Source organism: Ambystoma mexicanum, chromosome 10, assembly GCF_040938575.1.
Source record: "Ambystoma mexicanum isolate Mex_15411 chromosome 10, UKY_AmexF1_1, whole genome shotgun sequence".
NCBI classification, from domain to species: domain Eukaryota; kingdom Metazoa; phylum Chordata; class Amphibia; order Caudata; family Ambystomatidae; genus Ambystoma; species Ambystoma mexicanum.
The window spans coordinates 1,689,254,231-1,689,326,319 of NC_090932.1; positions in this window are offsets into that span (position 1 = coordinate 1,689,254,231).

Here is a 72,089-nt window from a genome sequence, read left to right on the forward strand (position 1 = left end):
TTGCACGTCCTAATGCCACCACTATGCCTACTCTCACTGCCATGCCTGCATATAATGATGTTGTTGATATTGCACGTCCTAATGCCACCACTATGCCTACTCTTACCACCATGCCTTCATGTAATGATGTTGTTGATATTGCACGTCCTAATGCCACCATTATGCCTACTCTTACCACCATGCCTGCATGTAATGATGTTGTTGATATTGCACGTCCTAATGCCACCACTATGCCCACTCTCTCCGCCATGCCTGCATGTAATGATGTTGTTGATATTGCACGTCTTAATGCCACCACTATGCCGACTCTGACCACCATGCCTGCATGTAATGATGCTGATGATATTGCACTTCCTAATGTCACCACTATGCCTACTCTTCCCACCATGCCTGCATGTAATGATGTTATTGGTATTGCACGTCCTAATGCCACCATTATGCCTACCCTTACCACCATGCCTGCATGTAATGATGTTGTTGATATTGCACGTCCTAATGCCACCACTATGCCTACCATCCGCACCATGCCTGCATGTAATGATGTTGTTGATATTGCACGTCCTAATGCCACCACTATGCCTACTCTCACCACCATGCCTGCATGTAATGCTGTTGATATTGCACGTCCTAATGCCACCACTATGCCTACTCTCACCGCCATGCCTGCATGTAATGATGTTGTTGATATTGCACATCCTAATGCCACCACTATGCCTACCATCAGCACCATGCCTGCATGTAATGATCTTGTTGATATTGCACGTCCTAATGCCACCACTATGCCTACTCTCACCAGCGTGCCTGCATCTAATGATGTTGATATTGCACGTCCTAATGCCACCACTATGCCTACTCTCACCACCATGCCTGCATGTAATGATGTTGTTGGTATTGCACGTCCTAATGCCACCACTATGGCTACTCTCACCGCCATGCCTGCATGTAATGATGTTGTTGATATTGCACGTCCTAATGCCACCACTATGCCTACTCTTACCACCATGCCTGCATGTCATGATGTTGATATTGCACGTCCTAATGCCACCACTATGCCTACTCTTACCGCCATGCCTGCATGTAATGATGTTGTTGGTATTCACCACTATGCCTACTCTCACCGCCATGCCTGCATGTACTGATGTTTTTGGTATTGCACATCCTAATGCCACCACTATGCCTACTCTCACCACCATGCCTGCATGTAATGATGCTGATATTGCACGTCCTAATGCCACCACTATGCCTACTCTCACCACCATGCCTGCATGTAATGATGTTGTTGATATTGCACATCCTAATGCCACCACTATGCCTACTCTCACCACCATGCCTGCATGTAATGATGTTGTTGGTATTGCACGTCCTAACGCCACCACTGTGCCTACTCTTACCGCCATGCCTGCATGTAATGATGTTGATATTGCACGTCCTAATGCCACCACTATTCCTACTCTCACCGCCAAGCCTGCATGTAATGATGGTGTTGGTATTCACCATGCCTACTCTCACTGCCATGCCTGCATGTAATGATGTTGTTGATATTGCACGTCCTAATGCCACCACTATGCCTACTCTCACCACCATGCCTGCATGTAATGATGTTGTTGGTATTGCACGTCCTAACGCCACCACTGTGCCTACTCTTACCGCCATGCCTGCATGTAATGATGTTGATATTGCACGTCCTAATGCCACCACTATTCCTACTCTCACCGCCAAGCCTGCATGTAATGATGGTGTTGGTATTCACCATGCCTACTCTCACTGCCATGCCTGCATGTAATGATGTTGTTGATATTGCACGTCCTAATGCCACCACTATGCCTACTCTCACCGCCATGCCTGCATGTAATGATCTTGTTGATATTGCACGTCCTAATGCCACCACTATGCCTACTCTCACCACCATGCCTGCATGTAATGATGTTGTTGATATTGCATGTCCTAATGCCACCACTATGCCTACTCTCACCACCATGCCTGCATGTCATGTTGTTCATATTGCATGTCCTAATGCCACCACTGTGCATACTCTCCCCACCATGCCTGCATGTCAGGATGTTGTTGATATTGCACGTCCTAATGCCACCACTATGCCTACTCTTACTGCCATGCCTGCATGTAATGATGTTGTTGATATTGCACATCCTAATGCCACCGCTATGCCTACTCTCACTGCCATGCCTGCATGTAATGTTGTTGTTGCTATTGCACGTCCTAATGCCACCGCTATGCCTACTCTCACCGCCATGCTTGCATGTAATCATGTTGTTGGTATTGCACGTCCTAATGCCACCACTATGCCTACTCTCACCGCCATGCCTGCATGTAATGATGTTGTTGATATTGCACGTCCTAATGCCACCACTATGCCTACTCTTCCCACCATGCCTGCATGTAATGATCTAGTTGATATTACATGTCCTAATACCACCACTATGCCTACTCTTACCACCATGCCTGCATGTAATGATGTTGTTGATATTGCAAGTCCTAATGCTACCACTATGCCTACTCTCACCACCATGCCTGCATGTAATGATGTTGATATTGCACGTCCTAATGCCACCACTATGTCTACTCTTACCGCCATGCCTGCATGTAATGATGTTGTTGAAATTGCCCATCCTAATGCCACCACTATGCCTACTCTCACCACCATGCCTTAATGTAATGATGTTGTTGATATTGAACGTCCTAATGCCACCACTATGCCTACTATTACCACCATGCCTTAATGTAATGATGTTGTTGATATTGAACGTCCTAATGCCACCACTATGCCTACTCTTACCATCATGCCTTAATGTAATGATGTTGTTGATATTGCACGTCCTAATGCCACCACTATGCCTACTCTCACCGCCATGCCTGCATGTAATGATGTTGATATTGCATGTCCTAATGCCACCACTGTGCCTACTCTTACCACCATGCCTGCATGTAATGATGTTGATATTGCACGTCCTAATGCCACCACTATGTCTACTCTTACCGCCATGCCTGCATGTAATGATGTTGTTGGTATTGCACGTCCTAATGCCACCACTATCCCTACCCTCACCGCCATGCCTGCATGTAATGATGTTGTTGGTATTCACCACTATGCCTACTCTCACCGCCATGCCTGCATGTAATGATGTTGTTGGTAATGCACGTCCTAATGCCACCACTATGCCTACTCTCACCGCCATGCCTGCATGTAATGATGTTGTTGATATTGCACGTCCTAATGCCACCACTATCCCTACCCTCACTGCCATGCCTGCATGTAATGATGTTGTTGGTATTCACCACTATGCCTACTCTGACCGCCATGCCTGCATGTAATGATGTTGTTGGTATTGCACGTCCTAATGCCACCACTATGCCTACTCTCACTGCCATGCCTGCATATAATGATGTTGTTGATATTGCACGTCCTAATGCCACCACTATGCCTACTCTTACCACCATGCCTTCATGTAATGATGTTGTTGATATTGCACGTCCTAATGCCACCATTATGCCTACTCTTACCACCATGCCTGCATGTAATGATGTTGTTGATATTGCACGTCCTAATGCCACCACTATGCCCACTCTCTCCGCCATGCCTGCATGTAATGATGTTGTTGATATTGCACGTCTTAATGCCACCACTATGCCGACTCTGACCACCATGCCTGCATGTAATGATGCTGATGATATTGCACTTCCTAATGTCACCACTATGCCTACTCTTCCCACCATGCCTGCATGTAATGATGTTGTTGGTATTGCACGTCCTAATGCCACCATTATGCCTACCCTTACCACCATGCCTGCATGTAATGATGTTGTTGATATTGCACGTCCTAATGCCACCACTATGCCTACCATCCGCACCATGCCTGCATGTAATGATGTTGTTGATATTGCACGTCCTAATGCCACCACTATGCCTACTCTCACCACCATGCCTGCATGTAATGCTGTTGATATTGCACGTCCTAATGCCACCACTATGCCTACTCTCACCGCCATGCCTGCATGTAATGATGTTGTTGATATTGCACATCCTAATGCCACCACTATGCCTACCATCAGCACCATGCCTGCATGTAATGATCTTGTTGATATTGCACGTCCTAATGCCACCACTATGCCTACTCTCACCAGCGTGCCTGCATCTAATGATGTTGATATTGCACGTCCTAATGCCACCACTATGCCTACTCTCACCACCATGCCTGCATGTAATGATGTTGTTGGTATTGCACGTCCTAATGCCACCACTATGGCTACTCTCACCGCCATGCCTGCATGTAATGATGTTGTTGATATTGCACGTCCTAATGCCACCACTATGCCTACTCTTACCACCATGCCTGCATGTCATGATGTTGATATTGCACGTCCTAATGCCACCACTATGCCTACTCTTACCGCCATGCCTGCATGTAATGATGTTGTTGGTATTCACCACTATGCCTACTCTCACCGCCATGCCTGCATGTACTGATGTTTTTGGTATTGCACATCCTAATGCCACCACTATGCCTACTCTCACCGCCATGCCTGCATGTAATGATGCTGATATTGCACGTCCTAATGCCACCACTATGCCTACTCTCACCACCATGCCTGCATGTAATGATGTTGTTGATATTGCACATCCTAATGCCACCACTATGCCTACTCTCACCACCATGCCTGCATGTAATGATGTTGTTGGTATTGCACGTCCTAACGCCACCACTGTGCCTACTCTTACCGCCATGCCTGCATGTAATGATGTTGATATTGCACGTCCTAATGCCACCACTATTCCTACTCTCACCGCCAAGCCTGCATGTAATGATGGTGTTGGTATTCACCATGCCTACTCTCACTGCCATGCCTGCATGTAATGATGTTGTTGATATTGCACGTCCTAATGCCACCACTATGCCTACTCTCACCACCATGCCTGCATGTAATGATGTTGTTGGTATTGCACGTCCTAACGCCACCACTGTGCCTACTCTTACCGCCATGCCTGCATGTAATGATGTTGATATTGCACGTCCTAATGCCACCACTATTCCTACTCTCACCGCCAAGCCTGCATGTAATGATGGTGTTGGTATTCACCATGCCTACTCTCACTGCCATGCCTGCATGTAATGATGTTGTTGATATTGCACGTCCTAATGCCACCACTGTGCCTACTCTCACCGCCATGCCTGCATGTAATGATCTTGTTGATATTGCACGTCCTAATGCCACCACTATGCCTACTCTCACCACCATGCCTGCATGTAATGATGTTGTTGATATTGCATGTCCTAATGCCACCACTATGCCTACTCCCACCACCATGCCTGCATGTCATGTTGTTCATATTGCATGTCCTAATGCCACCACTGTGCATACTCTCCCCACCATGCCTGCATGTCAGGATGTTGTTGATATTGCACGTCCTAATGCCACCACTATGCCTACTCTTACTGCCATGCCTGCATGTAATGATGTTGTTGATATTGCACATCCTAATGCCACCGCTATGCCTACTCTCACTGCCATGCCTGCATGTAATGTTGTTGTTGCTATTGCACGTCCTAATGCCACCGCTATGCCTACTCTCACCGCCATGCTTGCATGTAATCATGTTGTTGGTATTGCACGTCCTAATGCCACCACTATGCCTACTCTCACCGCCATGCCTGCATGTAATGATGTTGTTGATATTGCACGTCCTAATGCCACCACTATGCCTACTCTTCCCACCATGCCTGCATGTAATGATCTAGTTGATATTACATGTCCTAATACCACCACTATGCCTACTCTTACCACCATGCCTGCATGTAATGATGTTGTTGATATTGCAAGTCCTAATGCTACCACTATGCCTACTCTCACCACCATGCCTGCATGTAATGATGTTGATATTGCACGTCCTAATGCCACCACTATGTCTACTCTTACCGCCATGCCTGCATGTAATGATGTTGTTGAAATTGCCCATCCTAATGCCACCACTATGCCTACTCTCACCACCATGCCTTAATGTAATGATGTTGTTGATATTGAACGTCCTAATGCCACCACTATGCCTACTATTACCACCATGCCTTAATGTAATGATGTTGTTGATATTGAACGTCCTAATGCCACCACTATGCCTACTCTTACCATCATGCCTTAATGTAATGATGTTGTTGATAATGCACGTCCTAATGCCACCACTATGCCTACTCTCACCGCCATGCCTGCATGTAATGATGTTGATATTGCATGTCCTAATGCCACCACTGTGCCTACTCTTACCACCATGCCTGCATGTAATGATGTTGATATTGCACATCCTAATGCCACCACTATGGCTACTCTTCCCACCATGCCTGCATGTAATGATGTTGTTGGTATTGCACGTCCTAATGCCACCACTATGCCTACTCTTACCGCCATGCCTGCATGTAATGATGTTGTTGATATTGCACGTCCTAATGCCACCACTATCCCTACCCTCACCGCCATGCCTGCATGTAATGTTGTTGTTGGTATTCACCACTATGCCTACTCTCACAGCCATGCCTGCATGTAATGATGTTGTTGATGTTGCACGTCCTGATGCCACCACTATGCCTACTCTCACCACCATGCCTTAATGTAATGATGTTGTTGATACTGCATGTCATAATGCCACCACTATGCCTACTCTCACCGCCATGCCTGCATGTAATGATGTTGTTGGTATTGCACGTCCTAATGCCACCACTATGCCTACTCTCACCGCCATGCATGCATGTAATGATGTTGTTGGTATTGCACGTCCTAATGCCACCACTATGCCTACTCTCACCGCCATGCCTGCATGTAATGATGTTGTTGATATTGCACATCCTAATGCCACCACTATCCCTACCCTCAACGCCATGCCTGCATGTAATGATGTTGTTGGTATTCACCACTATGCCTACTCTCATCGCCAAGCCTTAATGTAATGATGTTGTTGATACTGCATGTCATAATGCCACCACTATGCCTACTCTCACCGCCATGCCTGCATGCAATGATGTTGTTGATATTGCACAGACTAATGCTACCACTATGCCTACTCTCACCAGCGTGCCTGCATGTAATGATGTTGATATTTCACGTCCTAATGCCACCACTATGCCTACTCTTACCGCCATGCCTGCATGTTATGATGTTGTTGATATTGCACGTCTTAATGCCACCACTATGCCTACTCTTACCGCCATGCCTGCATGTAATGATGTTGTTGGTATTGCACGTCCTAATGCCACCACTATGCCTACTCTCACCGCCATGCCTGCATGTTATGATGTTGTTGATATTGCACGTCCTAATGCCACCACTATGCCTACTCTTACCGCCATGCCTGCATGTAATGATGTTGTTGGTATTGCACGTCCTAATGCCACCACTATGCCTACTCTCACTGCCATGCCTGCATGTAATGATGTTGTTGATATTGCACGTCCTAATGCCACCACTATGCCTACTCTCACCACCATGCCTGCATGTAATGATGTTGTTGGTATTGCACGTCCTAACGCCACCACTGTGCCTACTCTTACCGCCATGCCTGCATGTAATGATGTTGATATTGCACGTCCTAATGCCACCACTATTCCTACTCTCACCGCCAAGCCTGCATGTAATGATGGTGTTGGTATTCACCATGCCTACTCTCACTGCCATGCCTGCATGTAATGATGTTGTTGATATTGCACGTCCTAATGCCACCACTATGCCTACTCTCACCGCCATGCCTGCATGTAATGATCTTGTTGATATTGCACGTCCTAATGCCACCACTATGCCTACTCTCACCACCATGCCTGCATGTAATGATGTTGTTGATATTGCATGTCCTAATGCCACCACTATGCCTACTCTCACCACCATGCCTGCATGTCATGTTGTTCATATTGCATGTCCTAATGCCACCACTGTGCATACTCTCCCCACCATGCCTGCATGTCAGGATGTTGTTGATATTGCACGTCCTAATGCCACCACTATGCCTACTCTTACTGCCATGCCTGCATGTAATGATGTTGTTGATATTGCACATCCTAATGCCACCGCTATGCCTAATCTCACTGCCATGCCTGCATGTAATGTTGTTGTTGCTATTGCACGTCCTAATGCCACCGCTATGCCTACTCTCACCGCCATGCTTGCATGTAATCATGTTGTTGGTATTGCACGTCCTAATGCCACCACTATGCCTACTCTCACCGCCATGCCTGCATGTAATGATGTTGTTGATATTGCACGTCCTAATGCCACCACTATGCCTACTCTTCCCACCATGCCTGCATGTAATGATCTAGTTGATATTACATGTCCTAATACCACCACTATGCCTACTCTTACCACCATGCCTGCATGTAATGATGTTGTTGATATTGCAAGTCCTAATGATACCACTATGCCTACTCTCACCACCATGCCTGCATGTAATGATGTTGATATTCACGTCCTAATGCCACCACTATGTCTACTCTTACCGCCATGCCTGCATGTAATGATGTTGTTGAAATTGCCCATCCTAATGCCACCACTATGCCTACTCTCACCACCATGCCTTAATGTAATGATGTTGTTGATATTGAACGTCCTAATGCCACCACTATGCCTACTCTTACCACCATGCCTTAATGTAATGATGTTGTTGATATTGAACGTCCTAATGCCACCACTATGCCTACTCTTACCATCATGCCTTAATGTAATGATGTTGTTGATATTGCACGTCCTAATGCCACCACTATGCCTACTCTCACCGCCATGCCTGCATGTAATGATGTTGATATTGCATGTCCTAATGCCACCACTGTGCCTACTCTTACCACCATGCCTGCATGTAATGATGTTGATATTGCACATCCTAATGCCACCACTATGGCTACTCTTCCCACCATGCCTGCATGTAATGATGTTGTTGGTATTGCACGTCCTAATGCCACCACTATGCCTACTCTTACCGCCATGCCTGCATGTAATGATGTTGTTGATATTGCACGTCCTAATGCCACCACTATCCCTACCCTCACCGCCATGCCTGCATGTAATGTTGTTGTTGGTATTCACCACTATGCCTACTCTCACAGCCATGCCTGCATGTAATGATGTTGTTGATGTTGCACGTCCTGATGCCACCACTATGCCTACTCTCACCACCATGCCTTAATGTAATGATGTTGTTGATACTGCATGTCATAATGCCACCACTATGCCTACTCTCACCGCCAAGCCTGCATGTAATGATGTTGTTGGTATTGCACGTCCTAATGCCACCACTATGCCTACTCTCACCGCCATGCCTGCATGTAATGATGTTGTTGGTATTGCACGTCCTAATGCCACCACTATGCCTACTCTCACCGCCATGCCTGCATGTAATGATGTTGTTGATATTGCACATCCTAATGCCACCACTATCCCTACCCTCAACGCCATGCCTGCATGTAATGATGTTGTTGGTATTCACCACTATGCCTACTCTCATCGCCAAGCCTTAATGTAATGATGTTGTTGATACTGCATGTCATAATGCCACCACTATGCCTACTCTCACCGCCATGCCTGCATGCAATGATGTTGTTGATATTGCACATACTAATGCTACCACTATGCCTACTCTCACCAGCGTGCCTGCATGTAATGATGTTGATATTTCACGTCCTAATGCCACCACTATGCCTACTCTTACCGCCATGCCTGCATGTTATGATGTTGTTGATATTGCACGTCTTAATGCCACCACTATGCCTACTCTTACCGCCATGCCTGCATGTAATGATGTTGTTGGTATTGCACGTCCTAATGCCACCACTATGCCTACTCTCACCGCCATGCCTGCATGTTATGATGTTGTTGATATTGCACGTCCTAATGCCACCACTATGCCTACTCTTACCGCCATGCCTGCATGTAATGATGTTGTTGGTATTGCACGTCCTAATGCCACCACTATGCCTACTCTCACTGCCATGCCTGCATGTAATGATGTTGTTGGTATTGCACGTCCTAATGCCACCACTATGCCTACTCTCACCGCCATGCCTGCATGTAATGATGTTTTTGGTATTGCACGTCCTAATGCCACCACTATGCCTACTCTCACCGCCATGCCTGCATGTAATGATGTTGTTGATATTGCACATCCTAATGCCACCACTATCCCTACCCTCACCGCCATGCCTGCATGTAATGATGTTGTTGGTTTTCACCACTATGCCTACTCTCATCGCTATGCCTGCATGTAATGATGTTGTTGATATTGGACGTCCTAATGCCACCACTATGCCTACTCTCACCACCATGCCTGCATGTAATGATGTTGTTGATATTGCACGTCCTAATGCCACCACTATGCCTACTCTCACCGCCATGCCTGTATGTAATGATGTTGTTGATATTGCATGTCCTAATGCCACCACTATGCCTACTCTGACCACCATGCCTGCATGTAATGATGTTGTTGATATTGCAAGTCCTAATGCCACCACTATGCCTACTCTCACCGCCATGCCTGCATGTAATGATCTTGTTGCTATTGCACGTCCTAATGCTACCACTATGCCTACTCTTACCACCATGCCTTAATGTAATGATGTTGTTGATACTGCATGTCATAATGCCACCACTATGCCTACTCTCACTACCATGCCTACATGTAATGTTGTTGTTGCTATTGCACGTATTGTATTGTATTGTATTGTATTGTTTATTTGATAATGCGCACAAAACCCAGGGGTAGCCGGGCGCAGCAGGTACAAGGTTACTTAAGCTTGGGTTACATACAGAGTATAGGCGAGAAACAACATAACAGTACAGTAAGAACATATCAATACACGCCGTGTGGAAGGAAAAAAAACTAGCATATTGTAGTTTTGAGGGAGTGTACAGGTGTAGGAATGAGAACAGAATCGATTTGGACAACGGTATCATGGTCATTGGGTGCCACGAGAGTTAGTTGTCATTTGTCCAGAGCCAGTTTTTTATCTTGCATCTAAAATTGGAGTAGGGTAAGTTGGCTCTCAGTGCAATGGGCAGTGCGTTCCAGGCCTGGGCAGCTTTGACAGGGAAGCTTGCTCCGCCCGCTTTGGAACGTCTGAATCTAGGGGTTTCGAGCAGGTAGTGGTTAGTAGCCCTAGTATGGTGCCTGGATGATTTTCTAGTCAGTCTGGCTGAGATGTAGGGGGGAGCAGTGTTGTTGAGCCCTTTATGGGTAAGCGATAGTGTCTTGAGCAGGACTCTGTCGCTGATTTTGAGCCAGTGGTGGTCTTTCCTAACGTTTGAGATATGTGCTTTACGGGGTATGTCAAGGGCTGCTCTAAGAGCGTTATTTTGAAGGATTTGCATTTTATTTATGATGGATTTGTTGGCACCTGCATAGAGGGCATTGCAATAGTCCAGTTTGGACATGACTAATGCATTGGCAAGCATGATGCAGTTGGTTTTAGAGAGGTAAGGTCTACAGGTCCTGATTAATTTGCAGGTGTACGCTGTAGAGGATGCCAGGGTGTTAACTTGTTTTTTGAGGGATAGAGTGGAATCGAGGTAAAAGCCCAGGGTTTTTACCTCGGTGGCCACCTTGATTGTGTTGCCATCTATGTTGAAATTACGATAGTTGGGGCTCAGTTTTTTTAGGTTAGAGTCGGAACCCAGTATTAATATCTCAGTTTTGTCGTCATTTAGGCAGAGGCCGTGGGAGGCCATCCATGCCTGAATGAGGAGGTAGATTTTGTTTACTAGAGCCGTATCTTCGACAAAGTTGCCTGATAGAGGTATGAGAATCTGCGTATCGTCCGCATAATTTGTGTAGGTTACCCCTAATTTGTCAAGTTTGTCGAAGAGAGGCTTAGTAAAGATATTGTACATAGTCGGGGAGACGCATGAGCCTTGTGGGACACCACAAGTGATCTGGATTGGGTCCGCTGCTGCTACAGGGGAGAACACTCTCATCGAACGGTTGGCTAGGAAGGATTGTACCCATGCTATAGCTTCACTTGAGAAGTGAGCGGCAGTCGCTAGATGGTTGCATAATACTGCGTGATCCACAAGGTCAAAGGCCGCTGACAGGTCAAGGAGGAGGAGCATAGCTGTGTTACCTTTATCCTTCAGCTCGTCGATTTGTGTCTTGAGGTCAATGAGGGCTGTTTCGGTACCGTGTAGTGGTCTGAAGCCAGATTGCCGTGTACCTAACAGTTGGTGCGTCTCCAAATGGTTTTTGATTTTTTAGGTAGGCTACTCTATCAATGATTTTAAGGAGAAATGGGACCGTAGTAATAGGCCTGTAGTTAGTGGGGATAGCTGGGTCAAGTGTCTGTTTTTTGAGAAGGGGGAGAACCCAGGATCCTTTAAGGTTGGTAGGTACAGTGCTCGTGTTGAAGGAGGCATTGATAAGTTTCGAGATGAAGGGTGCTAGATCTCTAGCTGCATCCTTAATGATTTGCGCAGGGCAGCTGTCGCCTTGGCAATTTGACGGTTTAAGGGACAGAATGACCTTTTCAGTTTCCAATATAGAGATATTGGTGAACCTGAAGGGTTTACCGTTGTTTTGGGGGGGTATGCTGGGTAACTCCTTCAGTGGGGTGGTGTGAGTACCATGAGGGCGCAAGGAGGCTTTTTTCTCAGCAATTTTAGATTGAAGGGTTGTGATTTTATTTGCTAGAGCATTTTGGATGCTAGTGCACCAGGATTTGTCCTTGGGGACATTGTCTGTGGGGGCAATAGGGTTTTCCAATTCACGAAGAATAGTGAAGAGCTCTTTGGAATTAGAATTGGCTTTACTGATTCTATGATTGAATGAGTCTTTTTTCGTTTGAATAATTTCCTTTTTGTATTTTTTGGCAAAGTTGGCAAGTGTGGTTTTATTGTCGGCAGAGGGAGTATGCCTCCAAATAGCTTGGAGTTTGCGTTTTTGGATACGCATTTCTTTGAGATGGGGGGTGAACCAAGAGTTGAGGTGAGTTTCACGTTTACTTTTATGAAGTTTGGTAGGGGCAATCAAGTCTAGAGCTTTGGTCATGGCGTTGTTAAATGATTCAACTAACTCACTAGGGTTGGAGTCATTAGGACTAGCTATGAGAGTTGGTAGGAGAAGTGGAAATAGTTTTTCGGCTGTGATTTCTTTTTTACTTCTTGTTGGCATGGGGGGTGCTATTTTATTCTTATTGGGTTTGGGAGGTTCGATGTTGGCTGTGAAGCATATAAGATGGTGGTCAGTCCATATTTGAGGTAGGATACTGGAGATGGTGATGTTGCAGTTGTGGTTGGCTATCCAGTCTAGCGTGCGGCCTTTTGTATGTGTAGGAGCTAGGACATTTTGGGTGATGTCGTGATTGGCTAGAATAGATTGGATTGCTTGTGCTTGTTTGTCTTCAGCGTCATTAAAGCCTAGGTTAAAGTCGCCTAGTAGGAGGAGCTGAGTGGAGTCTTTAATGCTGTCAGTGAGGAGGCTTGATAGGTCTTCCTCAAAGTTGCCTAGTGGGCCTGGTGGTCTGTACACAAGAAGTATTGTTAGTGTGCTGTTGTTTGAGATAGGTAATTTAGCTGAGAGAAGTTCGCACGATGTGAGAGCTGGGTGTGGGGTGAGTCTGGCAGCTAGATGTGTTTTGGTTATGATGGCCAGGCCACCTCCTCTAGTGTTGGGTCGGTCGACTCTAAGGATATTGAAGTTATCTGGTATGGCAGTCGAGAGGGCAGGGCCAGCTGCATCATGAAGCCAGGTTTCAGTGACAGCAAGGATATCTAGATTGTCCAAAGACAGTATATCTGCTATTTCGGTATTGTGTGCTATGAGGGACCTAGCATTAATAAGGGCTCCTGATAGTGTTGGATTTATCGTGTTATCTTTGGCAGTTCTGGGAATGGGGTGGTTGGGTCTCCTCTGTTTGTAGTATGGGTAATCAAGTGGTTGAGGACGATTTATCGTCGCAGAGTCTAGGAGGTTAGGATTAATGGTAGTGGAGGTGCGCGTGGGTACTGGTGGGTTGGTTCTCTTATTTTTGATGTCGTAAAGTCGTGGGAGCCTAGCTCTAAGTCGCAGGTTTCTCTCTTGCAGGTTGCAGGGTGTAGAGTTGGTGAGGGCCATTATTATGGTGGTGGTTAGGACAGTCCAGGCTATGGTCCCACGTGAGTGTGAGAAGCAGGTAGTAGTGTACATATTGTGGGAGTGGCAAGTGTACATATTGTGGGAGCGTCCTAATGCCACCGCTATGCCTACTCTCACTGCCATGCCTGCATGTAATGATGTTGATATTGCACGTCCTAATGCTACCACTATGCCTACTCTCACCACCATGCCTTAATGTAATGATGTTGTTGATATTGCACGTCTTAATGCCACCACTATGCCTACTCTCAGCACCATGCCTGCATGTAATGATGTTCTTGACATTGCACGTCCTAATGCCACCACTATGCCTACTCTTCACACCATGCCTGCATGTAATAATGTTGTTGATATTGCATGTCATAATGCCACCATTATGCCTACTCTTACCGCCATGCCTGCATGTAATGATGTTTTTGATATTGCACGTCCTAATGCCACCATTATGCCTACTCTCACTGCCATGCCTGCATGTAATGATCTTGTTGATATTGCACATCCTAATTCCATCATTATGCCTACTCTTACCGCCATGCCTGCATGTAATGATGTTGATATTGTACTTCCTAATGCTACCACTATGGCTACTCTCACCGCCATGCCTGCATGTAATGATGTTGTTGGTAATGCACGTCTTAATGCCACCGCTATGCCTACTCTCACCGCCATGCCTGCATGTAATGATGTTGTTGATATTGCACGTCCTAATGCCACCACTATCCCTACCCTCACCGCCATGCCTGCATGTAATGATGTTGTTGGTATTCACCACTATGCCTACTCTCACCGACATGTCTGCATGTAATGATGTTGTTGGTATTGCACGTCCTAATGCCACCACTATGCCTACTCTCACCCCATGCCTTAATGTAATGATGTTGTTGATACTGCATGTCATAATGCCACCACTATGCCTACTCTCACTGCCATGCCTGCATGTTATGATGTTGTTGATATTGCATGTCCTAATTCCACCACTATGCCTACTCTTACCGCCATGCCTTAATGTAATGATGTTGTTGATACTGCATGTCATAATGCCACCACTATGCCTACTCTTACCACCATGCCTGCATGTAATGATGTTGTTGATATTGCACGTCCTAATGCCACCACTATGCCTACTCTTACCACCATGCCTTCATGTAATGATGTTGTTGATATTGCACGTCCTAATGCCACCATTATGCCTACTCTTACCACCATGCCTTAATGTAATGATGTTGTTGATACTGCATGTCATAATGCCACCACTATGCCTACTCTTACCACCATGCCTGCATGTAATGATGTTGTTGATATTGCACGTCCTAATGCCACCACTATGCCTTCTCTTTCCACCATGCCTTCATGTAATGATGTTGTTGATATTGCACGTCCTAATGCCACCACTATGCCTACTTTTCACACCATGCCTGCATGTAATAATGTTGTTGATATTGCATGTCATAATGCCACCATTATGCCTACTCTTACCGCCATGCCTGCATGTAATGATGTTGTTGATATTGCACGTCCTAATGCCACCATTATGCCTACTCTCACCGCCATGTCCGCATGTAAGGACATTGATATTGCACGTTCTAATGCCACCACTATGCCTACTCTCACCGCCATGCCTGCATGTAATGATGTTGATATTGCACGTCCTAATGCCACCACTATGCCTACTCTTACCACCATGCCTGCATGTAATGATGTTGATATTGCACGTCCTAATGCTACCACTATGCCTACTATCACCGCCATGCCTGCATGTAATGATGTTGTTGGTATTGGACGTCCTAATGCCACCACTATGCCTACTCTCATCGCCATGCCTGCATGCAATGATGTTGTTGATATTGCACATACTAATGCTACCACTATGCCTATTATTACCACCATGCCTGCATGTAATGATGTTGTTGATATTGCACGTCCTAATGCCACCACTATGCCTACTCTGACCACCATGCCTGCATGTAATGATGTTGTTGATATTGGACGTCCTAATGCCACCACTATGCCTACTCTCATCGCCATGCCTGCATGCAATGATGTTGTTGATATTGCACATACTAATGCTACCACTATGCCTATTATTACCACCATGCCTGCATGTAATGATGTTGTTGATATTGCACGTCCTAATGCCACCACTATGCCTACTCTTACCAGCATTCCTTAATGTAATGATGTTGTTGATATTGAACGTCCTAATGCCAACACTATGCCTACTCTTCCCACAATGCCTGCATGTAATGATCTTTTTGCTATTGCACGTCCTAATGCTACCACTATGCCTACTCTCACCACCATGCCTTAATGTAATGAGGTTGTTGATACTGCATGTCATAATGCCACCACTATGCCTACTCTCACTACCATGCCTACATGTAATGTTGTTGTTGCTATTGCACGTCCTAATGCCACCGCTATGCCTACTCTCACTGCCATGCCTGCATGTAATGATGTTGATATTGCACGTCCTAATGCTACCACTATGCCTACTCTCACCGCCATGCCTTAATGTAATGATGTTGTTGATATTGCACGTCCTAATGCCACCACTATGCCTACTCTCAGCACCATGCCTGCATGTAATGATGTTCTTGATATTGCACGTTCCAATGCCACCACTATGCCTACTCTTCACACCATGCCTGCATGTAATAATGTTGTTGATATTGCATGTCATAATTCCACCATTATGCCTACTCTTACCGCCATGCCTGCATGTAATGATGTTGTTGATATTGCACGTCCTAATGCCACCATTATGCCTACTCTCACCGCCATGTCCGCATGTAAGGATGTTGATATTGCACGTTCTAATGCCACCACTATGCCTACTCTCACCGCCATGCCTGCATGTAATGATGTTGTTGGTAATGCACGTCCTAATGCCACCACTATGCCTACTCTCACCACCATGCCTTAATGTAATGATGTTGATATTGCATGTCCTAATGCCACCACTATGCCTACTCTCACCGCCATGCCTGCATGTCATGATGTTGATATTGCACGTCCTAATGCCACCACTATGCCTACTCTCACCACCATGCCTGCATGTCATGATGTTGTTGGTATTCACCATTATGCCTACTCTCACCGCCATGCCTGCATGTAATGATGTTGTTGGTATTGCACGTCCTAATGCCACCACTATGCCTACTCTCACTGCCATGCCTGCATATAATGATGTTGTTGATATTGCACGTCCTAATGCCACCACTATCCCTACCCTCACCGCCATGCCTGCATGTAATGATGTTGTTGGTATTCACCACTATGCCTACTCTCACCGCCATGCCTGCATGTAATGATGTTGTTGGTAATGCACGTCCTAATGCCACCACTATGCCTACTCTCACCGCCATGCCTGCATGTAATGATGTTGTTGATATTGCACGTCCTAATGCCACCACTATCCCTACCCTCACTGCCATGCCTGCATGTAATGATGTTGTTGGTATTCACCACTATGCCTACTCTGACCGCCATGCCTGCATGTAATGATGTTGTTGGTATTGCACGTCCTAATGCCACCACTATGCCTACTCTCACCACCATGCCTTAATGTAATGATGTTGTTGATACTGCATGTCATAATGCCACCACTATGCCTACTCTCACTGCCATGCCTGCATATAATGATGTTGTTGATATTGCACGTCCTAATGCCACCACTATCCCTACCCTCACCGCCATGCCTGCATGTAATGATGTTGTTGGTATTCACCACTATGCCTACTCTCACCGCCATGCCTGCATGTAATGATGTTGTTGGTAATGCACGTCCTAATGCCACCACTATGCCTACTCTCACCGCCATGCCTGCATGTAATGATGTTGTTGATATTGCACGTCCTAATGCCACCACTATCCCTACCCTCACTGCCATGCCTGCATGTAATGATGTTGTTGGTATTCACCACTATGCCTACTCTGACCGCCATGCCTGCATGTAATGATGTTGTTGGTATTGCACGTCCTAATGCCACCACTATGCCTACTCTCACTGCCATGCCTGCATAAAATGATGTTGTTGATATTGCACGTCCTAATGCCACCACTATGCCTACTCTTACCACCATGCCTTCATGTAATGATGTTGTTGATATTGCACGTCCTAATGCCACCATTATGCCTACTCTTACCACCATGCCTGCATGTAATGATGTTGTTGATATTGCACGTCCTAATGCCACCACTATGCCTACTCTCACCGCCATGCCTGCATGTAATGATGTTGTTGATATTGCACGTCTTAATGCCACCACTATGCCGACTCTGACCACCATGCCTGCATGTAATGATGCTGATGATATTGCACTTCCTAATGTCAACACTATGCCTACTCTTCCCACCATGCCTGCATGTAATGATGTTGTTGGTATTGCACGTCCTAATGCCACCATTATGCCTACCCTTACCACCATGCCTGCATGTAATGATGTTGTTGATATTGCACGTCCTAATGCCACCACTATGCCTACTCTCACCACCATGCCTGCATGTAATGCTGTTGATATTGCACGTCCTAATGCCACCACTATGCCTACTCTCACCGCCATGCCTGCATGTAATGATGTTGTTGATATTGCACATCCTAATGCCACCACTATGCCTACCATCAGCACCATGCCTGCATGTAATGATGTTGTTGATATTGCACGTCCTAATGCCACCACTATGCCTACTCTCACCACCATGCCTGCATGTGATGATGTTGATATTGCACGTCCTAATGCCACCACTATGCCTACTCTCACCACCATGCCTGCATGTAATGATGTTGTTGGTATTGCACGTCCTAATGCCACCACTATGCCTACTCTCACCACCATGCCTGCATGTAATGATGTTGTTGGTATTGCACGTCCTAATGCCACCACTATGGCTACTCTCAACGCCATGCCTGCATGTAATGATGTTGTTGATATTGCACGTCCTAATGCCACCACTATGCCTACTCTTACCACCATGCCTGCATGTCATGATGTTGATATTGCACGTCCTAATGCCACCACTATGCCTACTCTTACCGCCATGCCTGCATGTAATGATGTTGTTGGTATTCACCACTATGCCTACTCTCACCGCCATGCCTGCATGTACTGATGTTTTTGGTATTGCACATCCTAATGCCACCACTATGCCTACTCTCACCGCCATGCCTGCATGTAATGATGTTGATATTGCACGTCCTAATGCCACCACTATGCCTACTCTTACCGCCATGCCTGCATGTAATGATGTTGATATTGCACGTCCTAATGCCACCACTATGCCGACTCTCAACGCCATGCCTGCATGTAATGATGTTGTTGATATTGCACGTCCTAATGCCACCACTATGCCTACTCTCACCGCCATGCCTGCATGTAATGATGTTCTTGATATTGCACGTCATAATGCCACCATTATGCCTACTCTTACCGCCGTGCCTGCATGTAATGATGTTGATATTGTACGTCCTAATGCCACCACTATGCCTACTCTCAGCACCATGCCTGCATGTAATGATGTTCTTGATATTGCACGTCCTAATGCCACCACTATGCCTACTCTCACCGCCATGCCTGCATGTAATGATGTTGTTGATATTGCACGTCCTAATGCCACCACTATGCCTACTCTCACCACCATGCCTGCATGTAATGATGTTCTTGATATTGCACGTCCTAATGCCACCACTATGCCTACTCTTACCACCATGCCTGCATGTAATGATGTTGTTGATATTGCACGTCCTAATGCCACCACTATGCCTACTCTTACCACCATGCCTTCATGTAATGATGTTGTTGATATTGCACGTCCTAATGCCACCATTATGCCTACTCTTACCACCATGCCTGCATGTAATGATGTTGTTGATATTGCACGTCCTAATGCCACCACTATGCCTACTCTCACCGCCATGCCTGCATGTAATGATGTTGTTGATATTGCACGTCTTAATGCCACCACTATGCCGACTCTGACCACCATGCCTGCATGTAATGATGCTGATGATATTGCACTTCCTAATGTCAACACCATGCCTACTCTTCCCACCATGCCTGCATGTAATGATGTTGTTGGTATTGCACGTCCTAATGCCACCATTATGCCTACCCTTACCACCATGCCTGCATGTAATGATGTTGTTGATATTGCACGTCCTAATGCCACTACTATGCCTACCATCAGCACCATGCCTGCATGTAATGATGTTGTTGATATTGCACGTCCTAATGCCACCACTATGCCTACTCTCACCACCATGCCTGCATGTAATGCTGTTGATATTGCACGTCCTAATGCCACCACTATGCCTACTCTCACCGCCATGCCTGCATGTAATGATGTTGTTGATATTGCACATCCTAATGCCACCACTATGCCTACCATCAGCACCATGCCTGCATGTAATGATGTTGTTGATATTGCACGTCCTAATGCCACCACTATGCCTACTCTCACCACCATGCCTGCATGTGATGATGTTGATATTGCACGTCCTAATGCCACCACTATGCCTACTCTCACCACCATGCCTGCATGTAATGATGTTGTTGGTATTGCACGTCCTAATGCCACCACTATGGCTACTCTCACCGCCATGCCTGCATGTAATGATGTTGTTGGTATTGCACGTCCTAATGCCACCACTATGCCTACCCTCAGCACCATGCCTGCATGTAATGATCTTGTTGATATTGCACGTCCTAATGCCACCACTATGCCTACTCTCACCAGCGTGCCTGCATCTAATGATGTTGATATTGCACGTCCTAATGCCACCACTATGCCTATTATTACCACCATGCCTGCATGTAATGCTGTTGATATTGCACGTCCTAATGCCACCACTATGCCTACTCTTACCACCATGCCTGCATGTCATGATGTTGATATCGCACGTCCTAATGCCACCACTATGCCTGCTCTTACCGCCATGCCTGCATGTAATGATGTTGTTGGTATTCACCACTATGCCTACTCTCACCGCCATGCCTGCATGTACTGATGTTTTTGGTATTGCACATCCTAATGCCACCACTATGCCTACTCTCACCACCATGCCTGCATGTAATGATGTTGTTGATATTGCACGTCCTAATGCCACCATTATGCCTACTCTCACCAGCGTGCCTTGATGTAATGATGTTGATATTGCACGTCCTAATGCCACCATTATGGCTACTCTCACCACCATGCCTGCATGTAATGATGTTGTTGATATTGCACATACTAATGCTACCACTATGCCTACTCTCACCAGCGTGCCTGCATGTAATGATGTTGATATTGCACGTCCTAATGCCACCACTATGCCTACTCTTACCGCCATGCCTGCATGTAATGATGTTGTTGATAGTGCACGTCCTAATGCCACCATTATGCCTACTCTCATCGCCATGCCTGCATGTAATGATGTTGTTGATATTGCACATACTAATGCTACCACTATGCCTACTCTCACCAGCCTGCCTGCATGTATTGATGTTGATATTGCACGTCCTAATGCCACCACTATGCCTATTATTACCACCATGCCTGCATGTAATGATGTTGTTGATATTGCACGTCCTAATGCCACCACTATGCCTACTCTGACCACCATGCCTGCATGTAATGATGTTGTTGATATTGCACGTCCTAAAGCCACCACTATGCCTACTCTCACCACCATGCCTGCATGTAATGATGTTGTTGATATTGCACGTCCTAATGCCACCACTATGCCTACTCTCACCACCATGCCTTAATGTAATGATGTTGTTGATACTGCATGTCATAATGCCACCACTATGCCTACTCTCACTGCCATGCCTGCATGTAATGATGTTGATATTGCACGTCCTAATGCTACCACTATGCCTACTCTCACCGCCATGCCTTAATGTAATGATGTTGTTGATATTGCACGTCCTAATGCCACCACTATGCCTACACTCAGCACCATGCCTGCATGTAATGATGTTCTTTATATTGCACGTTCCAATGCCACCACTATGCCTACTCTTCACACCATGCCTGCATGTAATAATGTTGTTGATATTGCATGTCATAATGCCACCATTATGCCTACTCTTACCGCCATGCCAGCATGTAATGATGTTGTTGATATTGCACGTCCTAATGCCACCATTATGCCTACTCTCACCGCCATGTCCGCATGTAAGGACGTTGATATTGCACGTTCTAATGCCACCACTATGCCTACTCTCACCGCCATGCCTGCATGTAATGATGTTGATATTGCACGTCCTAATGCCACCACTATGCCTACTCTTACCGCCATGCCTGCATGTAATGATGTTGATATTGCACGTCCTAATGCTACCACTATGCCTACTATCACTGCCATGCCTGCATGTAATGATGTTGTTGGTATTCACCACTATGCCTACTCTCACCGCCAAGCCTGCATGTAATGATGTTGTTGGTATTCACCACTATGCCTACTCTCACCGCCATGCCTGCATGTAATGATCTTGTTGATATTGCACGTCCTAATGCCATCATTATGCCTACCCTTACCGCCATGCCTGCATGTAATGATGTTGATATTGCACTTCCTAATGCTACCACTATGGCTACTCTCACTGCCATGCCTGCATGTAATGATGTTGTTGGTAATGCACATCCTAATGCCACCACTATGCCTACTCTCACCACCATGCCTGCATGTCAAGATGTTGATATTGCACGTCCTAATGTCACCACTATGCCTACTCTCACCACCATGCCTGCATGTCAAGATGTTGATATTGCACGTCCTAATGCCACCACTATGCCTACTCTCACCACCATGCCTGCATGTCATGATGTTGTTGGTATTCACCATTATGCCTACTCTCACCGCCATGCCTGCATGTAATGATGTTGTTGGTATTGCACGTCCTAATGCCACCACTATGCCTACTCTCACTGCCATGCCTGCATGTAATGATGTTGTTGATATTGCACGTCCTAATGCCACCACTATCCCTACCCTCACCGCCATGCCTGCATGTAATGATGTTGTTGGTATTCACCACTATGCCTACTCTCACCGCCATGCCTGCATGTGATGATGTTGTTGGTAATGCACGTCCTAATGCCACCACTATGCCTACTCTCACCGCCATGCCTGCATGTAATGATGTTGTTGATATTGCATGTCCTAATGCCACCACTATCCCTACCCTCACTGCCATGCCTGCATGTAATGATGTTGTTGGTATTCACCACTATGCCTACTCTGACCGCCATGCCTGCATGTAATGATGTTGTTATTACACGTCCTAATGCCACCACTATGCCTACTCTTACCGCCATGCCTTAATGTAATGATGTTGTTGATATTGCACGTCCTAATGCCACCATTATGCCTACTCTTACCACCATGCCTGCATGCAATGATGTTGTTGATATTGCACGTCCTAATGCCACCATTATGCCTACTCTTACCACCATGCCTGCATGTAATGATGTTGTTGATATTGCACGTCCTAATGCCACCACTATGCCTACCATCAGCACCATGCCTGCATGTAATGATGTTGTTGATATTGCACGTCCTAATGCCACCACTATGCCTACTCTCACCACCATGCCTGCATGTAATGCTGTTGATATTGCACGTCCTAATGCCACCACTATGCCTACTCTCACCGCCATGCCTGCATGTAATGATGTTGTTGATATTGCACCTCCTAATGCCACCACTATGCCTACCATCAGCACCATGCCTGCATGTAATGATGTTGTTGATATTGCACGTCCTAATGCCACCACTATGCCTACTCTCACCACCATGCCTGCATGTAATGATGTTGATATTGCACGTCCTAATGCCACCATTATGCCTACTCTCACCACCATGCCTGCATGTAATGATGTTGTTGGTATTGCACGTCCTAATGCCACCACTATGGCTACTCTCACCGCCATGCCTGCATGTAATGATGTTGTTGGTATTGCACGTCCTAATGCCACCACTATGCCTACCCTCAGCACCATGCCTGCATGTAATGATCTTGTTGATATTGCACGTCCTAATGCAACCACTATGCCTACTCTCACCAGCGTGCCTGCATCTAATGATGTTGATATTGCACGTCCTAATGCCACCACTATGCCTATTATTACCACCATGCCTGCATGTAATGATGTTGATATTGCACGTCCTAATGCCACCACTATGCCTACTCTTACCACCATGCCTGCATGTCATGATGTTGATATTGCACGTCCTAATGCCACCACTATGCCTACTCTTACCGACATGCCTGCATGTAATGATGTTGTTGGTATTCACCACTATGCCTACTCTCACCACCATGCCTGCATGTACTGATGTTTTTGGTATTGCACATACTAATGCTACCACTATGCCTACTCTCACCAGCGTGCCTGCATGTAATGATGTTGATATTGCACGTCCTAATGCCACCACTATGCCTACTCTTACCGCCATGCCTGCATGTAATGATGTTGTTGATATTGCACGTCCTAATGCCACCATTATGCCTACTCTCATCGCCATGCCTGCATGTAATGATGTTGTTGATATTGCACATACTAATGCTACCACTATGCCTACTCTCACCAGCCTGCCTGCATGTAATGATGTTGATATTGCACGTCGTAATGCCACCACTATGCCTACTCTGACCACCATGCCTGCATGAAATGATGTTGATATTGCACATCCTAATGCCACCACTATGCCTACTCTCACCACCATGCCTGCATGTAATGATGTTGTTGATATTGCACGTCCTAAAGCCACCACTATGCCTATTATTACCACCATGCCTGCATGTAATGATGTTGTTGATATTGCACGTCCTAATGCCACCACTGTGCCTACTCTGACCACCATGCCTGCATGTAATGATGTTGTTGATATTGCAAGTCCTAATGCCACCACTATGCCTACTCTCACCGCATGCCTGCATGTAATGATGTTGTTGATATTGCAAGTCCTAATGCCACCACTATGCCTACTCTCACCGCCATGCCTGCATGTAATGATGTTGTTGATATTGCATGTCCTAATGCCACCACTATGCCTACTCTCACTGTCATGCCTGTATGTAATGATGTTGTTGATATTGCACGTCCTAATGCCACCACTATGCCTACTCTCACCGCCATGCCTGCATGTAATGATGTTGTTGGTATTTGCCACTATGCCTACTCTCACCGCCATGCATGCATGTAATGGTGTTGTTGGTATTGCACGTCCTAATGCCACCACTATGCCTGCTCTCACTGTCATGCCTGCATGTAATGATGTTGTTGGTATTGCACGTCCTAATGCCACCACTATGCCTACTCTCACTGCCATGCCTGCATGTAATGATCTTGCTGATATTGCACGTCCTAATGCCACCACTATGCCTACTCTTACCGCCATGCCTGCATGTAATGATGTTGATATTGCACATCCTAATGCCACCACTATGCCTTTTATTACCACCATGCCTGCGGGTAATGATGTTGTTGACATTGCACGTCCTAATGCCACCACTAGGCCTACTCTCACCGCCATGCCTGTATGTAATGATCTTGTTGAAATTGCATGAACTAATGCCACCACTATGCCTACTCTCACCACCATGCCTTAATGTAATGATGTTGTTGATACTGCATGTCATAATGCCACTACTATGCCTACTCTCACCGTGATGCCTGCATGTAATGTTGTTGTTGCTATTGCTCGTCCTAATGCCACTGCTATGCCTACTCTCACCGACATGCTTGCATGTAATCATGTTGTTGCTATTGCACGTCCTAATGCCACCGCTATGCCTACTTTCACTGCCATGCCTGCATGTAATGATGTTGTTGATATTGCACGTCCTAATGCCACCACTATGCCTACTCTCACCGCCATGCCTGCATGTAATGATGTTCTTGATATTGCACGTCATAATGCCACCATTATGCCTACTCTTACCACCATGCTTGCATGTAATCATGTTGTTGCTATTGCACGTCCTAATGCCACCGCTATGCCTACTTTCACTGCCATGCCTGCATGTAATGATGTTGTTGATATTGCACGTCCTAATGCCACCACTATGCCTACTCTTACCACCATGCCTGCATGTAATGATTTTGTTGATATTGCACGTCCTAATGCCACCACTATGCCTACTCTTACCGCCATGCCTGCATGTAATGATGTTGATATTGCACGTCCTAATGCCACCACTATGCCTACCATCAGCACCATGCCTGCATGTAATGATGTTGTTGATATTGCACGTCCTAATGCCACCACTATGCCTACTCTCACCACCATGCCTGCATGTAATGATGTTGATATTGCACGTCCTAATGCCACCACTATGCCTACTCTCACCACCATGCCTGCATGTAATGATGTTGTTGGTATTGCACGTCCTAATGCCACCACTATGGCTACTCTTACCGCCATGCCTGCATGTAATGATGTTGTTGGTATTGCACGTCCTAATGCCACCACTATGCCTACCCTCAGCACCATGCCTGCATGTAATGATCTTGTTGATATTGCACGTCCTAATGCCACCACTATGCCTACTCTCACCAGCGTGCCTGCATCTAATGATGTTGATATTGCACGTCCTAATGCCACCACTATGCCTATTATTACCACCATGCCTGCATGTAATGCTGTTGATATTGCACGTCCTAATGCCACCACTATGCCTACTCTTACCACCATGCCTGCATGTCATGATGTTGATATCGCACGTCCTAATGCCACCACTATGCCTACTCTTACCGCCATGCCTGCATGTAATGATGTTGTTGGTATTCACCACTATGCCTACTCTCACCGCCATGCCTGCATGTACTGATGTTTTTGGTATTGCACATCCTAATGCCACCACTATGCCTACTCTCACCACCATGCCTGCATGTAATGATGTTGTTGATATTGCACGTCCTAATGCCACCATTATGCCTACTCTCATCGCCATGCCTGCATGTAATGATGTTGTTGATATTGCACATACTAATGCTACCACTATGCCTACTCTTACCGCCATGCCTGCATGTAATGATGTTGTTGATAATGCACGTCCTAATGCCACCATTATGCCTACTCTCATCGCCATGCCTGCATGTAATGATGTTGTTGATATTGCACATACTAATGCTACCACTATGCCTACTCTCACCAGCCTGCCTGCATGTAATGATGTTGATATTGCACGTCCTAATGCCACCACTATGCCTATTATTACCACCATGCCTGCATGTAATGATGTTGTTGATATTGCACGTCCTAATGCCACCACTATGCCTACTCTGACCACCATGCCTGCATGTAATGATGTTGTTGATATTGCACGTCCTAAAGCCACCACTATGCCTACTCTCACCACCATGCCTGCATGTAATGATGTTGTTGATATTGCACGTCCTAATGCCACCACTATGCCTACTCTCACCACCATGCCTTAATGTAATGATGTTGTTGATACTGCATGTCATAATGCCACCACTATGCCTACTCTCACTGCCATGCCTGCATGTAATGATGTTGATATTGCACGTCCTAATGCTACCACTATGCCTACTCTCACCGCCATGCCTTAATGTAATGATGTTGTTGATATTGCACGTCCTAATGCCACCACTATGCCTACACTCAGCACCATGCCTGCATGTAATGATGTTCTTGATATTGCACGTTCCAATGCCACCACTATGCCTACTCTTCACACCATGCCTGCATGTAATAATGTTGTTGATATTGCATGTCATAATGCCACCATTATGCCTACTCTTACCGCCATGCCTGCATGTAATGGTGTTGTTGATATTGCACGTCCTAATGCCACCATTATGCCTACTCTCACCGCCATGTCCGCATGTAAGGACGTTGATATTGCACGTTCTAATGCCACCACTATGCCTACTCTCACCGCCATGCCTGCATGTAATAATGTTGATATTGCACGTCCTAATGCCACCACTATGCCTACTCTTACCGCCATGCCTGCATGTAATGATGTTGATATTGCACTTCCTAATGCCACCACTATGCCTACTCTCACCGCCATGCCTGCATGTAATGATGTTGTTGATATTGCACGTCCTAATGCTACCACTATGCCTACTATCACTGCCATGCCTGCATGTAATGATGTTGTTGGTATTCACCACTATGCCTACTCTCACCGCCAAGCCTGCATGTAATGATGTTGTTGGTATTCACCACTATGCCTACTCTCACCGCCATGCCTGCATGTAATGATGTTGTTGATATTGCACGTCCTAATGACACCACTATGCCTACTCTCACCGCCATGCCTGCATGTAATGATGTTGTTGCTATTCACCACTATGCCTACTCTCACCGCCATACCTGCATGTAATGATCTTGTTGATATTGCACGTCCTAATGCCATCATTATGCCTACCCTTACCGCCATGCCTGCATGTAATGATGTTGATATTGCACTTCCTAATGCTACCACTATGGCTACTCTCACCGCCATGCCTGCATGTAATGATGTTGATATTGCACATCCTAATGCCACCACTATGCCTACTCTCACCACCATGCCTGCATGTCAAGATGTTGATATTGCACATCCTAATGCCACCACTATGCCTACTCTCACCACCATGCCTGCATGTCATGATGTTGTTGGTATTCACCATTATGCCTACTCTCACCGCCATGCCTGCATGTAATGATGTTGTTGGTATTGCACGTCCTAATGCCACCACTATGCCTACTCTCACTGCCATGCCTGCATGTAATGATGTTGTTGATATTGCACGTCCTAATGCCACCACTATCCCTACCCTCACCGCCATGCCTGCATGTAATGATGTTGTTGGTATTCACCACTATGCCTACTCTCACCGCCATGCCTGCATGTGATGATGTTGTTGGTAATGCACGTCCTAATGCCACCACTATGCCTACTCTCACCGCCATGCCTGCATGTAATGATGTTGTTGATATTGCACGTCCTAATGCCACCACTATCCCTACCCTCACCGCCATGCCTGCATGTAATGATGTTGTTGGTATTCACCACTATGCCTACTCTCACCGCCATGCCTGCATGTGATGATGTTGTTGGTAATGCACGTCCTAATGCCACCACTATGCCTACTCTCACCGCCATGCCTGCATGTTATGATGTTGTTATTACACGTCCTAATGCCACCACTATGCCTACTCTTACCGCCATGCCTTAATGTAATGATGTTGTTGATATTGCACGTCCTAATGCCACCATTATGCCTACTCTTACCACCATGCCTGCATGCAATGATGTTGTTGATATTGCACGTCCTAATGCCACCATTATGCCTACTCTTACCACCATGCCTGCATGCAATGATGTTGTTGATATTGCACGTCCTAATGCCACCACTATGCCTACTCTCACCACCATGCCTGCATGTAATGCTGTTGATATTGCACGTCCTAATGCCACCACTATGCCTACTCTCACCGCCATGCCTGCATGTAATGATGTTGTTGATATTGCACATCCTAATGCCACCACTATGCCTACCATCAGCACCATGCCTGCATGTAATGATGTTGTTGATATTGCACGTCCTAATGCCACCACTATGCCTACTCTCACCACCATGCCTGCATGTGATGATGTTGATATTGCACGTCCTAATGCCACCACTATGCCTACTCTCACTGTCATGCCTCCATGTAATGATGTTGTTGATATTGCACGTCCTAATGCCACAACTATTCCTACTCTCACTGCCATGCCTACATGTAATGATGTTGTTGATATTGCACGTCCTAATGCCACCACTATGCCTACTCTCATCGCCATGCCTGCATGTAATGATGTTGTTGATATTGCACGTCCTAATGCCACCATTATGCCTACTCTCACCGCCATGCCTGCATGTAATGATGTTGTTGATATTGCATGTCCTAATGCCACCACTATGCCTACTCTCACTGTCATGCCTCCATGTAATGATGTTGTTGATATTGCACGTCCTAATGCCACCACTAAGCCTACTCTCACCGCCATGCTTGCATGTAATGATGTTGTTGATATTGTACGTCCTAATGCCACCACTATGCCTACTCTCACCGCCATGCCTGTATGTATTGATCTAGTTGATATTGCATGTCCTAATGCCACCACTATGCCTACTCTTCTCACCATGCCTGCATGTAATGATGTTGTTGATATTGCATGTCCTAATGCCACAACTATTCCTACTCTCACTGCCATACCTGTATGTAATGATGTTGTTGATATTGGACGTCCTAATTCCACAACTATTCCTACTCTCACTGCCATGCCTGCATGTAATGATGTTGTTGATATTGGACGCCCTAATGCCACAACTATTCCTACTCTCACTGCCATGCCTGCATGTAATGATGTTGTTGATATTGGACGTCCTAATGCCACAACTATTCCTACTCTCACTGCGATGCCTGCATGTAATGATGTTGTTGATATTGCACGTCCTAATGCCACCACAATGCCTACTCTCACCGCCATGCCTGCATGTAATGATGTTGTTGATATTGCACATCCTAATGCCACCACTATGCCTACTCTCACCGCCATGCCTGCATGTACTGATGTTGTTGATATTGCACGTCCTAATGCCACCACTATGCCTACTCTCACCGCCATGCCTGCATGTAATGATGTTGTTGGTATGGCACCTCCTAATGCCACCACTATGCTTACTATCACCGGAATGCCTGCATGTAATGATGTTGTTGATATTGCACGTCCTAATGCCACCACTATGCCTACTCTCACCACCATGTCTGCATGTAATGATGTTGTTGATATTGCACATCCTAATGCCACCACTATGCCTACTCTCACCGCCATGCCTGCATGTAATGATGTTGTTGGTATTGCACGTCCTATTGCCACCACTATGCCTACTATCACCGGAATGCCTGCATGTAATGATGTTGTTGATATTGCACGTCCTAAAGCCACCACTATGCCTACTCTCACCACCATGCCTGCATGTAATGATGTTGTTGATATTGCACATCCTAATGCCACCACTATGCCTACTCTCACCGCCATGCCTGTATGTAATGATCTAGTTGATATAGCACGTCCTAATGCCACCACTATGCCTACTCTCACCACCATGCCTGCATGTAATGATGTTGTTGATATTGCACATCCTAATGCCACCAATATGCCTACTCTCATCGCCATGCCTGCATGTAATAATGTTGTTGACATTGCACGTCATAATGCTACCACTATGCCTACCATCAGCACCATGCCTGCATGCAATGATGTTGTTGATATTGCATGTCCTAATGCCACCACTATGGCTACTCTCACTGCCATGCCTGGATGTAATGATGTTGTTGATATTGCATGTCCTAATGCCACCACTATGGCTACTCTCACCGCCATGCCTGCATGTAATGATGTTGTTGATATTGCACGTCCTAATGCCACCGCTATGCCTACTTTCACTGCCATGCCTGCATGTAATGATGTTGTTGATATTGCACGTCCTAATGCCACCACTATGCCTACTCTCAGCACCATGCCTGCATGTAATGATGTTCTTGATATTGCACGTCCTAATGCCACCACTATGCCTACTCTCACCACCATGCCTGTATGTAATGATGTTGTTGATATTGCATGTCCTAATGCCACCACTATGCCTACTCTTACCACCATGCCTGCATGTAATGATGTTGTTTTATTGCACGTCCTAATGCCACCACTATGCCAACTCTTACCGCCATGCCTGCATGTAATGATGTTGTTGATATTGCACGTCCTAATGCCACCACTATGCCTACTCTCACCGCCATGCCTGCATGTAATGATGTTCTTGATATTGCACGTCATAATGCCACCATTATGCCTACTCTTACCACCATGCTTGCATGTAATCATGTTGTTGCTATTGCACGTCCTAATGCCACCGCTATGCCTACTTTCACTGCCATGCCTGCATGTAATGATGTTGTTGATATTGCACGTCCTAATGCCACCACTATGCCTACTCTTACCACCATGCCTGCATGTAATGATTTTGTTGATATTGCACGTCCTTATGCCACCACTATGCCTACTCTTACCGCCATGCCTGCATGTAATGATGTTGATATTGCACGTCCTAATGCCACCACTATGCCTACCATCAGCACCATGCCTGCATGCAATGATGTTGTTGATATTGCATGTCCTAATGCCACCACTATGCCTACTCTCACTGCCATGCCTGCATGTAATGATGTTGTTGATATTGCACGCCCTAATGCCACCACTATGCCTACTCTCACAGCCATGCCTGCATGTAATGATGTTGTTGATATTGCACGTCCTAATGCCACAACTATTCCTACTCTCACTGCCATGCCTGCATGTAATGATGTTGTTGATATTGGACGTCCTAATGCCACAACTATTCCTACTCTCAGTGCCATGCCTGCATGTAATGTTGTTGTTGATATTGGACGTCCTAATGCCACAACTATTCCTACTCTCACTGCCATGCCTACATGTAATGATGTTGTTGATATTGCACGTCCTAATGCCACCACTATGCCTACTCTCATCGCCATGCCTGCATGTAATGATGTTGTTGATATTGCACGTCCTAATGCCACCACTATGCCTACTCTCACCGCCATGCCTGCATGTAATGATGTTGTTGATATTGCATGTCCTAATGCCACCACTATGCCTACTCTCACTGTCATGCCTCCATGTAATGATGTTGTTGATATTGCACGTCCTAATGCCACCACTAAGCCTACTCTCACCGCCATGCTTGCATGTAATGATGTTGTTGATATTGTACGTCCTAATGCCACCACTATGCCTACTCTCACCGCCATGCCTGTATGTATTGATCTAGTTGATATTGCATGTCCTAATGCCACCACTATGCCTACTCTTCTCACCATGCCTGCATGTAATGATGTTGATATTGCACGTCCTAATGCCACCACTATGGCTACTCTCACCGCCATGCCTGCATGTAATGATGTTGTTGGTATTGCATGAACTAATGCCAACACTATGCCTACTTTCACCGCCATGCCTGCATTTAATGATGTTGTTGGTATTCACCACTATGCCTACTCTCACCGCCATGCTTGCATGTAATGATGTTGATATTGCACATCCTAATGCCACCACTATGCCTACTCTTACCGCCATGCTTGCATGTAATGATGTTGATATTGCACGTCCTAATGCCACCACTATGCCTACTCTCACCGCCATGCCTGCATGTAATGATGTTGATATTGCACGTCCTAATGCCACCACTATGCCTACTCTCACCGCCATGCCTGTATGTAATGATCTTGTTGAAATTGCATGTCCTAATGCTACTACTATGCCTACTCTCACCACCATGCCTTAATGTAATGATATTGTTGATCCTGCATGTCATAATGCCACCACTATGCCTACTCTCACCACCATGCCTGCATGTAATGATGTTCTTGATATTGCACGTCCTAATGCCACCACTAGGCCTACTCTCACCGCCATGCCTGTATGTAATGATCTTGTTGAAATTGCATGAACTAATGCCACCACTATGCCTACTCTCACCACCATGCCTGCATGTAATGATGTTGTTGATATTGCATGTCCTAATGCTACCACTATCCCTACTCTCACCACCATGCCTTAATGTAATGATGTTGTTGATACTGCATGTCATAATGCCACCACTATGACTACTCTCACCGTGATGCCTGCATGTAATGTTGTTGTTGCTATTGCACGTCCTAATGCCACTGCTATGCCTACTCTCACCGCCATGCTTGCATGTAATCATGTTGTTGCTATTGCATGTCCTAATGCCACCGCTATGCCTACTTTCACTGCCATGCCTGCATGTAATGATGTTGTTGATATTGCACGTCCTAATGCCACCACTATGCCTACTCTCACCGCCATGCCTGCATGTAATGATGTTCTTGATATTGCACGTCATAATGCCACCATTATGCCTACTCTTACCACCATGCTTGCATGTAATCATGTTGTTGCTATTGCACGTCCTAATGCCACCACTGTGCCTACTCTTACCGCCATGCCTGCATGTAATGATGTTGATATTGCACGTCCTAATGCCACCACTATGCCTACCATCAGCACCATGCCTGCATGCAATGATGTTGTTGATATTGCATGTCCTAATGCCACCACTATGGCTACTCTCACTGCCATGCCTGCATGTAATGATGTTGATATTGCACGTCCTAATGCCACCACTATGCCTACCATCAGCACCATGCCTGCATGCAATGATGTTGTTGATATTGCATGTCCTAATGCCACCACTATGGCTACTCTCACTGCCATGCCTGCATGTAATGATGTTGTTGATATTGCACGCCCTAATGCCACCACTATGCCTACTCTCACCGCCATGCCTGCATGTAATGATGTTGTTGATATTGCACGTCCTAATGCCACAACTATTCCTACTCTCACTGCCATGCCTGCATGTAATGATGTTGTTGATATTGGACGTCCTAATGCCACAACTATTCCTACTCTCAGTGCCATGCCTGCATGTAATGATGTTGTTGATATTGGACGTCGTAATGCCACAACTATTCCTACTCTCACTGCCATGCCTACATGTAATGATGTTGTTGATATTGCACGTCCTAATGCCACCACTATGCCTACTCTCATCGCCATGCCTGCATGTAATGATGTTGTTGATATTGCACGTCCTAATGCCACCACTATGCCTACTCTCACCGCCATGCCTGCATGTAATGATGTTGTTGATATTGCATGTCCTAATGCCACCACTATGCCTACTCTCACTGTCATGCCTGCATTTAATGATGTTGTTGATATTGCACGTCCTAATGCCACCACTATGCCTACTCTCACCGCCATGCCTGCATGTAATGATGTTGTTGATATTGGACGTCCTAATGCCACAACTATTCCTACTCTCACTGCCATGCCTGCATGTAATGATGTTGTTGATATTGCATGTCCTAATGCCACCACTATGCCTACTCTCACCGCCATGCCTGCATGTAATGATGTTGTTGATATTGCACGTCCTAATGCCACCACTATGCCTACTCTCACCGCCATGCCTGCATGTACTGATGTTGTTGATATTGCACGTCCTAATGCCACCACTATGCCTACTCTCACCGCCATGCCTGTATGTAATGATGTTGTTGGTATTGCACGTCCTAATGCCACCACTATGCCTACTATCACCGGAATGCCTGCATGTAATGATGTTGTTGATATTGCACGTCCTAATGCCACCACTATGCCTACTCTCACCACCATGCCTGCATGTAATGATGTTGTTGATATTGCACGTCCTAATGCCACCACTATGCCTACTCTCACCGCCATGCCTTTATGTAATGATCTATTTGATATTACATGTCCTAATGCCACCACTATGCCTACTCTTCCCACCATGCCTGCATGTAATAATGTTGTTGATATTGCACGTCCTAATGCTACCACTATGCCTACCATCAGCACCATGCCTTCATGCAATGATGTTGTTGATATTGCATGTCCTAATGCCACCACTATGGCTACTCTCACCGCCATGCCTGCATGTAATGATGTTGTTGATATTGCACGTCCTAATGCTACCGCTATGCCTACTTTCACTTCCATGCCTGCATGTAATGATGTTGTTGATATTGCACGTCCTAATGCCACCACTATGCCTACTCTCAGCACCATGCCTGCATGTAATGATGTTGTTGATATTGCACGTCCTAATGCCACCGCTATGCCTACTTTCACTTCCATGCCTGCATGTAATGATGTTGTTGATATTGCATGTCCTAATGCCACCACTATGGCTACTCTCACCGCCATGCCTGCATGTAATGATGTTGTTGATATTGCACGTCCTAATGCCACCGCTATGCCTACTTTCACTTCCATGCCTGCATGTAATGATGTTGTTGATATTGCACGTCCTAATGCCACCACTATGCCTACTCTCAGCACCATGCCTGCATATAATGATGTTCTTGATATTGCACGTCCTAATGCCACAACTATGCCTACTCTTACCACCATGCCTGCATGTAATGATGTTGTTTTATTGCACGTCCTAATGCCACCACTATGCCTACTCTTACCGCCATGCCTGCATGTAATGATGTTGATATTGCACGTCCTAATGCCACCACTATGCCTACTCTCACCGCCATGCCTGTATGTAATGATCTAGTTGATATTGCATGTCCTAATGCCACCACTATGCCTACTCTTCCCACCATGCCTGCATGTAATGATGTTGTTGATATTGCACGTCCTAATGCTACCACTATGCCTACCATCAGCACCATGCCTGCATGCAATGATGTTGTTGATATTGCACGTCCTAATGCCACCACTATGCCTACTCTCCCCGCCATGCCTGCATGTAATGATGTTGTTGATATTGCATGTCCTAATGCCACCAATATGGCTACTCTCACCGCCATGCCTGCATGTAATGATGTTGTTGATATTGCACGTCCTAATGCCACCGCTATGCCTACTTTCACTGCCATGCCTGCATGTAATGATGTTGTTGATATTGCACGTCCTAATGCCACCACTATGCCTACTCTCAGCACCATGCCTGCATGTAATGATGTTCTTGATATTGCACGTCCTAATGCCACCACTATGCCTACTCTCACCACCATGCCTGCATGTAATGATGTTGTTGATATTGCATGTCCTAATGCCACCACTATGCCTACTCTTACCACCATGCCTGCATGTAATGATGTTGTTTTATTGCACGTCCTAATGCCACCACTATGCCTACTCTTACCGCCATGCCTGCATGTAATGATGTTGATATTGCACTTCCTAATGCCACCACTATGGCTACTCTCACCGCCATGCCTGCATGTAATGATGTTGTTGGTATTGCATGAACTAATGCCACCACTATGCCTACTCTCACCGCCATGCCTGCATGTAATGATGTTGTTGATATTGCACATTATAATGCCAACACTATGCCTACTTTCACCGCCATGCCTGCATGTAATGATGTTGTTGGTATTGCACGTCCTAATGCCACCACTATGCCTACTATCACCGGAATGCCTGCATGTCATGATGTTGTTGATATTGCACATCCGAATGCCACTGCTATGCCTACTCTCACCGCCATGCCTGCATGTAATGATGTTGACATTGCACGTCCTAATGCCCCCACTATGCCTTCTCTTACCGCCATGCCTGCATGTAATGATGTTGATATTGCACTTCCTAATGCCACCACTATGGCTACTCTCACCGCCATGCCTGCATGTAATGATGTTGTTGGTATTGCATGAACTAATGCCACCACTATGCCTATTCTCACCGCCATGCCTGCATGTAATGATGTTGTTGATATTGCACGTCCTAATGCCACCACTATGCCTACTCTCACCGCCATGCCCGTATGTAATGATCTAGTTGATATTGCATGTCCTAATGCCACCACTATGCCTACTCTTCCCACCATGCCTGCATGTAATAATGTTGTTGATATTGCACGTCCTAATGGTACCACTATGCCTACCATCAGCACCATGCCTGCATGCAATGATGTTGTTGATATTGCATGTCCTAATGCCACCACTATGGCTACTCTCACTGCCATGCCTGCATGTAATGATGTTGTTGATATTGCATGTCCTAATGCCACCACTATGGCTACTCTCACCACCATGCCTGTATGTAATGATGTTGTTGATATTGCATGTCCTAATGCCACCACTATGCCTACTCTTACCACCATGCCTGCATGTAATGATGTTGTTTTATTGCACGTCCTAATGCCACCACTATGCCTACTCTTACCGCCATGCCTACATGTAATGATGTTGATATTGCACATCCTAATGCCACCACTATGGCTACTCTCACCGCCATGCCTGCATGTAATGATGTTGTTGGTATTGCATGAACTAATGCCACCACTATGCCTACTCTCACCGCCATGCCTGCATGTAATGATGTTGTTGATATTGCACATCCTAATGCCAACACTATGCCTACTTTCACCGCCATGCCTGCATTTAATGATGTTGTTGGTATTCACCACTATGCCTACTCTCACCGCCATGCTTGCATGTAATGATGTTGATATTGCACGTCCTAATGCCACCACTATGCCTACTCTTACCGCCATGCTTGCATGTAATGATGTTGATATTGCACGTCCTAATGCCACTGCTATGCCTACTCTCACCGCCATGCCTGCATGTAATGATGTTGATATTGCACGTCCTAATGCCACCACTATGCCTACTCTCACCGCCATGCCTGTATGTAATGATCTTGTTGAAATTGCATGTCCTAATGCTACCACTATGCCTACTCTCACCACCATGCCTTAATGTAATGATATTGTTGATACTGCATGTCATAATGCCACCACTATGCCTACTCCACCACCATGCCTGCATGTAATGATGTTCTTGATATTGCACGTCCTAATGCCACCACTAGGTCTACTCTCACCGCCATGCCTTTATGTAATGATCTTGTTGAAATTGCATGAACTAATGCCACCACTATGCCTACTCTCACCACCATGCCTGCATGTAATGATGTTCTTGATATTGCACGTCATAATGCCACCATTATGCCTACTCTTACCACCATGCTTGCATGTAATCATGTTGTTGCTATTGCACGTCCTAATGCCACCGCTATGCCTACTTTCACTGCCATGCCTGCATGTAATGATGTTGTTGATATTGCACGTCCTAATGCCACCACTATGCCTACTCTTACCACCATGCCTGCATGTAATGATTTTGTTGATATTGCACGTCCTTATGCCACCACTATGCCTACTCTTACCGCCATGCCTGCATGTAATGATGTTGATATTGCACGTCCTAATGCCACCACTATGCCTACCATCAGCACCATGCCTGCATGCAATGATGTTGTTGATATTGCATGTCCTAATGCCACCACTATGCCTACTCTCACTGCCATGCCTGCATGTAATGATGTTGTTGATATTGCACGCCCTAATGCCACCACTATGCCTACTCTCACAGCCATGCCTGCATGTAATGATGTTGTTGATATTGCACGTCCTAATGCCACAACTATTCCTACTCTCACTGCCATGCCTGCATGTAATGATGTTGTTGATATTGGACGTCCTAATGCCACAACTATTCCTACTCTCAGTGCCATGCCTGCATGTAATGTTGTTGTTGATATTGGACGTCCTAATGCCACAACTATTCCTACTCTCACTGCCATGCCTACATGTAATGATGTTGTTGATATTGCACGTCCTAATGCCACCACTATGCCTACTCTCATCGCCATGCCTGCATGTAATGATGTTGTTGATATTGCACGTCCTAATGCCACCACTATGCCTACTCTCACCGCCATGCCTGCATGTAATGATGTTGTTGATATTGCATGTCCTAATGCCACCACTATGCCTACTCTCACTGTCATGCCTCCATGTAATGATGTTGTTGATATTGCACGTCCTAATGCCACCACTAAGCCTACTCTCACCGCCATGCTTGCATGTAATGATGTTGTTGATATTGTACGTCCTAATGCCACCACTATGCCTACTCTCACCGCCATGCCTGTATGTATTGATCTAGTTGATATTGCATGTCCTAATGCCACCACTATGCCTACTCTTCTCACCATGCCTGCATGTAATGATGTTGATATTGCACGTCCTAATGCCACCACTATGGCTACTCTCACCGCCATGCCTGCATGTAATGATGTTGTTGGTATTGCATGAACTAATGCCAACACTATGCCTACTTTCACCGCCATGCCTGCATTTAATGATGTTGTTGGTATTCACCACTATGCCTACTCTCACCGCCATGCTTGCATGTAATGATGTTGATATTGCACATCCTAATGCCACCACTATGCCTACTCTTACCGCCATGCTTGCATGTAATGATGTTGATATTGCACGTCCTAATGCCACCACTATGCCTACTCTCACCGCCATGCCTGCATGTAATGATGTTGATATTGCACGTCCTAATGCCACCACTATGCCTACTCTCACCGCCATGCCTGTATGTAATGATCTTGTTGAAATTGCATGTCCTAATGCTACTACTATGCCTACTCTCACCACCATGCCTTAATGTAATGATATTGTTGATCCTGCATGTCATAATGCCACCACTATGCCTACTCTCACCACCATGCCTGCATGTAATGATGTTCTTGATATTGCACGTCCTAATGCCACCACTAGGCCTACTCTCACCGCCATGCCTGTATGTAATGATCTTGTTGAAATTGCATGAACTAATGCCACCACTATGCCTACTCTCACCACCATGCCTGCATGTAATGATGTTGTTGATATTGCATGTCCTAATGCTACCACTATCCCTACTCTCACCACCATGCCTTAATGTAATGATGTTGTTGATACTGCATGTCATAATGCCACCACTATGACTACTCTCACCGTGATGCCTGCATGTAATGTTGTTGTTGCTATTGCACGTCCTAATGCCACTGCTATGCCTACTCTCACCGCCATGCTTGCATGTAATCATGTTGTTGCTATTGCATGTCCTAATGCCACCGCTATGCCTACTTTCACTGCCATGCCTGCATGTAATGATGTTGTTGATATTGCACGTCCTAATGCCACCACTATGCCTACTCTCACCGCCATGCCTGCATGTAATGATGTTCTTGATATTGCACGTCATAATGCCACCATTATGCCTACTCTTACCACCATGCTTGCATGTAATCATGTTGTTGCTATTGCACGTCCTAATGCCACCACTGTGCCTACTCTTACCGCCATGCCTGCATGTAATGATGTTGATATTGCACGTCCTAATGCCACCACTATGCCTACCATCAGCACCATGCCTGCATGCAATGATGTTGTTGATATTGCATGTCCTAATGCCACCACTATGGCTACTCTCACTGCCATGCCTGCATGTAATGATGTTGATATTGCACGTCCTAATGCCACCACTATGCCTACCATCAGCACCATGCCTGCATGCAATGATGTTGTTGATATTGCATGTCCTAATGCCACCACTATGGCTACTCTCACTGCCATGCCTGCATGTAATGATGTTGTTGATATTGCACGCCCTAATGCCACCACTATGCCTACTCTCACCGCCATGCCTGCATGTAATGATGTTGTTGATATTGCACGTCCTAATGCCACAACTATTCCTACTCTCACTGCCATGCCTGCATGTAATGATGTTGTTGATATTGGACGTCCTAATGCCACAACTATTCCTACTCTCAGTGCCATGCCTGCATGTAATGATGTTGTTGATATTGGACGTCGTAATGCCACAACTATTCCTACTCTCACTGCCATGCCTACATGTAATGATGTTGTTGATATTGCACGTCCTAATGCCACCACTATGCCTACTCTCATCGCCATGCCTGCATGTAATGATGTTGTTGATATTGCACGTCCTAATGCCACCACTATGCCTACTCTCACCGCCATGCCTGCATGTAATGATGTTGTTGATATTGCATGTCCTAATGCCACCACTATGCCTACTCTCACTGTCATGCCTGCATTTAATGATGTTGTTGATATTGCACGTCCTAATGCCACCACTATGCCTACTCTCACCGCCATGCCTGCATGTAATGATGTTGTTGATATTGGACGTCCTAATGCCACAACTATTCCTACTCTCACTGCCATGCCTGCATGTAATGATGTTGTTGATATTGCATGTCCTAATGCCACCACTATGCCTACTCTCACCGCCATGCCTGCATGTAATGATGTTGTTGATATTGCACGTCCTAATGCCACCACTATGCCTACTCTCACCGCCATGCCTGCATGTACTGATGTTGTTGATATTGCACGTCCTAATGCCACCACTATGCCTACTCTCACCGCCATGCCTGTATGTAATGATGTTGTTGGTATTGCACGTCCTAATGCCACCACTATGCCTACTATCACCGGAATGCCTGCATGTAATGATGTTGTTGATATTGCACGTCCTAATGCCACCACTATGCCTACTCTCACCACCATGCCTGCATGTAATGATGTTGTTGATATTGCACGTCCTAATGCCACCACTATGCCTACTCTCACCGCCATGCCTTTATGTAATGATCTATTTGATATTACATGTCCTAATGCCACCACTATGCCTACTCTTCCCACCATGCCTGCATGTAATAATGTTGTTGATATTGCACGTCCTAATGCTACCACTATGCCTACCATCAGCACCATGCCTTCATGCAATGATGTTGTTGATATTGCATGTCCTAATGCCACCACTATGGCTACTCTCACCGCCATGCCTGCATGTAATGATGTTGTTGATATTGCACGTCCTAATGCTACCGCTATGCCTACTTTCACTTCCATGCCTGCATGTAATGATGTTGTTGATATTGCACGTCCTAATGCCACCACTATGCCTACTCTCAGCACCATGCCTGCATGTAATGATGTTGTTGATATTGCACGTCCTAATGCCACCGCTATGCCTACTTTCACTTCCATGCCTGCATGTAATGATGTTGTTGATATTGCATGTCCTAATGCCACCACTATGGCTACTCTCACCGCCATGCCTGCATGTAATGATGTTGTTGATATTGCACGTCCTAATGCCACCGCTATGCCTACTTTCACTTCCATGCCTGCATGTAATGATGTTGTTGATATTGCACGTCCTAATGCCACCACTATGCCTACTCTCAGCACCATGCCTGCATATAATGATGTTCTTGATATTGCACGTCCTAATGCCACAACTATGCCTACTCTTACCACCATGCCTGCATGTAATGATGTTGTTTTATTGCACGTCCTAATGCCACCACTATGCCTACTCTTACCGCCATGCCTGCATGTAATGATGTTGATATTGCACGTCCTAATGCCACCACTATGCCTACTCTCACCGCCATGCCTGTATGTAATGATCTAGTTGATATTGCATGTCCTAATGCCACCACTATGCCTACTCTTCCCACCATGCCTGCATGTAATGATGTTGTTGATATTGCACGTCCTAATGCTACCACTATGCCTACCATCAGCACCATGCCTGCATGCAATGATGTTGTTGATATTGCACGTCCTAATGCCACCACTATGCCTACTCTCCCCGCCATGCCTGCATGTAATGATGTTGTTGATATTGCATGTCCTAATGCCACCAATATGGCTACTCTCACCGCCATGCCTGCATGTAATGATGTTGTTGATATTGCACGTCCTAATGCCACCGCTATGCCTACTTTCACTGCCATGCCTGCATGTAATGATGTTGTTGATATTGCACGTCCTAATGCCACCACTATGCCTACTCTCAGCACCATGCCTGCATGTAATGATGTTCTTGATATTGCACGTCCTAATGCCACCACTATGCCTACTCTCACCACCATGCCTGCATGTAATGATGTTGTTGATATTGCATGTCCTAATGCCACCACTATGCCTACTCTTACCACCATGCCTGCATGTAATGATGTTGTTTTATTGCACGTCCTAATGCCACCACTATGCCTACTCTTACCGCCATGCCTGCATGTAATGATGTTGATATTGCACTTCCTAATGCCACCACTATGGCTACTCTCACCGCCATGCCTGCATGTAATGATGTTGTTGGTATTGCATGAACTAATGCCACCACTATGCCTACTCTCACCGCCATGCCTGCATGTAATGATGTTGTTGATATTGCACATTATAATGCCAACACTATGCCTACTTTCACCGCCATGCCTGCATGTAATGATGTTGTTGGTATTGCACGTCCTAATGCCACCACTATGCCTACTATCACCGGAATGCCTGCATGTCATGATGTTGTTGATATTGCACATCCTAATGCCACTGCTATGCCTACTCTCACCGCCATGCCTGCATGTAATGATGTTGACATTGCACGTCCTAATGCCCCCACTATGCCTACTCTTACCGCCATGCCTGCATGTAATGATGTTGATATTGCACTTCCTAATGCCACCACTATGGCTACTCTCACCGCCATGCCTGCATGTAATGATGTTGTTGGTATTGCATGAACTAATGCCACCACTATGCCTATTCTCACCGCCATGCCTGCATGTAATGATGTTGTTGATATTGCACGTCCTAATGCCACCACTATGCCTACTCTCACCGCCATGCCCGTATGTAATGATCTAGTTGATATTGCATGTCCTAATGCCACCACTATGCCTACTCTTCCCACCATGCCTGCATGTAATAATGTTGTTGATATTGCACGTCCTAATGGTACCACTATGCCTACCATCAGCACCATGCCTGCATGCAATGATGTTGTTGATATTGCATGTCCTAATGCCACCACTACGGCTACTCTCACTGCCATGCCTGCATGTAATGATGTTGTTGATATTGCATGTCCTAATGCCACCACTATGGCTACTCTCACCACCATGCCTGTATGTAATGATGTTGTTGATATTGCATGTCCTAATGCCACCACTATGCCTACTCTTACCACCATGCCTGCATGTAATGATGTTGTTTTATTGCACGTCCTAATGCCACCACTATGCCTACTCTTACCGCCATGCCTACATGTAATGATGTTGATATTGCACATCCTAATGCCACCACTATGGCTACTCTCACCGCCATGCCTGCATGTAATGATGTTGTTGGTATTGCATGAACTAATGCCACCACTATGCCTACTCTCACCGCCATGCCTGCATGTAATGATGTTGTTGATATTGCACATCCTAATGCCAACACTATGCCTACTTTCACCGCCATGCCTGCATTTAATGATGTTGTTGGTATTCACCACTATGCCTACTCTCACCGCCATGCTTGCATGTAATGATGTTGATATTGCACGTCCTAATGCCACCACTATGCCTACTCTTACCGCCATGCTTGCATGTAATGATGTTGATATTGCACGTCCTAATGCCACTGCTATGCCTACTCTCACCGCCATGCCTGCATGTAATGATGTTGATATTGCACGTCCTAATGCCACCACTATGCCTACTCTCACCGCCATGCCTGTATGTAATGATCTTGTTGAAATTGCATGTCCTAATGCTACCACTATGCCTACTCTCACCACCATGCCTTAATGTAATGATATTGTTGATACTGCATGTCATAATGCCACCACTATGCCTACTCCACCACCATGCCTGCATGTAATGATGTTCTTGATATTGCACGTCCTAATGCCACCACTAGGTCTACTCTCACCGCCATGCCTTTATGTAATGATCTTGTTGAAATTGCATGAACTAATGCCACCACTATGCCTACTCTCACCACCATGCCTGCAGGTAATGATGTTGTTGATATTGCATGTCCTAATGCTACCACTATGCCTACTCTCACCACCATGCCTTAATGTAATGATGTTGTTGATACTGCATGTCATAATGCCACCACTATGCCTACTCTCACCGTGATGCCTGCATGTAATGTTGTTGTTGCTATTGCACGTCCTAATGCCACTGCTATGCCTACTCTCACCGCCATGCTTGCATGTAATCATGTTGTTGCTATTGCATGTCCTAATGCCACCGCTATGCCTACTTTCACTGCCATGCCTGCATGTAATGATGTTGTTGATATTGCACGTCCTAATGCCACCACTATGCCTACTCTCACCGCCATGCCTGCATGTAATGATGTTCTTGATATTGCACGTCATAATGCCACCATTATGCCTACTCTTACCACCATGCTTGCATGTAATCATGTTGTTGCTATTGCACGTCCTAATGCCACCGCTATGCCTACTTTCACTGCCATGCCTGCATGTAATGATGTTGTTGATATTGCACGTCCTAATGCCACCACTATGCCTACTCTTACCACCATGCCTGCATGTAATGATGTTGTTGATATTGCACGTCCTAATGCCACCACTATGCCTACTCTTACCGCCATGCCTGCATGTAATGATGTTGATATTGCACGTCCTAATGCCACCACTATGCCTACTCTCACCGCCATGCCTGCATGTAATGATGTTGTTGATATTGCACGTCCTAATGCCACAACTATTCCTACTCTCACTGCCATGCCTGCATGTAATGATGTTGTTGATATTGGACGTCCTAATGCCACAACTATTCCTACTCTCAGTGCCATGCCTACATGTAATGATGTTGTTGATATTGCACGTCCTAATGCCACCACTATGCCTACTCTCATCGCCATGCCTGCATGTAATGATGTTGTTGATATTGCACGTCCTAATGCCACCACTATGCCTACTCTCACCGCCATGCCTGCATGTAATGATGTTGTTGATATTGCATGTCCTAATGCCACCACTATGCCTACTCTCACTGTCATGCCTGCATTTAATGATGTTGTTGATATTGCACGTCCTAATGCCACCACTATGCCTACTCTCACCGCCATGCCTGCATGTAATGATGTTGTTGATATTGCACGTCCTAATGCCACCACTATGCCTACTCTCACCGCCATGCCTGCATGTACTGATGTTGTTGATATTGCACGTCCTAATGCCACCACTATGCCTACTCTCACCGCCATGCCTGCATGTAATGATGTTGTTGGTATTGCACGTCCTAATGCCACCACTATGCCTACTATCACCGGAATGCCTGCATGTAATGATGTTGTTGATATTGCACGTCCTAATGCCACCACTATGCCTACTCTCACCACCATGCCTGCATGTAATGATGTTGTTGATATTGCACGTCCTAATGCCACCACTATGCCTACTCTCACCGCCATGCCTGTATGTAATGATCTAGTTGATATTACATGTCCTAATGCCACCACTATGCCTACTCTTCCCACCATGCCTGCATGTAATAATGTTGTTGATATTGCACGTCCTAATGCTACCACTATGCCTACCATCAGCACCATGCCTTCATGCAATGATGTTGTTGATATTGCATGTCCTAATGCCACCACTATGGCTACTCTCACCGCCATGCCTGCATGTAATGATGTTGTTGATATTGCACGTCCTAATGCCACCGCTATGCCTACTTTCACTTCCATGCCTGCATGTAATGATGTTGTTGATATTGCACGTCCTAATGCCACCACTATGCCTACTCTCAGCACCATGCCTGCATGTAATGATGTTGTTGATATTGCACGTCCTAATGCCACCGCTATGCCTACTTTCACTTCCATGCCTGCATGTAATGATGTTGTTGATATTGCATGTCCTAATGCCACCACTATGGCTACTCTCACCGCCATGCCTGCATGTTATGATGTTGTTGATATTGCACGTCTTAATGCCACCACTATGCCTACTCTTACCGCCATGCCTGCATGTAATGATGTTGTTGGTATTGCACGTCCTAATGCCACCACTATGCCTACTCTCACCGCCATGCCTGCATGTTATGATGTTGTTGATATTGCACGTCCTAATGCCACCACTATGCCTACTCTTACCGCCATGCCTGCATGTAATGATGTTGTTGGTATTGCACGTCCTAATGCCACCACTATGCCTACTCTCACTGCCATGCCTGCATGTAATGATGTTGTTGATATTGCACGTCCTAATGCCACCACTATGCCTACTCTCACCACCATGCCTGCATGTAATGATGTTGTTGGTATTGCACGTCCTAACGCCACCACTGTGCCTACTCTTACCGCCATGCCTGCATGTAATGATGTTGATATTGCACGTCCTAATGCCACCACTATTCCTACTCTCACCGCCAAGCCTGCATGTAATGATGGTGTTGGTATTCACCATGCCTACTCTCACTGCCATGCCTGCATGTAATGATGTTGTTGATATTGCACGTCCTAATGCCACCACTATGCCTACTCTCACCGCCATGCCTGCATGTAATGATCTTGTTGATATTGCACGTCCTAATGCCACCACTATGCCTACTCTCACCACCATGCCTGCATGTAATGATGTTGTTGATATTGCATGTCCTAATGCCACCACTATGCCTACTCTCACCACCATGCCTGCATGTCATGTTGTTCATATTGCATGTCCTAATGCCACCACTGTGCATACTCTCCCCACCATGCCTGCATGTCAGGATGTTGTTGATATTGCACGTCCTAATGCCACCACTATGCCTACTCTTACTGCCATGCCTGCATGTAATGATGTTGTTGATATTGCACATCCTAATGCCACCGCTATGCCTAATCTCACTGCCATGCCTGCATGTAATGTTGTTGTTGCTATTGCACGTCCTAATGCCACCGCTATGCCTACTCTCACCGCCATGCTTGCATGTAATCATGTTGTTGGTATTGCACGTCCTAATGCCACCACTATGCCTACTCTCACCGCCATGCCTGCATGTAATGATGTTGTTGATATTGCACGTCCTAATGCCACCACTATGCCTACTCTTCCCACCATGCCTGCATGTAATGATCTAGTTGATATTACATGTCCTAATACCACCACTATGCCTACTCTTACCACCATGCCTGCATGTAATGATGTTGTTGATATTGCAAGTCCTAATGATACCACTATGCCTACTCTCACCACCATGCCTGCATGTAATGATGTTGATATTGCACGTCCTAATGCCACCACTATGTCTACTCTTACCGCCATGCCTGCATGTAATGATGTTGTTGAAATTGCCCATCCTAATGCCACCACTATGCCTACTCTCACCACCATGCCTTAATGTAATGATGTTGTTGATATTGAACGTCCTAATGCCACCACTATGCCTACTCTTACCACCATGCCTTAATGTAATGATGTTGTTGATATTGAACGTCCTAATGCCACCACTATGCCTACTCTTACCATCATGCCTTAATGTAATGATGTTGTTGATATTGCACGTCCTAATGCCACCACTATGCCTACTCTCACCGCCATGCCTGCATGTAATGATGTTGATATTGCATGTCCTAATGCCACCACTGTGCCTACTCTTACCACCATGCCTGCATGTAATGATGTTGATATTGCACATCCTAATGCCACCACTATGGCTACTCTTCCCACCATGCCTGCATGTAATGATGTTGTTGGTATTGCACGTCCTAATGCCACCACTATGCCTACTCTTACCGCCATGCCTGCATGTAATGATGTTGTTGATATTGCACGTCCTAATGCCACCACTATCCCTACCCTCACCGCCATGCCTGCATGTAATGTTGTTGTTGGTATTCACCACTATGCCTACTCTCACAGCCATGCCTGCATGTAATGATGTTGTTGATGTTGCACGTCCTGATGCCACCACTATGCCTACTCTCACCACCATGCCTTAATGTAATGATGTTGTTGATACTGCATGTCATAATGCCACCACTATGCCTACTCTCACCGCCAAGCCTGCATGTAATGATGTTGTTGGTATTGCACGTCCTAATGCCACCACTATGCCTACTCTCACCGCCATGCCTGCATGTAATGATGTTGTTGGTATTGCACGTCCTAATGCCACCACTATGCCTACTCTCACCGCCATGCCTGCATGTAATGATGTTGTTGATATTGCACATCCTAATGCCACCACTATCCCTACCCTCAACGCCATGCCTGCATGTAATGATGTTGTTGGTATTCACCACTATGCCTACTCTCATCGCCAAGCCTTAATGTAATGATGTTGTTGATACTGCATGTCATAATGCCACCACTATGCCTACTCTCACCGCCATGCCTGCATGCAATGATGTTGTTGATATTGCACATACTAATGCTACCACTATGCCTACTCTCACCAGCGTGCCTGCATGTAATGATGTTGATATTTCACGTCCTAATGCCACCACTATGCCTACTCTTACCGCCATGCCTGCATGTTATGATGTTGTTGATATTGCACGTCTTAATGCCACCACTATGCCTACTCTTACCGCCATGCCTGCATGTAATGATGTTGTTGGTATTGCACGTCCTAATGCCACCACTATGCCTACTCTCACCGCCATGCCTGCATGTTATGATGTTGTTGATATTGCACGTCCTAATGCCACCACTATGCCTACTCTTACCGCCATGCCTGCATGTAATGATGTTGTTGGTATTGCACGTCCTAATGCCACCACTATGCCTACTCTCACTGCCATGCCTGCATGTAATGATGTTGTTGGTATTGCACGTCCTAATGCCACCACTATGCCTACTCTCACCGCCATGCCTGCATGTAATGATGTTTTTGGTATTGCACGTCCTAATGCCACCACTATGCCTACTCTCACCGCCATGCCTGCATGTAATGATGTTGTTGATATTGCACATCCTAATGCCACCACTATCCCTACCCTCACCGCCATGCCTGCATGTAATGATGTTGTTGGTTTTCACCACTATGCCTACTCTCATCGCTATGCCTGCATGTAATGATGTTGTTGATATTGGACGTCCTAATGCCACCACTATGCCTACTCTCACCACCATGCCTGCATGTAATGATGTTGTTGATATTGCACGTCCTAATGCCACCACTATGCCTACTCTCACCGCCATGCCTGTATGTAATGATGTTGTTGATATTGCATGTCCTAATGCCACCACTATGCCTACTCTGACCACCATGCCTGCATGTAATGATGTTGTTGATATTGCAAGTCCTAATGCCACCACTATGCCTACTCTCACCGCCATGCCTGCATGTAATGATCTTGTTGCTATTGCACGTCCTAATGCTACCACTATGCCTACTCTTACCACCATGCCTTAATGTAATGATGTTGTTGATACTGCATGTCATAATGCCACCACTATGCCTACTCTCACTACCATGCCTACATGTAATGTTGTTGTTGCTATTGCACGTATTGTATTGTATTGTATTGTATTGTTTATTTGATAATGCGCACAAAACCCAGGGGTAGCCGGGCGCAGCAGGTACAAGGTTACTTAAGCTTGGGTTACATACAGAGTATAGGCGAGAAACAACATAACAGTACAGTAAGAACATATCAATACACGCCGTGTGGAAGGAAAAAAAACTAGCATATTGTAGTTTTGAGGGAGTGTACAGGTGTAGGAATGAGAACAGAATCGATTTGGACAACGGTATCATGGTCATTGGGTGCCACGAGAGTTAGTTGTCATTTGTCCAGAGCCAGTTTTTTATCTTGCATCTAAAATTGGAGTAGGGTAAGTTGGCTCTCAGTGCAATGGGCAGTGCGTTCCAGGCCTGGGCAGCTTTGACAGGGAAGCTTGCTCCGCCCGCTTTGGAACGTCTGAATCTAGGGGTTTCGAGCAGGTAGTGGTTAGTAGCCCTAGTATGGTGCCTGGATGATTTTCTAGTCAGTCTGGCTGAGATGTAGGGGGGAGCAGTGTTGTTGAGCCCTTTATGGGTAAGCGATAGTGTCTTGAGCAGGACTCTGTCGCTGATTTTGAGCCAGTGGTGGTCTTTCCTAACGTTTGAGATATGTGCTTTACGGGGTATGTCAAGGGCTGCTCTAAGAGCGTTATTTTGAAGGATTTGCATTTTATTTATGATGGATTTGTTGGCACCTGCATAGAGGGCATTGCAATAGTCCAGTTTGGACATGACTAATGCATTGGCAAGCATGATGCAGTTGGTTTTAGAGAGGTAAGGTCTACAGGTCCTGATTAATTTGCAGGTGTACGCTGTAGAGGATGCCAGGGTGTTAACTTGTTTTTTGAGGGATAGAGTGGAATCGAGGTAAAAGCCCAGGGTTTTTACCTCGGTGGCCACCTTGATTGTGTTGCCATCTATGTTGAAATTACGATAGTTGGGGCTCAGTTTTTTTAGGTTAGAGTCGGAACCCAGTATTAATATCTCAGTTTTGTCGTCATTTAGGCAGAGGCCGTGGGAGGCCATCCATGCCTGAATGAGGAGGTAGATTTTGTTTACTAGAGCCGTATCTTCGACAAAGTTGCCTGATAGAGGTATGAGAATCTGCGTATCGTCCGCATAATTTGTGTAGGTTACCCCTAATTTGTCAAGTTTGTCGAAGAGAGGCTTAGTAAAGATATTGTACATAGTCGGGGAGACGCATGAGCCTTGTGGGACACCACAAGTGATCTGGATTGGGTCCGCTGCTGCTACAGGGGAGAACACTCTCATCGAACGGTTGGCTAGGAAGGATTGTACCCATGCTATAGCTTCACTTGAGAAGTGAGCGGCAGTCGCTAGATGGTTGCATAATACTGCGTGATCCACAAGGTCAAAGGCCGCTGACAGGTCAAGGAGGAGGAGCATAGCTGTGTTACCTTTATCCTTCAGCTCGTCGATTTGTGTCTTGAGGTCAATGAGGGCTGTTTCGGTACCGTGTAGTGGTCTGAAGCCAGATTGCCGTGTACCTAACAGTTGGTGCGTCTCCAAATGGTTTTGGATTTTTTAGGTAGGCTACTCTATCAATGATTTTAAGGAGAAATGGGACCGTAGTAATAGGCCTGTAGTTAGTGGGGATAGCTGGGTCAAGTGTCTGTTTTTTGAGAAGGGGGAGAACCCAGGATCCTTTAAGGTTGGTAGGTACAGTGCTCGTGTTGAAGGAGGCATTGATAAGTTTCGAGATGAAGGGTGCTAGATCTCTAGCTGCATCCTTAATGATTTGCGCAGGGCAGCTGTCGCCTTGGCAATTTGACGGTTTAAGGGACAGAATGACCTTTTCAGTTTCCAATATAGAGATATTGGTGAACCTGAAGGGTTTACCGTTGTTTTGGGGGGGTATGCTGGGTAACTCCTTCAGTGGGGTGGTGTGAGTACCATGAGGGCGCAAGGAGGCTTTTTTCTCAGCAATTTTAGATTGAAGGGTTGTGATTTTATTTGCTAGAGCATTTTGGATGCTAGTGCACCAGGATTTGTCCTTGGGGACATTGTCTGTGGGGGCAATAGGGTTTTCCAATTCACGAAGAATAGTGAAGAGCTCTTTGGAATTAGAATTGGCTTTACTGATTCTATGATTGAATGAGTCTTTTTTCGTTTGAATAATTTCCTTTTTGTATTTTTTGGCAAAGTTGGCAAGTGTGGTTTTATTGTCGGCAGAGGGAGTATGCCTCCAAATAGCTTGGAGTTTGCGTTTTTGGATACGCATTTCTTTGAGATGGGGGGTGAACCAAGAGTTGAGGTGAGTTTCACGTTTACTTTTATGAAGTTTGGTAGGGGCAATCAAGTCTAGAGCTTTGGTCATGGTGTTGTTAAATGATTCAACTAACTCACTAGGGTTGGAGTCATTAGGACTAGCTATGAGAGTTGGTAGGAGAAGTGGAAGTAGTTTTTCGGCTGTGATTTCTTTTTTACTTCTTGTTGGCATGGGGGGTGCTATTTTATTCTTATTGGGTTTGGGAGGTTCGATGTTGGCTGTGAAGCATATAAGATGGTGGTCAGTCCATATTTGAGGTAGGATACTGGAGATGGTGATGTTGCAGTTGTGGTTGGCTATCCAGTCTAGCGTGCGGCCTTTTGTATGTGTAGGAGCTAGGACATTTTGGGTGATGTCGTGATTGGCTAGAATAGATTGGATTGCTTGTGCTTGTTTGTCTTCAGCGTCATTAAAGCCTAGGTTAAAGTCGCCTAGTAGGAGGAGCTGAGTGGAGTCTTTAATGCTGTCAGTGAGGAGGCTTGATAGGTCTTCCTCAAAGTTGCCTAGTGGGCCTGGTGGTCTGTACACAAGAAGTATTGTTAGTGTGCTGTTGTTTGAGATAGGTAATTTAGCTGAGAGAAGTTCGCACGATGTGAGAGCTGGGTGTGGGGTGAGTCTGGCAGCTAGATGTGTTTTGGTTATGATGGCCAGGCCACCTCCTCTAGTGTTGGGTCGGTCGACTCTAAGGATATTGAAGTTATCTGGTATGGCAGTCGAGAGGGCAGGGCCAGCTGCATCATGAAGCCAGGTTTCAGTGACAGCAAGGATATCTAGATTGTCCAAAGACAGTATATCTGCTATTTCGGTATTGTGTGCTATGAGGGACCTAGCATTAATAAGGGCTCCTGATAGTGTTGGATTTATCGTGTTATCTTTGGCAGTTCTGGGAATGGGGTGGTTGGGTCTCCTCTGTTTGTAGTATGGGTAATCAAGTGGTTGAGGACGATTTATCGTCGCAGAGTCTAGGAGGTTAGGATTAATGGTAGTGGAGGTGCGCGTGGGTACTGGTGGGTTGGTTCTCTTATTTTTGATGTCGTAAAGTCGTGGGAGCCTAGTTCTAAGTCGCAGGTTTCTCTCTTGCAGGTTGCAGGGTGTAGAGTTGGTGAGGGCCATTATTATGGTGGTGGTTAGGACAGTCCAGGCTATGGTCCCACGTGAGTGTGAGAAGCAGGTAGTAGTGTACATATTGTGGGAGTGGCAAGTGTACATATTGTGGGAGCGTCCTAATGCCACCGCTATGCCTACTCTCACTGCCATGCCTGCATGTAATGATGTTGATATTGCACGTCCTAATGCTACCACTATGCCTACTCTCACCACCATGCCTTAATGTAATGATGTTGTTGATATTGCACGTCTTAATGCCACCACTATGCCTACTCTCAGCACCATGCCTGCATGTAATGATGTTCTTGACATTGCACGTCCTAATGCCACCACTATGCCTACTCTTCACACCATGCCTGCATGTAATAATGTTGTTGATATTGCATGTCATAATGCCACCATTATGCCTACTCTTACCGCCATGCCTGCATGTAATGATGTTTTTGATATTGCACGTCCTAATGCCACCATTATGCCTACTCTCACTGCCATGCCTGCATGTAATGATCTTGTTGATATTGCACATCCTAATTCCATCATTATGCCTACTCTTACCGCCATGCCTGCATGTAATGATGTTGATATTGTACTTCCTAATGCTACCACTATGGCTACTCTCACCGCCATGCCTGCATGTAATGATGTTGTTGGTAATGCACGTCTTAATGCCACCGCTATGCCTACTCTCACCGCCATGCCTGCATGTAATGATGTTGTTGATATTGCACGTCCTAATGCCACCACTATCCCTACCCTCACCGCCATGCCTGCATGTAATGATGTTGTTGGTATTCACCACTATGCCTACTCTCACCGACATGTCTGCATGTAATGATGTTGTTGGTATTGCACGTCCTAATGCCACCACTATGCCTACTCTCACCCCATGCCTTAATGTAATGATGTTGTTGATACTTCATGTCATAATGCCACCACTATGCCTACTCTCACTGCCATGCCTGCATGTTATGATGTTGTTGATATTGCATGTCCTAATTCCACCACTATGCCTACTCTTACCGCCATGCCTTAATGTAATGATGTTGTTGATACTGCATGTCATAATGCCACCACTATGCCTACTCTTACCACCATGCCTGCATGTAATGATGTTGTTGATATTGCACGTCCTAATGCCACCACTATGCCTACTCTTACCACCATGCCTTCATGTAATGATGTTGTTGATATTGCACGTCCTAATGCCACCATTATGCCTACTCTTACCACCATGCCTTAATGTAATGATGTTGTTGATACTGCATGTCATAATGCCACCACTATGCCTACTCTTACCACCATGCCTGCATGTAATGATGTTGTTGATATTGCACGTCCTAATGCCACCACTATGCCTTCTCTTTCCACCATGCCTTCATGTAATGATGTTGTTGATATTGCACGTCCTAATGCCACCACTATGCCTACTTTTCACACCATGCCTGCATGTAATAATGTTGTTGATATTGCATGTCATAATGCCACCATTATGCCTACTCTTACCGCCATGCCTGCATGTAATGATGTTGTTGATATTGCACGTCCTAATGCCACCATTATGCCTACTCTCACCGCCATGTCCGCATGTAAGGACATTGATATTGCACGTTCTAATGCCACCACTATGCCTACTCTCACCGCCATGCCTGCATGTAATGATGTTGATATTGCACGTCCTAATGCCACCACTATGCCTACTCTTACCACCATGCCTGCATGTAATGATGTTGATATTGCACGTCCTAATGCTACCACTATGCCTACTATCACCGCCATGCCTGCATGTAATGATGTTGTTGGTATTGGACGTCCTAATGCCACCACTATGCCTACTCTCATCGCCATGCCTGCATGCAATGATGTTGTTGATATTGCACATACTAATGCTACCACTATGCCTATTATTACCACCATGCCTGCATGTAATGATGTTGTTGATATTGCACGTCCTAATGCCACCACTATGCCTACTCTGACCACCATGCCTGCATGTAATGATGTTGTTGATATTGGACGTCCTAATGCCACCACTATGCCTACTCTCATCGCCATGCCTGCATGCAATGATGTTGTTGATATTGCACATACTAATGCTACCACTATGCCTATTATTACCACCATGCCTGCATGTAATGATGTTGTTGATATTGCACGTCCTAATGCCACCACTATGCCTACTCTTACCAGCATTCCTTAATGTAATGATGTTGTTGATATTGAACGTCCTAATGCCAACACTATGCCTACTCTTCCCACAATGCCTGCATGTAATGATCTTTTTGCTATTGCACGTCCTAATGCTACCACTATGCCTACTCTCACCACCATGCCTTAATGTAATGAGGTTGTTGATACTGCATGTCATAATGCCACCACTATGCCTACTCTCACTACCATGCCTACATGTAATGTTGTTGTTGCTATTGCACGTCCTAATGCCACCGCTATGCCTACTCTCACTGCCATGCCTGCATGTAATGATGTTGATATTGCACGTCCTAATGCTACCACTATGCCTACTCTCACCGCCATGCCTTAATGTAATGATGTTGTTGATATTGCACGTCCTAATGCCACCACTATGCCTACTCTCAGCACCATGCCTGCATGTAATGATGTTCTTGATATTGCACGTTCCAATGCCACCACTATGCCTACTCTTCACACCATGCCTGCATGTAATAATGTTGTTGATATTGCATGTCATAATTCCACCATTATGCCTACTCTTACCGCCATGCCTGCATGTAATGATGTTGTTGATATTGCACGTCCTAATGCCACCATTATGCCTACTCTCACCGCCATGTCCGCATGTAAGGATGTTGATATTGCACGTTCTAATGCCACCACTATGCCTACTCTCACCGCCATGCCTGCATGTAATGATGTTGTTGGTAATGCACGTCCTAATGCCACCACTATGCCTACTCTCACCACCATGCCTTAATGTAATGATGTTGATATTGCATGTCCTAATGCCACCACTATGCCTACTCTCACCGCCATGCCTGCATGTCATGATGTTGATATTGCACGTCCTAATGCCACCACTATGCCTACTCTCACCACCATGCCTGCATGTCATGATGTTGTTGGTATTCACCATTATGCCTACTCTCACCGCCATGCCTGCATGTAATGATGTTGTTGGTATTGCACGTCCTAATGCCACCACTATGCCTACTCTCACTGCCATGCCTGCATATAATGATGTTGTTGATATTGCACGTCCTAATGCCACCACTATCCCTACCCTCACCGCCATGCCTGCATGTAATGATGTTGTTGGTATTCACCACTATGCCTACTCTCACCGCCATGCCTGCATGTAATGATGTTGTTGGTAATGCACGTCCTAATGCCACCACTATGCCTACTCTCACCGCCATGCCTGCATGTAATGATGTTGTTGATATTGCACGTCCTAATGCCACCACTATCCCTACCCTCACTGCCATGCCTGCATGTAATGATGTTGTTGGTATTCACCACTATGCCTACTCTGACCGCCATGCCTGCATGTAATGATGTTGTTGGTATTGCACGTCCTAATGCCACCACTATGCCTACTCTCACCACCATGCCTTAATGTAATGATGTTGTTGATACTGCATGTCATAATGCCACCACTATGCCTACTCTCACTGCCATGCCTGCATATAATGATGTTGTTGATATTGCACGTCCTAATGCCACCACTATCCCTACCCTCACCGCCATGCCTGCATGTAATGATGTTGTTGGTATTCACCACTATGCCTACTCTCACCGCCATGCCTGCATGTAATGATGTTGTTGGTAATGCACGTCCTAATGCCACCACTATGCCTACTCTCACCGCCATGCCTGCATGTAATGATGTTGTTGATATTGCACGTCCTAATGCCACCACTATCCCTACCCTCACTGCCATGCCTGCATGTAATGATGTTGTTGGTATTCACCACTATGCCTACTCTGACCGCCATGCCTGCATGTAATGATGTTGTTGGTATTGCACGTCCTAATGCCACCACTATGCCTACTCTCACTGCCATGCCTGCATAAAATGATGTTGTTGATATTGCACGTCCTAATGCCACCACTATGCCTACTCTTACCACCATGCCTTCATGTAATGATGTTGTTGATATTGCACGTCCTAATGCCACCATTATGCCTACTCTTACCACCATGCCTGCATGTAATGATGTTGTTGATATTGCACGTCCTAATGCCACCACTATGCCTACTCTCACCGCCATGCCTGCATGTAATGATGTTGTTGATATTGCACGTCTTAATGCCACCACTATGCCGACTCTGACCACCATGCCTGCATGTAATGATGCTGATGATATTGCACTTCCTAATGTCAACACTATGCCTACTCTTCCCACCATGCCTGCATGTAATGATGTTGTTGGTATTGCACGTCCTAATGCCACCATTATGCCTACCCTTACCACCATGCCTGCATGTAATGATGTTGTTGATATTGCACGTCCTAATGCCACCACTATGCCTACTCTCACCACCATGCCTGCATGTAATGCTGTTGATATTGCACGTCCTAATGCCACCACTATGCCTACTCTCACCGCCATGCCTGCATGTAATGATGTTGTTGATATTGCACATCCTAATGCCACCACTATGCCTACCATCAGCACCATGCCTGCATGTAATGATGTTGTTGATATTGCACGTCCTAATGCCACCACTATGCCTACTCTCACCACCATGCCTGCATGTGATGATGTTGATATTGCACGTCCTAATGCCACCACTATGCCTACTCTCACCACCATGCCTGCATGTAATGATGTTGTTGGTATTGCACGTCCTAATGCCACCACTATGCCTACTCTCACCACCATGCCTGCATGTAATGATGTTGTTGGTATTGCACGTCCTAATGCCACCACTATGGCTACTCTCAACGCCATGCCTGCATGTAATGATGTTGTTGATATTGCACGTCCTAATGCCACCACTATGCCTACTCTTACCACCATGCCTGCATGTCATGATGTTGATATTGCACGTCCTAATGCCACCACTATGCCTACTCTTACCGCCATGCCTGCATGTAATGATGTTGTTGGTATTCACCACTATGCCTACTCTCACCGCCATGCCTGCATGTACTGATGTTTTTGGTATTGCACATCCTAATGCCACCACTATGCCTACTCTCACCGCCATGCCTGCATGTAATGATGTTGATATTGCACGTCCTAATGCCACCACTATGCCTACTCTTACCGCCATGCCTGCATGTAATGATGTTGATATTGCACGTCCTAATGCCACCACTATGCCGACTCTCAACGCCATGCCTGCATGTAATGATGTTGTTGATATTGCACGTCCTAATGCCACCACTATGCCTACTCTCACCGCCATGCCTGCATGTAATGATGTTCTTGATATTGCACGTCATAATGCCACCATTATGCCTACTCTTACCGCCGTGCCTGCATGTAATGATGTTGATATTGTACGTCCTAATGCCACCACTATGCCTACTCTCAGCACCATGCCTGCATGTAATGATGTTCTTGATATTGCACGTCCTAATGCCACCACTATGCCTACTCTCACCGCCATGCCTGCATGTAATGATGTTGTTGATATTGCACGTCCTAATGCCACCACTATGCCTACTCTCACCACCATGCCTGCATGTAATGATGTTCTTGATATTGCACGTCCTAATGCCACCACTATGCCTACTCTTACCACCATGCCTGCATGTAATGATGTTGTTGATATTGCACGTCCTAATGCCACCACTATGCCTACTCTTACCACCATGCCTTCATGTAATGATGTTGTTGATATTGCACGTCCTAATGCCACCATTATGCCTACTCTTACCACCATGCCTGCATGTAATGATGTTGTTGATATTGCACGTCCTAATGCCACCACTATGCCTACTCTCACCGCCATGCCTGCATGTAATGATGTTGTTGATATTGCACGTCTTAATGCCACCACTATGCCGACTCTGACCACCATGCCTGCATGTAATGATGCTGATGATATTGCACTTCCTAATGTCAACACTATGCCTACTCTTCCCACCATGCCTGCATGTAATGATGTTGTTGGTATTGCACGTCCTAATGCCACCAATATGCCTACCCTTACCACCATGCCTGCATGTAATGATGTTGTTGATATTGCACGTCCTAATGCCACTACTATGCCTACCATCAGCACCATGCCTGCATGTAATGATGTTGTTGATATTGCACGTCCTAATGCCACCACTATGCCTACTCTCACCACCATGCCTGCATGTAATGCTGTTGATATTGCACGTCCTAATGCCACCACTATGCCTACTCTCACCGCCATGCCTGCATGTAATGATGTTGTTGATATTGCACATCCTAATGCCACCACTATGCCTACCATCAGCACCATGCCTGCATGTAATGATGTTGTTGATATTGCACGTCCTAATGCCACCACTATGCCTACTCTCACCACCATGCCTGCATGTGATGATGTTGATATTGCACGTCCTAATGCCACCACTATGCCTACTCTCACCACCATGCCTGCATGTAATGATGTTGTTGGTATTGCACGTCCTAATGCCACCACTATGGCTACTCTCACCGCCATGCCTGCATGTAATGATGTTGTTGGTATTGCACGTCCTAATGCCACCACTATGCCTACCCTCAGCACCATGCCTGCATGTAATGATCTTGTTGATATTGCACGTCCTAATGCCACCACTATGCCTACTCTCACCAGCGTGCCTGCATCTAATGATGTTGATATTGCACGTCCTAATGCCACCACTATGCCTATTATTACCACCATGCCTGCATGTAATGCTGTTGATATTGCACGTCCTAATGCCACCACTATGCCTACTCTTACCACCATGCCTGCATGTCATGATGTTGATATCGCACGTCCTTGGCCACCACTATGCCTGCTCTTACCGCCATGCCTGCATGTAATGATGTTGTTGGTATTCACCACTATGCCTACTCTCACCGCCATGCCTGCATGTACTGATGTTTTTGGTATTGCACATCCTAATGCCACCACTATGCCTACTCTCACCACCATGCCTGCATGTAATGATGTTGTTGATATTGCACGTCCTAATGCCACCATTATGCCTACTCTCACCAGCGTGCCTTGATGTAATGATGTTGATATTGCACGTCCTAATGCCACCATTATGGCTACTCTCACCACCATGCCTGCATGTAATGATGTTGTTGATATTGCACATACTAATGCTACCACTATGCCTACTCTCACCAGCGTGCCTGCATGTAATGATGTTGATATTGCACGTCCTAATGCCACCACTATGCCTACTCTTACCGCCATGCCTGCATGTAATGATGTTGTTGATAGTGCACGTCCTAATGCCACCATTATGCCTACTCTCATCGCCATGCCTGCATGTAATGATGTTGTTGATATTGCACATACTAATGCTACCACTATGCCTACTCTCACCAGCCTGCCTGCATGTATTGATGTTGATATTGCACGTCCTAATGCCACCACTATGCCTATTATTACCACCATGCCTGCATGTAATGATGTTGTTGATATTGCACGTCCTAATGCCACCACTATGCCTACTCTGACCACCATGCCTGCATGTAATGATGTTGTTGATATTGCACGTCCTAAAGCCACCACTATGCCTACTCTCACCACCATGCCTGCATGTAATGATGTTGTTGATATTGCACGTCCTAATGCCACCACTATGCCTACTCTCACCACCATGCCTTAATGTAATGATGTTGTTGATACTGCATGTCATAATGCCACCACTATGCCTACTCTCACTGCCATGCCTGCATGTAATGATGTTGATATTGCACGTCCTAATGCTACCACTATGCCTACTCTCACCGCCATGCCTTAATGTAATGATGTTGTTGATATTGCACGTCCTAATGCCACCACTATGCCTACACTCAGCACCATGCCTGCATGTAATGATGTTCTTTATATTGCACGTTCCAATGCCACCACTATGCCTACTCTTCACACCATGCCTGCATGTAATAATGTTGTTGATATTGCATGTCATAATGCCACCATTATGCCTACTCTTACCGCCATGCCAGCATGTAATGATGTTGTTGATATTGCACGTCCTAATGCCACCATTATGCCTACTCTCACCGCCATGTCCGCATGTAAGGACGTTGATATTGCACGTTCTAATGCCACCACTATGCCTACTCTCACCGCCATGCCTGCATGTAATGATGTTGATATTGCACGTCCTAATGCCACCACTATGCCTACTCTTACCGCCATGCCTGCATGTAATGATGTTGATATTGCACGTCCTAATGCTACCACTATGCCTACTATCACTGCCATGCCTGCATGTAATGATGTTGTTGGTATTCACCACTATGCCTACTCTCACCGCCAAGCCTGCATGTAATGATGTTGTTGGTATTCACCACTATGCCTACTCTCACCGCCATGCCTGCATGTAATGATCTTGTTGATATTGCACGTCCTAATGCCATCATTATGCCTACCCTTACCGCCATGCCTGCATGTAATGATGTTGATATTGCACTTCCTAATGCTACCACTATGGCTACTCTCACCGCCATGCCTGCATGTAATGATGTTGTTGGTAATGCACATCCTAATGCCACCACTATGCCTACTCTCACCACCATGCCTGCATGTCAAGATGTTGATATTGCACGTCCTAATGTCACCACTATGCCTACTCTCACCACCATGCCTGCATGTCAAGATGTTGATATTGCACGTCCTAATGCCACCACTATGCCTACTCTCACCACCATGCCTGCATGTCATGATGTTGTTGGTATTCACCATTATGCCTACTCTCACCGCCATGCCTGCATGTAATGATGTTGTTGGTATTGCAAGTCCTAATGCCACCACTATGCCTACTCTCACTGCCATGCCTGCATGTAATGATGTTGTTGATATTGCACGTCCTAATGCCACCACTATCCCTACCCTCACCGCCATGCCTGCATGTAATGATGTTGTTGGTATTCACCACTATGCCTACTCTCACCGCCATGCCTGCATGTGATGATGTTGTTGGTAATGCACGTCCTAATGCCACCACTATGCCTACTCTCACCGCCATGCCTGCATGTAATGATGTTGTTGATATTGCATGTCCTAATGCCACCACTATCCCTACCCTCACTGCCATGCCTGCATGTAATGATGTTGTTGGTATTCACCACTATGCCTACTCTGACCGCCATGCCTGCATGTAATGATGTTGTTATTACACGTCCTAATGCCACCACTATGCCTACTCTTACCGCCATGCCTTAATGTAATGATGTTGTTGATATTGCACGTCCTAATGCCACCATTATGCCTACTCTTACCACCATGCCTGCATGCAATGATGTTGTTGATATTGCACGTCCTAATGCCACCATTATGCCTACTCTTACCACCATGCCTGCATGTAATGATGTTGTTGATATTGCACGTCCTAATGCCACCACTATGCCTACCATCAGCACCATGCCTGCATGTAATGATGTTGTTGATATTGCACGTCCTAATGCCACCACTATGCCTACTCTCACCACCATGCCTGCATGTAATGCTGTTGATATTGCACGTCCTAATGCCACCACTATGCCTACTCTCACCGCCATGCCTGCATGTAATGATGTTGTTGATATTGCACCTCCTAATGCCACCACTATGCCTACCATCAGCACCATGCCTGCATGTAATGATGTTGTTGATATTGCACGTCCTAATGCCACCACTATGCCTACTCTCACCACCATGCCTGCATGTAATGATGTTGATATTGCACGTCCTAATGCCACCATTATGCCTACTCTCACCACCATGCCTGCATGTAATGATGTTGTTGGTATTGCACGTCCTAATGCCACCACTATGGCTACTCTCACCGCCATGCCTGCATGTAATGATGTTGTTGGTATTGCACGTCCTAATGCCACCACTATGCCTACCCTCAGCACCATGCCTGCATGTAATGATCTTGTTGATATTGCACGTCCTAATGCAACCACTATGCCTACTCTCACCAGCGTGCCTGCATCTAATGATGTTGATATTGCACGTCCTAATGCCACCACTATGCCTATTATTACCACCATGCCTGCATGTAATGATGTTGATATTGCACGTCCTAATGCCACCACTATGCCTACTCTTACCACCATGCCTGCATGTCATGATGTTGATATTGCACGTCCTAATGCCACCACTATGCCTACTCTTACCGACATGCCTGCATGTAATGATGTTGTTGGTATTCACCACTATGCCTACTCTCACCACCATGCCTGCATGTACTGATGTTTTTGGTATTGCACATACTAATGCTACCACTATGCCTACTCTCACCAGCGTGCCTGCATGTAATGATGTTGATATTGCACGTCCTAATGCCACCACTATGCCTACTCTTACCGCCATGCCTGCATGTAATGATGTTGTTGATATTGCACGTCCTAATGCCACCATTATGCCTACTCTCATCGCCATGCCTGCATGTAATGATGTTGTTGATATTGCACATACTAATGCTACCACTATGCCTACTCTCACCAGCCTGCCTGCATGTAATGATGTTGATATTGCACGTCGTAATGCCACCACTATGCCTACTCTGACCACCATGCCTGCATGAAATGATGTTGATATTGCACATCCTAATGCCACCACTATGCCTACTCTCACCACCATGCCTGCATGTAATGATGTTGTTGATATTGCACGTCCTAAAGCCACCACTATGCCTATTATTACCACCATGCCTGCATGTAATGATGTTGTTGATATTGCACGTCCTAATGCCACCACTATGCCTACTCTGACCACCATGCCTGCATGTAATGATGTTGTTGATATTGCAAGTCCTAATGCCACCACTATGCCTACTCTCACCGCCATGCCTGCATGTAATGATGTTGTTGATATTGCAAGTCCTAATGCCACCACTATGCCTACTCTCACCGCCATGCCTGCATGTAATGATGTTGTTGATATTGCATGTCCTAATGCCACCACTATGCCTACTCTCACTGTCATGCCTGTATGTAATGATGTTGTTGATATTGCACGTCCTAATGCCACCACTATGCCTACTCTCACCGCCATGCCTGCATGTAATGATGTTGTTGGTATTTGCCACTATGCCTACTCTCACCGCCATGCATGCATGTAATGGTGTTGTTGGTATTGCACGTCCTAATGCCACCACTATGCCTGCTCTCACTGTCATGCCTGCATGTAATGATGTTGTTGGTATTGCACGTCCTAATGCCACCACTATGCCTACTCTCACTGCCATGCCTGCATGTAATGATCTTGCTGATATTGCACGTCCTAATGCCACCACTATGCCTACTCTTACCGCCATGCCTGCATGTAATGATGTTGATATTGCACATCCTAATGCCACCACTATGCCTTTTATTACCACCATGCCTGCGGGTAATGATGTTGTTGACATTGCACGTCCTAATGCCACCACTAGGCCTACTCTCACCGCCATGCCTGTATGTAATGATCTTGTTGAAATTGCATGAACTAATGCCACCACTATGCCTACTCTCACCACCATGCCTTAATGTAATGATGTTGTTGATACTGCATGTCATAATGCCACTACTATGCCTACTCTCACCGTGATGCCTGCATGTAATGTTGTTGTTGCTATTGCTCGTCCTAATGCCACTGCTATGCCTACTCTCACCGACATGCTTGCATGTAATCATGTTGTTGCTATTGCACGTCCTAATGCCACCGCTATGCCTACTTTCACTGCCATGCCTGCATGTAATGATGTTGTTGATATTGCACGTCCTAATGCCACCACTATGCCTACTCTCACCGCCATGCCTGCATGTAATGATGTTCTTGATATTGCACGTCATAATGCCACCATTATGCCTACTCTTACCACCATGCTTGCATGTAATCATGTTGTTGCTATTGCACGTCCTAATGCCACCGCTATGCCTACTTTCACTGCCATGCCTGCATGTAATGATGTTGTTGATATTGCACGTCCTAATGCCACCACTATGCCTACTCTTACCACCATGCCTGCATGTAATGATTTTGTTGATATTGCACGTCCTAATGCCACCACTATGCCTACTCTTACCGCCATGCCTGCATGTAATGATGTTGATATTGCACGTCCTAATGCCACCACTATGCCTACCATCAGCACCATGCCTGCATGTAATGATGTTGTTGATATTGCACGTCCTAATGCCACCACTATGCCTACTCTCACCACCATGCCTGCATGTAATGATGTTGATATTGCACGTCCTAATGCCACCACTATGCCTACTCTCACCACCATGCCTGCATGTAATGATGTTGTTGGTATTGCACGTCCTAATGCCACCACTATGGCTACTCTTACCGCCATGCCTGCATGTAATGATGTTGTTGGTATTGCACGTCCTAATGCCACCACTATGCCTACCCTCAGCACCATGCCTGCATGTAATGATCTTGTTGATATTGCACGTCCTAATGCCACCACTATGCCTACTCTCACCAGCGTGCCTGCATCTAATGATGTTGATATTGCACGTCCTAATGCCACCACTATGCCTATTATTACCACCATGCCTGCATGTAATGCTGTTGATATTGCACGTCCTAATGCCACCACTATGCCTACTCTTACCACCATGCCTGCATGTCATGATGTTGATATCGCACGTCCTAATGCCACCACTATGCCTACTCTTACCGCCATGCCTGCATGTAATGATGTTGTTGGTATTCACCACTATGCCTACTCTCACCGCCATGCCTGCATGTACTGATGTTTTTGGTATTGCACATCCTAATGCCACCACTATGCCTACTCTCACCACCATGCCTGCATGTAATGATGTTGTTGATATTGCACGTCCTAATGCCACCATTATGCCTACTCTCATCGCCATGCCTGCATGTAATGATGTTGTTGATATTGCACATACTAATGCTACCACTATGCCTACTCTTACCGCCATGCCTGCATGTAATGATGTTGTTGATAATGCACGTCCTAATGCCACCATTATGCCTACTCTCATCGCCATGCCTGCATGTAATGATGTTGTTGATATTGCACATACTAATGCTACCACTATGCCTACTCTCACCAGCCTGCCTGCATGTAATGATGTTGATATTGCACGTCCTAATGCCACCACTATGCCTATTATTACCACCATGCCTGCATGTAATGATGTTGTTGATATTGCACGTCCTAATGCCACCACTATGCCTACTCTGACCACCATGCCTGCATGTAATGATGTTGTTGATATTGCACGTCCTAAAGCCACCACTATGCCTACTCTCACCACCATGCCTGCATGTAATGATGTTGTTGATATTGCACGTCCTAATGCCACCACTATGCCTACTCTCACCACCATGCCTTAATGTAATGATGTTGTTGATACTGCATGTCATAATGCCACCACTATGCCTACTCTCACTGCCATGCCTGCATGTAATGATGTTGATATTGCACGTCCTAATGCTACCACTATGCCTACTCTCACCGCCATGCCTTAATGTAATGATGTTGTTGATATTGCACGTCCTAATGCCACCACTATGCCTACACTCAGCACCATGCCTGCATGTAATGATGTTCTTGATATTGCACGTTCCAATGCCACCACTATGCCTACTCTTCACACCATGCCTGCATGTAATAATGTTGTTGATATTGCATGTCATAATGCCACCATTATGCCTACTCTTACCGCCATGCCTGCATGTAATGGTGTTGTTGATATTGCACGTCCTAATGCCACCATTATGCCTACTCTCACCGCCATGTCCGCATGTAAGGACGTTGATATTGCACGTTCTAATGCCACCACTATGCCTACTCTCACCGCCATGCCTGCATGTAATAATGTTGATATTGCACGTCCTAATGCCACCACTATGCCTACTCTTACCGCCATGCCTGCATGTAATGATGTTGATATTGCACTTCCTAATGCCACCACTATGCCTACTCTCACCGCCATGCCTGCATGTAATGATGTTGTTGATATTGCACGTCCTAATGCTACCACTATGCCTACTATCACTGCCATGCCTGCATGTAATGATGTTGTTGGTATTCACCACTATGCCTACTCTCACCGCCAAGCCTGCATGTAATGATGTTGTTGGTATTCACCACTATGCCTACTCTCACCGCCATGCCTGCATGTAATGATGTTGTTGATATTGCACGTCCTAATGACACCACTATGCCTACTCTCACCGCCATGCCTGCATGTAATGATGTTGTTGCTATTCACCACTATGCCTACTCTCACCGCCATACCTGCATGTAATGATCTTGTTGATATTGCACGTCCTAATGCCATCATTATGCCTACCCTTACCGCCATGCCTGCATGTAATGATGTTGATATTGCACTTCCTAATGCTACCACTATGGCTACTCTCACCGCCATGCCTGCATGTAATGATGTTGATATTGCACATCCTAATGCCACCACTATGCCTACTCTCACCACCATGCCTGCATGTCAAGATGTTGATATTGCACATCCTAATGCCACCACTATGCCTACTCTCACCACCATGCCTGCATGTCATGATGTTGTTGGTATTCACCATTATGCCTACTCTCACCGCCATGCCTGCATGTAATGATGTTGTTGGTATTGCACGTCCTAATGCCACCACTATGCCTACTCTCACTGCCATGCCTGCATGTAATGATGTTGTTGATATTGCACGTCCTAATGCCACCACTATCCCTACCCTCACCGCCATGCCTGCATGTAATGATGTTGTTGGTATTCACCACTATGCCTACTCTCACCGCCATGCCTGCATGTGATGATGTTGTTGGTAATGCACGTCCTAATGCCACCACTATGCCTACTCTCACCGCCATGCCTGCATGTAATGATGTTGTTGATATTGCACGTCCTAATGCCACCACTATCCCTACCCTCACCGCCATGCCTGCATGTAATGATGTTGTTGGTATTCACCACTATGCCTACTCTCACCGCCATGCCTGCATGTGATGATGTTGTTGGTAATGCACGTCCTAATGCCACCACTATGCCTACTCTCACCGCCATGCCTGCATGTTATGATGTTGTTATTACACGTCCTAATGCCACCACTATGCCTACTCTTACCGCCATGCCTTAATGTAATGATGTTGTTGATATTGCACGTCCTAATGCCACCATTATGCCTACTCTTACCACCATGCCTGCATGCAATGATGTTGTTGATATTGCACGTCCTAATGCCACCATTATGCCTACTCTTACCACCATGCCTGCATGCAATGATGTTGTTGATATTGCACGTCCTAATGCCACCACTATGCCTACTCTCACCACCATGCCTGCATGTAATGCTGTTGATATTGCACGTCCTAATGCCACCACTATGCCTACTCTCACCGCCATGCCTGCATGTAATGATGTTGTTGATATTGCACATCCTAATGCCACCACTATGCCTACCATCAGCACCATGCCTGCATGTAATGATGTTGTTGATATTGCACGTCCTAATGCCACCACTATGCCTACTCTCACCACCATGCCTGCATGTGATGATGTTGATATTGCACGTCCTAATGCCACCACTATGCCTACTCTCACTGTCATGCCTCCATGTAATGATGTTGTTGATATTGCACGTCCTAATGCCACAACTATTCCTACTCTCACTGCCATGCCTACATGTAATGATGTTGTTGATATTGCACGTCCTAATGCCACCACTATGCCTACTCTCATCGCCATGCCTGCATGTAATGATGTTGTTGATATTGCACGTCCTAATGCCACCACTATGCCTACTCTCACCGCCATGCCTGCATGTAATGATGTTGTTGATATTGCATGTCCTAATGCCACCACTATGCCTACTCTCACTGTCATGCCTCCATGTAATGATGTTGTTGATATTGCACGTCCTAATGCCACCACTAAGCCTACTCTCACCGCCATGCTTGCATGTAATGATGTTGTTGATATTGTACGTCCTAATGCCACCACTATGCCTACTCTCACCGCCATGCCTGTATGTATTGATCTAGTTGATATTGCATGTCCTAATGCCACCACTATGCCTACTCTTCTCACCATGCCTGCATGTAATGATGTTGTTGATATTGCATGTCCTAATGCCACAACTATTCCTACTCTCACTGCCATACCTGTATGTAATGATGTTGTTGATATTGGACGTCCTAATTCCACAACTATTCCTACTCTCACTGCCATGCCTGCATGTAATGATGTTGTTGATATTGGACGCCCTAATGCCACAACTATTCCTACTCTCACTGCCATGCCTGCATGTAATGATGTTGTTGATATTGGACGTCCTAATGCCACAACTATTCCTACTCTCACTGCGATGCCTGCATGTAATGATGTTGTTGATATTGCACGTCCTAATGCCACCACAATGCCTACTCTCACCGCCATGCCTGCATGTAATGATGTTGTTGATATTGCACATCCTAATGCCACCACTATGCCTACTCTCACCGCCATGCCTGCATGTACTGATGTTGTTGATATTGCACGTCCTAATGCCACCACTATGCCTACTCTCACCGCCATGCCTGCATGTAATGATGTTGTTGGTATGGCACCTCCTAATGCCACCACTATGCTTACTATCACCGGAATGCCTGCATGTAATGATGTTGTTGATATTGCACGTCCTAATGCCACCACTATGCCTACTCTCACCACCATGTCTGCATGTAATGATGTTGTTGATATTGCACATCCTAATGCCACCACTATGCCTACTCTCACCGCCATGCCTGCATGTAATGATGTTGTTGGTATTGCACGTCCTATTGCCACCACTATGCCTACTATCACCGGAATGCCTGCATGTAATGATGTTGTTGATATTGCACGTCCTAAAGCCACCACTATGCCTACTCTCACCACCATGCCTGCATGTAATGATGTTGTTGATATTGCACATCCTAATGCCACCACTATGCCTACTCTCACCGCCATGCCTGTATGTAATGATCTAGTTGATATAGCACGTCCTAATGCCACCACTATGCCTACTCTCACCACCATGCCTGCATGTAATGATGTTGTTGATATTGCACATCCTAATGCCACCAATATGCCTACTCTCATCGCCATGCCTGCATGTAATAATGTTGTTGACATTGCACGTCATAATGCTACCACTATGCCTACCATCAGCACCATGCCTGCATGCAATGATGTTGTTGATATTGCATGTCCTAATGCCACCACTATGGCTACTCTCACTGCCATGCCTGGATGTAATGATGTTGTTGATATTGCATGTCCTAATGCCACCACTATGGCTACTCTCACCGCCATGTCTGCATGTAATGATGTTGTTGATATTGCACGTCCTAATGCCACCGCTATGCCTACTTTCACTGCCATGCCTGCATGTAATGATGTTGTTGATATTGCACGTCCTAATGCCACCACTATGCCTACTCTCAGCACCATGCCTGCATGTAATGATGTTCTTGATATTGCACGTCCTAATGCCACCACTATGCCTACTCTCACCACCATGCCTGTATGTAATGATGTTGTTGATATTGCATGTCCTAATGCCACCACTATGCCTACTCTTACCACCATGCCTGCATGTAATGATGTTGTTTTATTGCACGTCCTAATGCCACCACTATGCCAACTCTTACCGCCATGCCTGCATGTAATGATGTTGTTGATATTGCACGTCCTAATGCCACCACTATGCCTACTCTCACCGCCATGCC